This window comes from Tasmannia lanceolata, unplaced genomic scaffold (assembly GCF_043159265.1).
Source record: "Tasmannia lanceolata isolate RefF3 unplaced genomic scaffold, GAP_Taslan_0.1 ptg000012l, whole genome shotgun sequence".
In the NCBI taxonomy this organism is placed as follows: Eukaryota; Viridiplantae; Streptophyta; class Magnoliopsida; order Canellales; family Winteraceae; genus Tasmannia; species Tasmannia lanceolata.
The window spans coordinates 16,109,507-16,181,595 of NW_027518689.1; the positions used below are offsets into that span (position 1 = coordinate 16,109,507).

General features: G+C 38.3%; 2 protein-coding genes across 5 annotated transcripts; one reads left to right on the forward strand and one right to left on the reverse strand.

The window, feature by feature from the left end:
• Positions 1 to 6,289: 6,289 nt before the first annotated feature.
• LOC143887654 (2-oxoglutarate (2OG) and Fe(II)-dependent oxygenase superfamily protein) lies at positions 6,290 to 37,863 on the forward strand. Of its 3 annotated transcripts, XM_077391767.1 has the most exons (4): positions 6,290 to 6,644; positions 34,413 to 35,560; positions 35,893 to 37,146; positions 37,340 to 37,863. In XM_077391767.1, exons 1-2 carry the CDS (start codon positions 6,375 to 6,377, stop codon positions 35,505 to 35,507), a joined length of 1,365 nt encoding a protein of 454 aa, XP_077247882.1. In that variant the 5' UTR covers positions 6,290 to 6,374; the 3' UTR covers positions 35,508 to 35,560; positions 35,893 to 37,146; positions 37,340 to 37,863. The 3 variants fall into 3 exon arrangements, with proteins under 3 accessions (XP_077247882.1, XP_077247881.1, XP_077247884.1); XM_077391766.1 differs by having other exon boundaries at positions 34,413 to 37,146; XM_077391769.1 differs by lacking the exon at positions 35,893 to 37,146.
• On the reverse strand, positions 35,841 to 39,289 carry IQD19 (IQ-domain 19). 2 transcript variants are annotated; one of them, XM_077391765.1, is made up of 4 exons: positions 38,654 to 39,288; positions 37,355 to 37,588; positions 36,381 to 37,058; positions 35,841 to 36,225 (listed from the first exon to the last, which is right to left on the reverse strand). In XM_077391765.1, exons 1-4 carry the CDS (start codon positions 39,065 to 39,067, stop codon positions 36,205 to 36,207), a joined length of 1,347 nt encoding a protein of 448 aa, XP_077247880.1. In that variant the 5' UTR covers positions 39,068 to 39,288; the 3' UTR covers positions 35,841 to 36,204. The 2 variants fall into 2 exon arrangements, with proteins under 2 accessions (XP_077247880.1, XP_077247879.1); XM_077391764.1 differs by having other exon boundaries at positions 35,841 to 37,058; positions 38,654 to 39,289.
• Positions 39,290 to 72,089: the final 32,800 nt, after the last annotated feature.

Genomic DNA, 72,089 nt, shown 5'->3' on the forward strand with positions numbered 1-72,089 from the left:
ATATTCAAATTGTCAAAGATCGATTGCAATTGGGATACGATTATGGATGCACTGGCCATTTTGCCAGAGAAATCTAAGGATCCTAAGATTTCTGTTTCAATAGATTAAGGGATGAATATGTGACAGATATTTAAGGTTCTTTAGAAATTTTCACAATAATTTTTAATTAATTTCGATTTTTTAGCGGATTTTATCAATTTTAAACCATATGAGTGATTTTACAAGTAAATTTATTTGCATTGAAACAAATTGAAATTTCTACAGAAACAAGATGGGAATATATGTAGCTTAATGGAAGAATTTTGCAGATTTTTACATTAACCTCCTATTTAATTTTGATTTAATAATAATATGACCAGATTGCAAAAATAACACAGAAACTACTAGAAATAGGAATCTAAATTCGTTGAAATTTCTACAGTAGTAAGATATGAGTAAACTTAGCATGATGTGAGATTTTCATGAACTATAAAGACTATTTGCTATCAATTTCGGATTTTTGAATTTTAAGACCAGATTATGAATTTACACTACATCCCATAGGAAGCAAACTCCAAATCAATTGAAAATTTTACAACAGCAATAAATATGAAATATAAGGCTACTGTAAAAATTTTGAAAATTTTAATTGTGATCTGATGTCAGTAAAAAATCTCACAAAATCTGATTGTTTTCAAAGAGAGCATCAAATAATATATAAAAAAAAATCCAAAAATTTTTAAAAATTCATGGTAGAATGTATCAATATCATATTATTTGTCTACGAAATTTCACAAATTTTGGAATCTATTTAGTATATATTGTATTTTTCTTTGTCAAAAATATGTTTTTGAAGAGTTTTTTATTTTTAAAACATGATTTTTGAGAAAATTACAATTTCGGAAAATATCCTTTAACCTTGTTCTGATGTGATGAACACAAGAAAATTTTAAAATTCCAAAAAATAGATCATCCTGAGATAGCTATTTTTTCCAATTTCAAAATTTCTCAGTCATTATTTTAAATGAAATTGCATTCTTCACTCAAATTTTCGAAATCCTTTGATCCAATGTCCGATCCGATCCGATGGTTCTTATAGAATATTTAAATAGATCAGTGTATTAAATTTTGAAACGAATCGGACTTGAAACACTCATGTAAAACACGATTTTGAGCACACACATATAATATTGAATTAAATTCGATTAAATGCTAAAACCATGCAAAAATACGGAATAATTCTAGAAAAATCGGAGAAGAATGAACCTACCTTTGGTTGCGCTCCTCGTCTCTAGGGTTCGTGAATCCGAAGTATACGCTTTGACGCACCTTTTTTATATGCTCTAAAAAAAACCCCTTTGATGACACTTTGAAATTTTTGTTGAATCCAAGAACCGAGTGATGAGCTTGAGACGAAATTTGATCATAAAGATTGAGAAAGAAAGGATCAGCCACCAAAGATGATCCCAATAGAATTTTGATCACTACGATGTGCTTCAAAATTTGATCACCAAGTTTGTTCTTCAAGGAATTAGATCACCTTGATCCAAAAGCATTCAACCACAAATCTTTAAGCCCAAAGGGTTGCAGCCACAAGGGATTGAAATTGAAGGGATTAGGGGCAAAGAGATGCTCGACCACCAAATTTTGACTAAAAAAGTATTCGACCACACCAAAACAAAAGGGACGAGGGATGGAAAGGAGAAGTGAGGGAGTGAGAGATGGTTGTTGACAGACAGAAAGAGAGTTGCCGAGAGAGGGCTGTTCCCTATGGACGGTGGGATGTGTGGAGGGAAGTAGAGAGGGAGCGATTGAGAGAGGACTGAATTGCCTCCTAAGAAAGCAAAAATGTCCAATCCCCTCTTCCACTCCTTTCCCTTGCTATTTCTCTCTTATTTTATTATCTAAAAAAGAACCTCGCTAAAATCCAAAAAAAGAAAGAAATACCTACTCCTTTCATAGCAACTTTCTTTATATAATAATAGAGGGAGAGAAAGTAAATTGGTTTTTTTACCAAACCGAGAGACAAGCTTGCTCCACCGAACGAATAGTATCCTAAATATAATAAGATATTCCTATTGCACCAATTGAGACTTGACTTTTATAACACATCTTACCATGGCTATTCATCTTGCCACCACCGAATAGTATTCTTAACAGTGCTTTTGCATGTCACTGATGTATTAAATAGCAACTCTCTACGTGGAATACTACTAAAAATGGATAGTGACATTCCTAACCATTAATAGTAACCGAGACTTGCTATCAAGGAAAAAAACTTTGACTTGGGTGAATCTAGTCCATTCATTGATAGATTAATATAGTTGATGATGAAAAGCATCTAAGGACCATTATTTGGAAAATAAAATCCAAAGAAAGTATTCGGCCAAACAACTCCTAAGGGAAAATTATTTTGAAAAATAAAATTCTAGAAAAGGGTTAAGCCAAACACCTAAATAGAAAACACTCCAAAATGACAGAATTTTAGAGAATATCTCTATGGTTCAAATTGAAAATTTGTCTAAATTATAAATTCCCCAAAATGGCAAGTGTCGAGACGAAGACATTTCAACGGGTCGATCGCCGAATAAAGAGCCGATCAATGGATTTTTCGGGGGTTTTCTTCAATTAAGTGTTCCAAATATTAATCCAAGTTAGATCTGACCCTAAATAATATCATTTTGACCAAATGACACCAAATCAGAGGCAAAACTTAGATTGGTTGTCCCTCCATATCATTTCTATAGGGTGATCTGAACCGCTCAACTTGTGAGCCTCAATACGTGAATTAGTTGCACCCCCTTAATCAATTCTATGAGCTGATCCACACCGTCCAAATGATGGGTCACTTGACAATCTTGCCCGTTTAAATAATGAGCTACAAGGTGAATTGGTGGACCGCACCCTTAACCCCTTCTATAAAATGATCTTAGCCGTATAAGTGATGGGCTACGGTGTAAATTGGGCGCGCCTCGCAATCTTTGTAGGATGATCCGATCCATCCAACTTGGCACTTAGCGAACACCATTACATATTTGACCAAAACATATATGGGTCCTCCACAAAAAATGATTTTCGAAATAAGTTCAAAATTCATGTTTTTCATGAAAATTAATGCAGGGCACATTTGCTTGATCAAAATGCTCAACGCGGGCCATCAAATGGGTCCAACTTCTCTCTTGTGTAGGTTCTTGTGAATGACCCTTCTTAACACTTAGCAAGATATCACGAAGCATGACAGAAATGACTAAAAAGATTTAAAAATGTAAAAGACGGACGCGGAAAGGAAAGACACTAGAAAACTGATAGAAAAATACTAACTTCTTTGTTGATTAAAACTGAGCAAAATGGGGGTGTCTACAGCGGTATGGACAAGTTCCTTTGGAGACGACCTCGGACAAGATACATAAACCCAATCAGCATTCTCCACGAGTTCGGCACCACCTGAGTTGGGGCCAGACCATAATACCGGAGAACCTTAGCAAAGAATGGGTTTAGGGGGAACCTAAGTCCGGCTCTAAGGGCCTCCTCATATACGCAGATATCAAAACTGTCGTTACTAGCCCTATCTTCTTTGATTGCCGTTCTCAACCTGAACCGCTCAGGGATACAATACCTATCCCTGACCTCCCCTAGTTTGGACTCATTAAGGAAGTTCTCCTCTTACAAAGCCTGAATATTATACTGCGGGTTGGCATCCATCCGAGCCTCAGCTATAACCTCAGCTACCCGCCCCGGGATGAAGGATGTGGACGCCTCGGCGATATAACTCCCCTCACTCACCTCTGCTCGGTCGGGGCTATCTACTCGGACCGGGGTGGTGTTTAGATCTAAAATCACCTTATCCCCAATATATATGGACTCGTCAAGGCCAACTGTATCTCCCTTATGTCCGGCCATATAAGGGCCGGGAATCCTAGTCGGTTTGAATCTGGTCCTCTCCGACGAATCAGACCCTGAACTACCGGTGGAAGTGGATCCCACTGGAGACGGCCTGGAGTCCGGCTCAGCACCAGAACTACTACTACTGGACATCAAGAATACAAAAAAAAGACAAATAAAGGAAAGACGCACTTAAAGAAGATTACCAGTCCGAAGGGAAGGCACCTAACCCAGCGACGACCACGACCCCAAAGCAAATCACAAACCCGAGCAAGCGGAGCAGAAATAAGGCAAAAGGAAAGTGAAGAATGAAGAATGAAGGGGAAAACAACGCCTCTTATAGCCTTGAAGGCTTGAGGCAGTTCGCATTCGCCAACAAAGGGCTGCCACGTGTCCCTCATTAATGGAGTAGGGCACAAGGCACGAGGCGATGCATATGTATACGTGTATAGATACGTATATACATACGTATATGGACGTATGAATACACGTCCAGGAGCTTTGACCGTTACAAATTCTGGTCGTCCCAAGCTGGCCAGGATATGACGCGTTACATAAAACGACAAAAATTTAGTCGTCCCAAGCCGGCCAGGATATGGCGCGTTACATAAAACGACAAAAATCTGGTCGCCCCAAGCCGTCCAGGATATGACGCGTCCACAAAACGACAAAAATCTGGCCGTCCCAAGCCGGCCGGGATATGGCACGTTGCATAAAACTACAAAATCTGGTCGTCCCAAGCCGACCAGGATATGACGCGTCAACAAAATGACAAAAATCTGGTCATCCCAAGCCGGCCAGGATATGGCGCGTCCACAAAACGACAAAAATCTGGTCGTCCCAGGCTGTGCAGAGGGTCTGGCCGGGCAGAGTAATTCGCTTGAAATTTCTGGTCGTCCCAGGCCGTGCAGAGGGCCTGGCCGGACAGAGTAATTCGCTTCATATTTCTAGTCGTCCCAGGTTGTGCAGAGGGCTTGGTGGGGCAGAATAATTCGCTTCATATTTCTGGTCGTCCCGGGCCGTGCAGAGGGCCTGGTCGGGCAGAGTAATTCACTTCATATTTCTGGTCGTCCTAGGCCATGCAGAGGGCTTGGCCGGGCAGAATAATTCGCTTCATATTTCTGGTCGTCCCAGGTCGTGCAGAGGGCGTGACCGGGCAGAATAATTCGCTTCATATTTCTAGTCGTCCCAGGCCGTGCAGAGGGCTTGGCCGGGCAGAATAATCCGCTTCATATTTCTGGTCGTCCCAGGCCGTGCAGAGGGCCTGGCCGGGCAGAGTAATTCACTTCATATTTCTGGTCGTCCCAGGCCGTGCAGAGTAATTCACTTCATATTTCTGGTCTTCCCAGGCCGTGCAGAGGGCTTAGCCAGGCAGAATAAATCACTTCATATCTCTGGTCGTCCCGAACCGGGCAGGGTACTAGAAACTGGCCTATGCACTTCATTCCGAACCTTGACTCATTCAACCGTTCAGGAGCGCAACCTCTCATGCTTCCCCAAGTCATCAAAATGACATGGAGAACCGGGGGGCAAATGATGTCGTATTAAAAGTCACCCCCAATTAGCTGTCGACACGTGGCCCTTGAAGGGCCCACTAAGAAGTTGGCACCAGCCCCTGAGGTAGCCAGGTAATCTACCAAGGGCAGGTAAAATCAGGCCCACACATGGGCTGACACTTGTCATGGTGTAGGTAATTCAACTACCCCAAGGCTCCCGCTATAAATAGCCTTCACAAATGCTAAGGTAGTGGACCAAATTCCTAAGAAAAAGACCATCTCTAGCTTTGATTTTCCTAATTTTGTGCCCATTACTGACTTGACTGTCGAAGGGCTCATCCGGAGCTACAACTCCGGGTTGGTCTTTTGACCTCGTATTCTGTGCAAGACATAATTTTCCTAATCAGTCACTGCTTCATCTATCACCAATTTTGGGCCTAACAATTCCTAATAGATGTCATGACGAAATGTAATGGCTTTTAGGGCACTAACTCACAGAGTTGTCCCCAGCATCAAGCCTAACCCAACCCAAAATTAAATTGGGTTGGCTTCCCAACCATATAACCCAGCCCAACATGAGAAAATGTCGACCGAATCCGAGCTGAAATCAAGTTGAGTCCGGCCCAAGTTACACCCCTAGTTTAGATTTACACCCAAACAAAAACTGCCCCGGAGCCCATGACTGATGACACCAAACCTCGGGTGTGCCTTAGTCGCAGCATGATTCAAACGGTTCGTTTGTCTGTTGGGCCACTGGGTAAATACCCCGTAGATGATCTCGAGAGGATGATCCTAATTTCAAGCCATCCGATCTATCAAGGTCAGAGGGGCTGCACATTATAGAAACCTTGACAGATCGGAGGGTTAGGATCATCCAATGAAGTGGGCCCCACTAGTGCTTTTTGAAAAATAAAGTCTCCCCTTGGCATATAATTGTCTTCTTCCTGCGCCCTAAAACCTCTGCATAGTGCAACCTGCCTTTGATACAGAAAATTTGGAAGGATAAGAAGAGAAGAGATGGAAGTAGAGGCTGAAATTTTAGAACCTTTGGAGCTCCAATTCTCAGACCTTGTTCTTCTCTCTTGTTCCTCTAGGGTTTCTTCTTTGAAAGAGCACAAAAGGCTCGAATGCCTATCCAGAGCAGTAATGGAATCCCTAGGACCGTCAGGACCCGGTCTGTTAGCAGTCACTGGAGTTCCAAAAGCATCTGCTCTCCGTCGAAGCCTTCTTCCCTTCGCTCGGAAGCTCGCGCTACTCAGAAATGAAGATCGTCGTCGAATTCTCAAGGTAATCTGAACTGTAATTGACTCTTTAATGCTTAATAACTTCTTTCGTTTCTTTTCTTTTCAAGTCTTGAAGTTTTCTGTCGGAATCTTGTTTTATGTTTCGTGAATGGAATGTGATTATAAGATTACATTAAACCAGTAAAAGTCTAGGGTTTTGAGTTTATTTCCTATATCGGTAGTATGGAGAAGGGAAGCAAAACAGTTGTTTGATAATCTGCATTCAGAAGAAAATATGCATGAAATTTGTTAATAAATCCAACACACAGGGTCATCACATTGGTTTTGGGCTTGTTAAGTTGAGGTTATTCTTCATTTGTTCTTCTAATTTTGCACATTTCCACAGTTTGAACTGGGTAAGACCTTCTCCAACTTTCAAGCTAACTGTGTTGGCTCACTGGGGTTGGTTTGACTGCTGTGCGATTTTGTTTGGGCAATACTTATATGACATTTGAAGAAACAGAACATGATCAAGTTTGAAGAGGAACTTCATGCTGTCTCAGTGTACTTTGTACCTGCTCCCCTGCTTTTTGAGCTGTTTAATTTGGTTTGAATGCTCTATTATTAACTTTAACCCTAGGGCAAGCTTTCTTAAAAACTGATAAAATAATTTAAAAGAGTGCTCCTTTTTGTGCTTTCGCCCTTCTTGGTTGCTAATGAAGTTTCCCCTATTCTATTTTTTGAATTTTAAAAATTCATAAATTCAATCATGTACAAGCATTATTAAATCCCAAAAGTCCAGTAAAAAAATCTCATAATTTAGTCACACACTGGTCAACACAAACATTTCAGCTTATAGTGATTTTCCTTTAAGTAACTGTTGGATCTTTACAACTTTGATGTTATGATGGATTGGGATGCAAAGGATGACCTTGTTGTTCCAATTTTGAACAATTTCTGAATTTTTGGGATTTTTCATGTTTTTAACTATTAAAAAAATTCGGTCTTTGTAACGCACTTAAACGAGGCGGAAACACCAAAGTGTTATGTCCCGGTGGCCAAAATGAAACGACGAATGAAACAGAATTCATAACTTAGCCTCTTGCTCCTCAAGATGCTCCTTGGGCTCTAGTTCATAATTGTGCCAATCAGAGATGAGGACTGACTTGTTCACACTCTAGCGGAAGTTGAGACTCCAAAATAGAGGATGATATTCGAGTTCCATGGTTGTATGTATGTGAATGAATTCCTCAATCAGCTCTGCAAAGTCGAAGACTCCAAAATAGATGATGATATTCGAGTTCCATGGTTGTATGCATGTGAATGAATTCCTCAATCAGCTCTGCAAAGTGGAACTACTGAAAAGGTGCAATATTTCGCATAGATTCATTATTGCCAACATGTTCAAATGTTAGTAAGGCATATATTCATCGTGCTCCTCAAAATGCTCCTAGGTCTCTAATTCATCATTGTGCCAATCAGAGATGAGGATTGACTTGTTCATACTCTAGCGGAAGTCGAGACTCCAAAATAGAGGATGATATTCAAGTTCCATGGTTGTATGTATGTGAATGAATTCCTCAATCAGCTCTCCAGAGTGATACTACCAAAAGGGTGTAATATTTCCCATACATTCAATGTTGCCAGCATGTTCAAGTTTCAAAGTGACTAAACCCCACCAAACGGTGCTGAAGTGGGCATTCCCAAGTCGAGGAAATCGACAGAGATCACACATGCTCGACAAGAAAGTTACAAGGTCGAGTGCTAAAACTATTGCGGATATCTTGTTCAATGGAAAGGAAGACTACCAATGGCTTCTAGATAATGGAATAAGAGCTAATATCCAATGTGCAATTTCTTGAGGAAATCAAAGATGAAAATTCGATAGCTGAGTTCGTCCCAGCCAAGGGGAATGAGCACCCTTCCTCCACCAATGGCCGCAAGAGCAACCTGGGGTGAGCTAGTCTCAATGGCACATGTTTTTCCTAGCATTACTCTAACAAATATCATGCATCGGACCCTTTCCCTGATGCTTCCCTACGCCTTCTACATACCTCCTGTTTTCAAATGGTCAAAGAAGACATACTCAGGCCAACAATTGTGTTTTTGGACAGGACAACTCCTTGCAATCATGATTCTATCAATCCTCAGAGCTTCCATTGTTGGCTCCATATCAGGTTAATGTTTGATTTACAGCAAGCACAGAGAGCAAAATGGAAGCATAGATTATGTGGTTAACCCAAGGTTGGATATGACATCTTTTATAATAAGGCCTTTGTTTCTCTTCATATATGCATTCGTCTTCTTTTGACCATTGGAGAGGAGAAATTATAATTACCCATATAACTTCTGTATGCTGCAAAAATTCTTGTCTACCAACTACATCATTTGGAAGTTAAGATTTTGACTCGGCCCGATTTTTTCGAATTTTGTACTAGAACTGGAAAAGTTGGGTCTTGAAACTATTTTTAATAAATCCAAATTGGGGGGAGGGGGATATTCCTCTATTTACAAATAAATCTTAATTAAATGGACAATAAAAATAGTAAGAAGGGAAGAGAACTAACAAGAGGCGAGAAGAAGAAGAAAACAACTAATATGGGGTATTTCACCCAAAATTGGACATTTTATATGTTTCGTCCCGATTTTGTCCGAAATGGTAAATATACCGTTTCCGTTTTTTATTTTGGTTCGGAACGAAATGTTTTGTCCATTTTCGACAAAACCAAACGAGTTTCATAACTTAGGCAAGAAGAGTATATGCCTTAGTATCATCTTCCTCATGGTATATATCCACATTCTTCAAGTATCCTCCACTGAAAAAGAGTGCGATATTTGCTATGATTTAGTCGGCACTTTGAATTTATTGCTGACACACGTGTCGTGCCAACACTCCTTTCGATTTTTGACACCTGCAAATGTACTGCAAGAAACGTCACTTCATGTGGGCGTATCGACACATTTATGTCTGTGTCAAATTTGACATTCTATTTTGTTATTGAATATTGTGTTTATCTCTTTTATTATTAACTCTTCTTTTATTATTTATTATAAACTCTTCTTTAACTAATATTTGTTGTTATATACCCTCACCTAAAAAACGAACTCTTATCCCAAGATTTATAATTGATGAATCCTAAGATTTTTTATTTTGTTAAATGAAACCCGCATTTATATTGTTGCAAATTATGATAATATTTAGTTATTTTATATGTATGGACGTATCCCCATTTCTAGACTTTTAGGGATTTCATGTTAGACACCTCGTATCTGCGTCAAAACTCGACATACGAATCCTTCTCCACACATCATAATCATATATACTTTCCGTTTTAGCCATGTCCCCATTTATATATTTTGGAGGTTTGCTGTTGGATGGGTTTTCACCTCCGGGCGAAATAGCTACTCACAACAGAACTAGAAATCGTGTAGAACAAAAATTTTCTCGGTGATTTCGCCCATTAACCCAACATCCTAGGGTCTAGATGATCTGATGGTGATTCAAATAAAAATATAAGACATAAAAATACCTTTGTGCCTGACCGTAATATTCGCCTCTACTTGATCTACTTCTCGAACGACCACGATCTTTTCGAATGCCGCGGATCCGCAAGTTGAACCGATGGATTCCTCCAAATTGTGCAAAGGGAAATAAAATTACTCTTATTCAATTATAGGTGCTGATCATATCAGGACCTTAGATGGGAAAAACTAAAATTCTTGACGGACCTTTAATGATGTTTCGTTTTGAAACAAAAACTAGGAGAAACAAGAGAGGAGAAGAGAGAGAAGCTTTGGCCGTTTTTAAGAAAATAGTTTTTTGGGCATGAATTCCAGCCTTCCTGCTTGTAGAAAAAGTCCCTTAAAGAGTTAAATAGAGTTTGCTTTCTATTTTAAAAATTTCCTTTAATTTCTCCACAAAACTAGTTTTTAGACTTTTGAATATAATAGAAACAAACCAATAATAAACATTCATAAAACATGGTTGAACGTTTCATTCTTCTCAAGTTGGGCGTGTTGCTTTGTTTGAAAAGTTTGGTTGCGAATTTTTCTGTAAGAAAATCTCCTCTAAAATCTCAACCATATTCTCTTTTTAAATATTTACTTTTCCAATATTCTCTCCAAATAAATAGGAAAATAAGACTTGAAATAATAATTAAATATGTAAATACGAGTGGAATATGTGATCCTCTAAACGGATTCACATTTTTGCAAGTGTGACCCACCTAAGGGCAGAAACCCAAATCGTTTTTCCACTTTCCAAATTGAATTCCCGTTATAAAACTGCTGGCCAATTTTCGACTATGAAATGGCCTTTAAAAGTTCTTCGAAACAAGTACTTACACACTCATTTTGTCTTAGAGATCAAAGAGTTATGACTGTTTTAGGAAAATGAGTCTATACGCTTGTTACTTAATTTTTTCTAATTAAATAAACTTATTTCCTCTCATCCAATGGGATAAAAGCTCCATCCATAATATTCTATAATTCCCAAAATACCCCTAAGTTAACAATGAACTCTTTGGGTATTCTAAATGCGTCCTATGGCGTGTACACACCAAAGGAAATACGTAAATTTTTTCCCTAGCATCAAATGCGACGAATCTAGTCCGTCCGTGCAATCTAGTAAATGCGGGACTCTTATCCAAATGATATAAATGGGTCATTCGAGTTGTGAGTGGGATCGTTGCAGGGATCTGATGGTCGATCCTGCAGAACCCTATAATGGGCCCCACTGCGATCTTTCTCTGTAGTTAACAACTACAAACGCATTGATCAGTGGCCTCTATTGAGACGTAACCCTGAAGATGACCGTCAAATCATCATACCTTTAATCACATCTAATATGTGCAAGTCCTTTCTCCATTCCACATCTATTGAGTTGAGTCCTATGGGGGGTGGACAGTCGCTACCCCTAGGCCCACTCCATGGTATCCCTTGCAGTCAAGCAGTTACGGCCCGCAAATGCATTTGCAAAATCATTTCAAAACATGTTGTAATAAAACATTTGATTAACCATTTATCAAATATCAAATTCGCTTAGCCAAGCTATTTTCTACGCCTACTGCTCCAACCGAAACTGTAGATGATATCCCCTTAGTTGGGGTGGTGAATTCCATGTCTGGTATCACTATTAGCCTTGTGGGTTTGTCCAAGACTCCAGTTCTACCCTCTGGTGATCTCAAGAAGCACCACGATTAGATAGACCAAGAATCAAGGCCGGGCTCATAGACCAATGTGACCCCTCAGGTTCAAGGACATGTAAAGGGCCCTGTCTGGTAGAATAGCCTTACGAACTCCTGTCCACTGGCTATTCTAGTGTGATCCTGTTCAGTGTGCGATCCTATCTTCGCACCCACTCTTCTTGCTTAGAATCCACTACCCAAGTGACCTAAGAAGCACGGGTACTCTCCGGAGGCCCACGCACCCGTGTCGGGTGCGTATCGGGTGCGGGTGCTCTTGGGTACTCGTTGGGTGCTTACTCGGTACGCACCCAAACAACAAACAAAACGAAAAATCCAGTTTGGGGGTTTGGGTATGTATCGGGTGCGCACCCGGTTTGAATTAAATTCAAAATTACAGATTTACAATAGAGGGGCTGTCCCAATTAACAAAGGGGCGGGGGTGGATATATCAAAATATCTATATTATGTATAGGGAAATGATATCAACACTCCAATGTTTTAATATCACACTCTATTAGGTTGTCTTTTAGTATTTAAAGGTTATCAACAGGTTATTACAGCTCCCAAAAAGCTCTCACAAGCCCATTAAATACTAAAAGACAAGCAAGGAGAGCGTGTATATCAAAATAGTGAAATGCTGATATCATTTCCCTATATATATATATATCCCGTAATTAAAAACCTAACAACTTAGAAGTAATATTAGATTTTGGTGAAGTAATATTAGAGTTTGGTGATGTTATTGTTATTTGATTGTTCTCCAATTAAATTGTTTGAATTCTTTGACAAAAATATTTAATTTTTTAAGTTTTATAAATATATAATAAAATATAAAATATATTATATTTAGCGTACCCCCAACGTACCCATATCCTATTTTTTTTTAAAATCACATATCCACGTACCCGTATCGTGCCGTACTCGCACCCCGTACCCTTATCCGTGCTTCATTGCAAGTGACTAAGATAGCCACTTCACGACACATGCATGTAGGCAAGACTGGTGTTGGTTGTGTACAGGAGGAGATGTCCAATCTCGACCCCAACTAGGAACATGTAAGGTCTGCAAATAACTGGGATACCATATCTCCCTGCTCCCTAGGATTTGTGAATCCTTGAGCATGGTATTCCTACTTTACTATCGAAGGACGAATATGTGACGAATAACAAGCACATCACACATACTGAATCATATATTAATCATTAGATGTCATGAAATTAAACCTTTATTAATATTAATGTGACAATATATACGAAATGTACTGGCTTTTAGGGCGCTAACTCTAACAATCTTCCACTTGGCCTCAAAGCCAGTCATGCATATACTGCAGACCCATTTCCTCTGCTTCTTGTCATAACTCTTCTTGACTAAGGGACTTGGTCAAGGGATCCACCACGTTAACCTCTGAAGCACTCTAATTTATGGCTACATCACCCATGTTGATGATCTCAGGTATTGTTAGATACCACCGAAGGATGTTCTTTTACTTCGGTTGAGATCTCAGTTCCTTTGCTTGAGCACTTTGCCCCTTGTTGTAATCAGACAATATAATGGGCCTCCCAACAGAGTGTATAAACCCGAGTCCATGCGAGAACTTCTACAGCCATATAGCCTCTCTCGTACTCACCATATCTCATATGGCGATACACTATGCCTCAGTCGTAAGGTCCTAAATGGTATCTTGCTTGAAAGATTTCGTCAACTGATTAGCTAAAATGTAATATGAAACTGTTACATGCCTTTGACATCAGATTAACATCCTTGTCGATTGATCTAGTGATGATCTCATCATCCTTCTAACAGATTAATCAATGCTTACTCATTTTAAGGAACTAGAAAATATATGCTTCACCACTTCACAATGCTTAGGACATGGATCAAAAACAAAATCTGTTGACCTCAGTCACTTAGTGATGTGATCCAACCGTTGGATCATCTTTTATTCAGTTGATGGACCATTAGATTGTTATTTTTAGCGTTATTGGACTCACTTACTATTGTTTTGGTTTCTCCTAGATTTGAGAGGATGTCCTTAAAAGGCTTATTTTCATAAGTAGTAGGAGAGGGGTAGAGTGGACTTTGGCTCACTTAAGTTCTTTTATGCACATGGGGAAAATAGGGAGGGATTTGGGTCCACCAACACATAACTCACGTATATGAGAGAGGCTTGGGGGAGAAAACCCTAGTTTTTTTGGATTGAAAGAAAAGAAAGAAGTGCAAAGCACTCCACCTTCCCTTCCAAAAGGCCGACGGCCATTCTTCCTCCCCTTCTTCATTCCCTCTCTCTCTCACGCATGGAGCGAGGGTTTCTCCTCCCTTTACCCCTCACGGCTTGGTGAGTTTTCCGTCTTTCTTTCTACACATTTTCTTCTCTTCTTTTCTCTATCATTTTCTCTTGCTAGGTCCTCATATCCTTCCTCTCTTCTTTAACCTATTTTCATCATACCACCACTTCGTCCCTTTCTAGACTCGTTTCCATTGATTTCTATCATCAACCTCAACATTTTCGAAGGTTTCTTGAAGGTTACTGCTGCCCACGCATAGATCCATGCCTACCAACCACTCCCCCATCATCTTGGACTGTTATGTGAGTATTTCCTTTGGTGAATCACTGCTGCGTTTTCCGGTAAGCTTTCGGAAGCCCTGAAATCCATTTGCGTTCCCTCCTTAACCCATATTTTGCACTAGATTTGAGCCATAATCATTTCCTTGTTGTTTTAGGGTGCTTGAGCCTTGATTGATGTTTGTGGGCCCTAGTTTTAATTAATTTATTTTCCGGACAGCACACTGTTTTTTTTTTAATAAATTCAGATTTAGCCCTTTTGTGCTCTCTTCAATGCATTGGAATGTTTCTATTCAAAGGCTACTTAATTTAGAATAAGGTTGTACTGATTTTTTTCTCTCAAAATCTAACCATACGTGGGTTTTCCGGGTTGTTTTAAATCATTATGTTTGTGTTGCATTTATTTGGGTATGTTATGCATGTTACTTTGCAGGTTTAATCCCCACGAGCTCCATTAGATCTTGGTAGTTGTTGTAAGCCCTCCCGGGTTTGCACCACTTAGTGACATATATTTGGCTTGGTACTTAGCATGGCCCACATCAGACATCCTACTGCAAATATATGGAGACTGATGTTAATTCTCTACTCCCCCCTACCCATCCCAAAAGACATCATCTTGGAAAGCCTATTTCCATACTGAAATGAAATTAACCCTTTCTAGGAATCTGCAAAACTGAGCTTAGCCAGTATCCCGTCCAACTATCCTTGGATATCCATGATATTTTGTTTTCGATCCCTAAATACTTTAAGGTTCCAGAATGCAAGGTTCTCATGTCCTTCATGGTAAAGCGATTAGAAATGCATATCCTATGTAGAACAATGTCCCTATGCCATTTTCAATACGTGGGACATTATTTATACACAACACTGAAATGTATATCACAGCACTCCTACTAACCTACTTACAAACACAAGCCTTTTGGTGGGGCTAATAGAATCAAGACACAATAGGAATACATAGAGACCATCTGGATCGAATCAAGTTACTTGTCCGCATCAATGTCCTACATTGGCTCCTTGTAGCTCAGGTGATCTTGTCTCAACCCCGTCATAGTCCATTCTTTAATCTTTGCTCAGATAGACACATCTATCAACCGGACTGATCTACCTATAACCTATGTCAGAAATGTCGTTCTCGGGAATTTCTCGGCAAGGGAAAATCTTGGGATATATTAATTTTTATTCTTTTTTTTTCGGGTTTATATCGGGAAATAAACGGTAAAAAAAAATTGTTTAAAAATATATAAAAATATTAAATTTAAGAAAAAAATATAAAATAAAAATATCGTAAAAATATCGGGATAATATCGTGGTATTATTGGGATATTTTATGACAAAAATGAAAATATCGCTATATTTTTAAAATCTCGAGATTAGTTCGGGATTTTGTCATTTTATCAAAATCTTGCGATAAAAACGCTATATTTTGAAAATATCAAAGATATTTGTGACATAGCCTATAACCACATAAGAGTGTTGGAATAGGTTTAGTACTTTTATGCTCACTATCCTTATATGTCTTGTATATTGAACTTTTAGGTTTGATCAACTATCGCAACCCTTTCCCATTTGCATGCATTTAAGAAGATAACTTCTTTCAATGATGCACTATTGCGGTTTGCAAAATAATTTGGCTCACCAGGGTTTATAACTCATTATCCCCTTGGGATATCCAATAAATACATACCATTCGATCCTCGTCTCTAATTTTCAGTACCTTACTTTTTCACTTGTGCTGGAAAAATCCTATATCCTCTAAAACAATTCAATGAGGTTTTCCTGCCCGTCCATATCTAATATTGAGCCCTTGGCATTGAGCCAATTGAGACTCGATTAAGAAAATAGAGCACCATTTCTAAGGTGTAGCTCCAAAGAAACAAGTGTGCTTTGGCGAAGCTTATCATCGAACTATGTCCAACAAGGTTCGGTTTGTCTCTTTTGCAATACCATCATCAAATGACGTTGCAAAAGGAATCCACTGAGAGATAACGATTCCACTCGTACGTAAGTAGTCCTTAAACATATCCGTGAGGTATTCTTCTTCTCAATGAGAGGAAGATCTTTTCTTTACTTACCAACCAGGTTTTCTACTTCGTTTCTGAGTTCTTTGAACTATTCAAAGATCTCCAACTTGCGTTGTTTCAGGTATAGCAAGCTATACCCAGAACAATCCATAAATACGACGAAGTGGACGAACCCACCTCTACATGGATAAGAAAAAAGCTGCACACGTCATTGTGAATCGATCCTAACAATTTCTCTATCCTTCCAGTCTTGCCCTAAATGGGAATCGTTGTCATCTTAACTTTTAGATACGATTCACATATTGGATAGAGTTCCACATGGATTAGATCCAATGGAATCTCCAAAACTAATTAGTGATCCGTTCTAGGTTTCTGAGACCTCAATTGAAGGTGTCAAGGATAAGTTAGGTTTACAACGTCTCTTGCACTTTCAAGGCAACATACACAGTTTAACTGCTACACTCTCAGTAATGTTAACTTTATTTGAGTAGGGTAGGACCATTTAACCTCACAAATTTTCTGTGTTATAAAAACAATTTTTTTTTACCAAAAGTAATCTTGTATTCAAATAAAATATTTTGAAAAATTAGAAATTCTATTTTTCATTTCTTAAGGTACCGATAAATGTCCTCTCATCTATAATAATTCCCTACTTTTAAAGTAAGTTAATCTAAACAATCCTATAGTCTTGATTGCAACCATTGAGTCGTTTCGACTTGTAGGAAGAGCTTCCCTTTGGTCAACCTTCTACTTTTCTTGACTCCTTGCAATACTTGCAAATGTGTAATTGCATAAGTATCCACACCGAGGAAAGTAGGACCAATCATATTGGTTTCTACAATGAAACACAGTTCATTGCTTTTAGTCGACTATCGCCATTGTTCTTTACCATAATTGGATCATGTCTCTTGGAGTCATTCATTGCCAATTGTCTAGAAGTTTGACTCCATCCTCCTAAACATATCCTAGACATTGGCCATTATATCTACTGTTGTCATTAATCCCTAATACTGTTTTCGCAGCACGTGGATTATTGACTGCGAAGATGTGACATTTGCCATGTCCTTTCCACTATGCCACTTTACGAAGAAATTCTTATCAGTGGCATTTGGACCTAGCACTTTAAGTGCCTCTGTGGTTAGAACTTAGTTGACCCTAATCATGCCGTGATAATTCTAGTTATGTTCCTCATCCAATTTACGAATGACATTCACTTATCTTATTTGGTCATAATTGAAGGAAAACGTATGCAAAGGAAAATAAGGCTAACTCAAGCAATCATCCCCTTTTTTTAGTTTTATAGATTTCATGACATATATCCATCGGATCTGGGTTTCGATCTTCGATGGTACTGTCCATTGAACGTCTCATTTACGAGCCCCTCAACCTCGTGAATCAAGAGAAATGCAAAGATTTCTCCAATGGGCATCGGAAACTCATTCATGCAACCATGGCCATAGGCTTTGGCCATAAACCATTTTTGCCTTGAATAAACGGATTCATCCAATCTGTCATGTCCAACACAACATCCGATTTAATTTGGCCTCCAAGCATCACAATGTGTATATCCTTTGCAAGGTTTTAAATCTCGGTTTCGGTTTCGGTCATCAGCGAAACCAAAACGATATTTCACCAAAATTTCTGAAACGTTTTACTGAAATTTCTGAAATTTAGGGTGAAATTTTGTACTTCACCGAAACGTTTCACCGAAATTTCTGAAATTTTACCGAAACGAAACATTTCAGCTGAAATTTCTGAAACGTTTCTGCGAAGTTTGGTACTTTTCCGACTCAATGTGGATTTCGTTTCGTTTTCCAACGAAACCGAAATATTTCGGCCGAAATTTAAAACCATGATCCTTTGGGCTTTGATCAAGTCAAACCCACCTCCTCGGAAACGTATACAAAACTACAATGGCTTCTGCTTTGGCATATGACCACTGCAAGTTCATACACTTTCCTTATCCAACATGGATTCTGACGGTTACTCTATCTAAAGAAAATAGGATCGGCTTCTGCTTTGGCATATGATCGTCTCATTCTCTAAACTAGCCAACGGTTAGATGGCTATGGAAGGCCATGGGGTCCAATTCTCTCAATTGAATACCCCATTTAACAACTTAATATTATTAACGAGGAAATTTAATGTGGAGTATCAAATCATAGTAACCATGTTTTTAAACTAACCATCCCATGGAAAAATAAAAACATACATAGGCAATCATACAACCAACCATCCATCACATGTAAAAATAAACAAACCATCAATCAAATGGAAATATAAACATACCATGAAAACATAGATAAAAACATCCATGAACCCAATTTGGTATCTTGAATTATAAGGATTCTCCCACTGACCTTATTTTAATAAGGGAATCCCTACAACGCCATATTACCAAATTGAGGGTGAACTATGGGCAACTGAGTGCTTTCGCACTAGGGAAAATCCGCCGACCTCTAGGCAAATTTTCCGAAGGATTATATCTCTGATTTTGCCTCATCAAATGAAGCTAAGAAGGTCTGTAATATCAGCGTGCATGTCTGTCCTCGGTTGGATCGAATTCCGCCACCATCCGCTAGACAATCTTGAGCATCGCCATGCCACCGTTCCCACGATCCATCCGTCGGTCTCCAAGAGAGCGATCTCATCCTCAAAAAGTCTTGGACAACATAAAATAATCTATCCTAGTATCCTACACTTGCATATGTAATCGATACATCAGGAATAATATCCATGGGAAACCAACTGTCCGCACAACTGCCCAGAGCGAGTACATCAATCAAATAAAAAATGAAATTATTACATTGTTGACTTCAATAATTACAGACCAACAGCATCATAAATTGCAAAAATAAATATCAGAACCATTCACCATGAACATCTCATGCATCTCATGCATGATTGGAGGTCTAGCATCCTTTTTGCCCATTTTTCACTAATAGCGATTGAATCACATAATATTGAAGCTAGTTAATTATTAACCAACATCCCAAGTTACTCATTTTCATGAAAAATTTAATAAAATGGCTTTTTAACATGTTTCAAATCAATAAATAAAATTTCGTGCAAAAATAAAATCGTTAGGTTACGAAAAAGTCAAAAAACAGTCATGTACCGGGGACTGATCCAGATAACACGATCATCTGAATAACCTAAGTAGGAATTAATTATTCGGACGACCAACCAAGGTTCTGATCATGCTACAAATATCCCAAATCAGTATTTGGAAGGTTTATACCTTGGTTATAAACTATCCAAATCGTTTTAGGATCGAACGGAAAATATTCGTAAATTCCCGCAGTGAAAAACTGCGTTTCTACCACAACTTGAAAAATTCATTTCTTTCAATCCGCTTGTAGAATTTCGATGATTTTTGATGCGTTGGAATCATATTCGAGTCTACTTTCCAACCATGTAAAGAAATCAATGCGAAAATTCCAGCAAGTAGATCGTTTCTGCTGATCTTTGCACAACAGCCCCTATGTCTATTAAATCACACAAAAGCTAGGAACCTTGGATAGTAGGGATAAAGGCCCGGACTCACAGCGGGTAACCACATGATCTATCTTTGGTTCATTACCCTCCTAATCTATTCTCTAGTTAGCTTTGATACTACTTGTTGCATGGGTTTTCACCACGGGCGAAATAGCTACGCGCAGCTGAACTATAAATCGCCAAGAACAAAAAGTTTCTCTCCGATTTCACCCTTTAACCCAGGATCCTAAGGTCTAGATATCTAATGGTGATTCAAATAAAAATATAAGACATAAAAATACCTTTATGATTGAGCGTAATATCAGCTTCTGCTTGATCCACTCCTCGAACGGCCACGATTGTTTCAAATGCCGCGGACCCGCAAGTTGAAGCGATGGATTCCTCCGAATTGTGCAAAGGGAAATAGAATAACTCTTATTCAATTATAAGTGCTGATCATATCAGGACCTTAGATGGGAAAAACTAAAACTGCTTTAATGGTGTTTTGTTTTGAAACAAAAACTAGAAGCAAGAGAGGAGAAGAGAGAAGCTTTGGCCGTTTTTAGGAGAATAGCTTTTTGGGCATGAATTCCAGCCTTCCTCCCTGTAGAAAACATCCCCTAAAGAATTAAATAGAGTTTGCTTTCTATTTTAAAAATTTCCTTTACTTTCTCCACAAAACTAGTTCAAATAGAAAACTTGTTTTTAGACTTTCGAATATAATAGAAACAAACTAATAATAAACATTCATAAAATATGGTTGCATGTTTTATTCTTCTCAAGTTGGGCGTGTTGCTTAGTTTGGTTGCAAATTTTTCTCCTCTAAAATCTCCTCTAAAATCTCTTCCAAATTCTATCTTTAGATATTTACTTTTCCTACTTTGTCTCCAAATAAATAGGAAAATAAGACTTGAAATAATAATTAAATATGTAAATACAAGTGGAATACGTGATCCCCTAAAGGGATTCACGTTTTTGCATGTGGGGCCCAACCCAATGCAGAAACCCAAATCGTTTTTCCACTTTCCAAATTGAAATCCTGTTATAAAACTGTTGGCCAATTTTCGACTCCATTTTTGGATTATTAAATGGCCGAATTAGAAAAAATCATAAATTACAAAGTTGTAGCCCTTTAAAAATTCTTTGAAACGAGTACTTACGCACTAAGTTTTGCTAAGAGATCAAAGAGTTATTATTGTTTTAGTAAAACGAGTGTATAAGCTTGTTATTTAATTTTTTCTAATTAAATAAACTTATTTCCTCTCATCCAATGGGGTAAAAGCTCCATCAATAATATTCTATAATTTTCAAAATACCCCTAAGTTAACAATTAACTCTTTGGGTATTCTAAATGCGTCCTACGGCGTGTATACACCAAAGGAACTACGTAAATTTTTTCCCTCACATCAAATGCGAGGAATCTAGTCCATCCGTGCTATCTAGTAAATGCGGGACCCTTATCCAAAGGATATAAATGGGTCATTCGAGTTGTGAGCGGGATCGTTGCAGGGATCTGATGGTCGATCCTGCAGAACCCTATAATGGGCCCCACTGCGATCTTTCTCCGTAGTTAACAACTACAATCGTATTGGATCAGTGGCATCCATCGAGACGTAACCCTGAAGATAACCGTCAAATCATCATACCCCTAATCACATCTAATATGTGCAAGTCTTTTCTCCATTCCACATCTACTGAGTTGAGTCCTACGGGGGGTGGGCAGTCACTGCCCTGGCCCCACTCATGGTATACCTTCCAGTCAAGCAGTTAGGGCCCGCAAATGCATCTGCAAAATCATTTTAAAAACATGTTTTAATAAAACATTTGATAAACCATTTATCAAATCCACTTGGCCAAGTTATTTTATAGGCCTACTGCTCCGTCCGAAACTGTAGATGATATCCCCGTAGTTGGGGCGTAGAATTCCATGTCAGGTACCACTATTAGCCTCGTGGGTTTGTCCAATACTTCAGTTCTACCCTCTGGTGATCTCAAGAAGCACCACGGTTAGATAGACCAAGAATCAAGGCCGGGCTCACAGACTAATATGACCCCTCAGGTCTAAGGACATGTAAAGGGTCCTGTCTGGTAGAATAGTCTTACTAACTCCTGTCCACATGCTATTCTAGTTTGATCCTATTCAGTGTGCGATCCTATCGTCGCACCCACTTTTCTTGCTTAGGGTCCACTACCCAAGTGACTGAGATAAGCCACTCCATGACACGTGCATGTAGGCAAGACTGGTGCTGGTTGTATACGGGAGGAGATGTCAAATTTCGACCCCAACCAGGAGCCTTTAAGGTCTACAAAGAACTGGGATACCATATCTGCCTGCTCCCTAGGTTCTGTGAATCCTTGGGCATGATATTCCTACTTTGCTACCTAAGGACGAATATGTGACGAATAACAAGCACATCACACATATTGAATATATATTACCCCATTAGTTGTCATGAAGTTAAACCTTTATTAATATTAATGTGACAAGATATACAAAATGTACTGGCTTTTAGGGCACTAACTCTAACAGTTGTTGTGTCCGACACTCCGTGTCCGTGTCCGTGTCCGTGTCCACAAATCGTAAGATATTTTGTTATCTGATCAAGTGTTTTAGTACAATACGATCATTCTTTTATGAGTAACTGTCATAGCCTTCTTTGGCAGCATCATAGCAATAAAATTGTAAAGGCTAAGCTATCACAACTTTTTTTTATCTCAGATGGGCCAAAGAGAGCTAAATCCAAATGATTTATCAATAGTATCTTTTAAAGGTCCAAGGATCCTCGTGGAAACTTTCCTCAATTGTCGGTCTCTCTGGTCACCACCCTCTTATCCTGCCTATGGGTAAGAGACCTCCCTCTCCCTCCCTCGCTCCGACCAGCAGTGTCAGGCTCAGGATCTCTGATCACGGGCCCACCTCTTGGATGAGGCAAGTCTCTCATCGACTCACGTAGAGTCTCTTCCAGCACACGTCCCTCGTCATAAGGCTGCTCTGCTGCAGCCCGGGATGGCTCGCCCATAAAAGTGGGAGCCTCAGGAGCAACGCCCACCGCTGTTCCATCACTAGCCCCTGCGGCAACCTCAGGATCCTGCTGCAAAGGGCAACACAAGTGTAAGTCCAAGCATGTGTACAAAAATAAAAATAAAAAATAAAATGAACAAAATAGGAGAAAGACCCGCAATTATTTGAACTCAAGGAGACAGTCATCAAGTCCAAAGACAAACCGTCCTCTATAAAGTTCAAACGACCCGGAGCCTGTCATTAGAGACAATCCTTGTGATGTTAGCAAACATCAATGTCTACACATGTGAGTAAGTAAAAAAACGCGCGTTGAAGGCGCCCCTAAATGAATAACCACTCAAATCTCCTGTTTAGTATGCTTTGAAGAAGAAAAAGCGTCTTACGTTTGAAATTCTGGAGGTAGTTTATCAATCAAGTTTGCTGAAAAATACCTCTAAATGCATACTAATGCAATTTCCCTAAAGCAAATTTATTGATTGGTTAATTAACTAATTAATAAATAATCTTTCCCTAGGATAAACTCCCGAAGAAAGCTTTCTCCTAATCTAGAATTCGAAAAAGAAGTCCAAAAGACTTACCTGCTGACTGTGAAAGGTGTACGACCGTGCGGAGAAGAAGCGCTCCGCCATACCAAGGAGCACACTCCTACTCCACATCCCCTGGGGCCGCCCGCCCCTCATCTCTCCTCCCTCGTGAATGGCGGCGAACCATCGTAGCTAGAACCAAGGTTTTAAATTTCGACCGAAATCTGAAATTTCTCCGAAAATCGAAATCGAAATTGTCTATGCTCGAAATGGTACTTTATTTCCTCCAAAATTTAAGGGAGTTCACCCAAAAATCTCGTTTCTTCCAAGATTATTTAATATTATCCCGAAATTTCAGTCAAAATTCTTTGCCCTATAAAATAGACGTTAGAAAGATTTCGTTAGATTTCGGTTTCAGCGAGGACCGAAACACATTCCAAAACCGAAATTTAAAACCTTGGCTAGAACTAAAGAAGAGTCGAAGAAAACCTGAAGAAAGTCAGAAATCTAGAGAGAAACTAGAATGAGAAGAAGCGAAGTATTGAAATGAGATTTGACTTGGGCTTTGTTAACGTACCAACTTCCCCAAATGCTTAAGCTGTTTGAGAAAGGCGTTATTTATCTTTTATACTTTAACACTCCCCTGCACGTGTGGCCCACTTGACAAACACGTGGCACATGTGGTCCCACTTTGGGCCGACCATTGCATGTGGATTTTCGCTATCCGGGAGGTTTGAACTCGAGACCTTTGGCTCTAATACCATGTTAACTCACCAACTTCTCCAAAAGCTTAAGCTGTTGGAGAAATGCGTTATTTATCTTTTATATTTTAACAGGCTTATATAAGCCCGAGACGAATCGCAGATTGCGATTTTTAAATAGCAATCTGTGATCGCGATATTTTGGTTTTTTTTTCATTCGATTTTTTAATGTTTTGTGTCCATTTCACTTATTTTTTCTTCATGGATTTCCAAAATATCTCAAAACTAAGTAGATCAGTCCTCTGGTCACTCCCAAAACTCCCCTGTGGGTTCCAAACCTCCAATAAAGTCACTCCTAGTCCTCCAAAAGGACACTCGCCTTTACACCGTGCGTCTAACGAATCTAACAACTTCAATCTTTCTCTTCGCGAAGTCAAAGCAATCAAGTGCCTTTCAATCATTCACAGCAAAGTCAAGGCAACTAAATGCCTTTCAATCGTCCCCAGTAAAGTTGCCATGCAACTAAATGTCTCTCAATCGAGTTACTCCGAACTCAATCTAATTTCGTTTCTACATGGCAAACCGCGTGGCATGTCCTCCGCATCGTTAGGATCCTTGTTTAGACCCTGGTTTTCAGGACCAGGTCTCCAACCAGAGATTCTTCCGCCCTCATCAACAAATCCCGAAATCCCCAACAAATCCTTTCTCTGAACAGAATCTAGTCACCACGGATTCTTTTCCCATTCAATCGATCGGATCCCGTCACCATGGATCCTTTCTCGAAACTGAATCCCGTCACCCCAGATTCTTTTCCCATTCAATCAATCGGATCCCGTCACCACGGATCCTTTCTCAGAATTGAATCCCATCACCATGGATTCTTTTCTAAATTCTGGATCGAATCCCAACGAACAAATACTTTCCAAAATTCGGATCGGGTCCCAAGGAACGGATCCGTTCCACTAGCTCTTGGATTGAATGCCAACGAACTGATTCTTTCCAAAATCCATATTGGATCCCAACAAATTGGTCCCTTCCACCAAAATCTGGATCGAATCCCAACCAACAGATTCTTTCCAAAATCCGGATCGGATCCCAACGAACGGGTTCTTTCCACCAACTCCTGGATCGAATCCCAATGAACGGATTCCTTCCAAAATCCGGATCAGATCCCAACGAACGGATCCCCTCCTAAACCATGCACTGGATGCTAGAAAAGCATCCCACCTTGTAGGTTGCTCGTACCCGTATGGCAATTAGTCTTTTGGCCAACCCTTAACACCTCGCACTGGATGTTAGAAAAGCATCCCACCTTTTATGTTGCTCGTACCCGTACGACAATCAGTCTTTTGGCCAACCCGTAAGACACCATGCACTGGATGCTAGAAAAGCATCCAACCTTGTAGGTTGCTCATACCCGTAAAGCAATCAGTATTTTGGCCAACCCTTAAGACACCATGCACTGGATGCTAGAAAAGCACCCCACCTTGTAGGTTGCTTGTATCCGTATGACAGCTAGCCTTTTGGCCAACCCTTAAGGCACCATGCACTGGATGGTAGAAAAGCATCCCACCTTGTAGGTGTTCGTACCTGTCCGACACCTGTCTTTTGGCCAACCCTCAAGACATCAACCTTAGATGTCGGGAAGGCATCTTCTTAGATCAAAGGCCTATTACAACATGGTATCCCCTTTAATCAAAACCATTTAAATCCTAGATCACGTGCTAACAATGCATCTGCTCTGCTCTATCAAATTTGTTCTATCAAACCTCATGCATAATCCTTTGTATCAAACACCGGATGCCACAAAGGCATCAATTTCATAAAATTTAGCACTGGAAGTCGAAACGACATCCCTCGAGGTCTCTCCCCCAGGTGAGGCAATAAACCTAACTTCAGATGACCCTTCCGGTTGTTAGAAGCAATGTCCACCCAAGACTCGTTCAAGCAGCCGTACTTTTTAAACTTAAAACCGTCAGCGAGAGGTTTCCACTCAAGGACCTGACAAGTACTCCTCGGTAAAGGCTATACGCCTAAGGATCCCATGCGAGTCTTGCAACCCTATCATTAGTCCCCATTGACAAAAAATTATAGTCTTCTTACATTGGCATTTGCGTGCTATGCACCCTCTAGCAAAGAGGGGCATCTGTAGACACCCAATTTTGTCAAGGTGGTACTAATGATAGGATGAGTCCTATGACGAGCCCAAGGCCCTTGTTCTCTTTCTCTCGATCTCTCTCTGGTTTGTGAAACATAAAATATTTCTCAAAAACGAATTTGTCTCGAAGTTAAAACCAAAAGCCCATTTTCACAAGGCACCCGCCTTTTACGGCACAACCAAAAGGCCCGTTTTTACACGACATTTAACCAAATTTAACTTCGAGTAAAAAAACACACCAAAATTTCGCACCACCAATTCAGAGCACGGAATTAGGCTCGTTGGAATCTTCCTGCCTCAAGGAGTCCAACGGATCTGACCGCGTGCGATTTGAAGTCTAAACGGAGGAGTTATGGCCTGCTGAAGTTTCGAAAACCCACGAAAATTCCCAAAAAACCCCTGGCAAACCTGAATTTTGTTAGGATAAATTGCAATTTGCAATTTTTTAATCGCAAATTGCGATTTTTTCCTCAAATTTCTATATATTAGGGGGTAGAAGTAAAAACCACATTCAGATCAGATCAGAAAATCAGTAAAAAACCATTGGATTTTCTAAATTTTTGACTTTCCCAGAAAGTACTTTTCGAAAACCCTAGTTTCTTTTTTGACCAGAGAGAAAGTAGAGAAAGAATTATTTGAGGAGCTTACCAACACTGGGCACCAGCATTTCTGCCGAATTTTCGAGGACTCGGAGCGACACCACTTTTCAACTGCTGTTGTTTTGCCGATTTTCAGTGAATTCGGAGCTACACCATTCGACAAGCGCCGTTACGTCGCTGAATTTCCGGAATACGTACCCGCTTTTTAGGTATATTTACATTAATTTCCCAGCTTTCCGCATTTCTATTATAAAACCCGGTATTGGGTATTTATAGGGTTTGAAGATTCTCTTACCCTTAACCCTATAACGTAAATCCCTACCTCTTCTTTGTAAATAGGGTTCTGTTCCCTCTCCTTATCCCACCACTACGTCTCCGGTCCTACTATAGACAAAAGAGGTAGATGTGAGAGCCTAGTGCTCCGACGGTGTTGGACAAACGAAGGGAACCAAAACCCATATTTTTGTTTGTTTCAAATTATCCAGATTACGGCGGTCGCCACGTGATTCAGAAGTAATCCCTCGAGGACCCAAATCACACAGTAAACACCCCTACTTCGAATAAATTTAACCGATTTTTCCTGTTAATTCATTTTTATTCAGAATAGGGACAAGATTAAATGTACTAAAGGACATAAAGTTAAGGTTTTTGATAAAGTTCTTTAAGACTGCCAAGTCAAGTCAAGAGATCGGGGTTTACCCGGGCACATGGTTTTAAATTTCGGCCGAAACGTTTTGTTTCGGCCGAAATATTTCGGTTTTGGTGGAAAACGAAACGAAATTCACAGTGAGTCGGAAAAGTATCAAACTTCGCCGAAACGTTTCGGAAATTTCGGTGAAACGTTTCTGTGAAGTACAATATTTCACCCGAAATTTCAGAAATTTCGGTGAAACGTTTCGGTGAAATTTTTACAAGATTTTGTCCGAAATTTCATACCAAAACCGAAACGTTTTGGTTTCGCTAATGACCGAAACCGAGATTTAAAACCTTGCCCGGGCATGAGGGGTGCCTGATACCTTCCCTGAATGTAACCATATCCCTTACTCAAATTCCTGTAAAGACCATGCCTTAAAAATAGAGCAAAATTACAGGTTCTAGGCCCTAACCTAGATGGCGACTCTGAGACTCTTTTTTGCGAAATTCGGATTCCGGTCCCAAGGTCACGAAAAACGCAGACAACATGCACAAACCCACGCACCCTCGCCGACGTGGCGTGCGGGAACCGGCACCACACAAACATACAAAACAGTCCCCTAAGGACTTTATATTACACGCAAGATGATTTTGCATAAGAAAAATATTATATTTACATGTATTTAGATCATATAACCTAAAAAGAAAATCAAAACTTGATTCTTGATTTCAAAAAGAAAGCCAAATCGAAGAAAATACAACTAGAAACCCTAATTAGACCAAATCAAGAACAAAGAAGAGCAAATACACCCAATTCGAACAAGAAATATGAAAAATAGGGTTTTCAGGCACTTACTCGAATTGCGAAAGAATTCCGATCGGAGGAAACCCAAAATCTTCTTCTTCTTCTCTTTTCTTTTTCTCCCTTTCTGTCTCTTTCTCTCCCTCAGTTTCTCTCTTTCCCTCGGCTCCCGTACTCTCTCTCTCTCTCTCGATTCTCTCTTTTTCTCGCTCTTTTCTATCTCTCTCTTGCTCATTTTTCTCTCTCTCTCCTCTCTCTCTCTCTCTCTCTCTCTCTCTCTCGACTTGCGTGCGCAAGGGAGAGAGGGGAGATAAGTTTCCCCAAAAGTGGGACCTCTTTCTCTCCGAAAGATATTCTATAACTCCGTATTTTTAGCATCTCATTCTAACCTTAGCTTTTATCCAAGATTTCAAGGGATTTATTTCCAAAAATTTAGATTTGAGGAGGTTGGTGGAAATAGTGTAAATTGTGGGCCCTTCCCAAGCCGTGCCCAACTCCCAACTTTGGGAGTTGGTCTTTCTGCTAAAAATTTGGAGATTGGGGTCTTTTCCCAATTTCGATAATTAGTTTATATTTTCTCTCTCTTTTTTACTTATTTACTAATATGCCCATATCCCTTTTGATATTTAAGTTATTAATTACTAGGGCCCACTAACTAAATAGGGTGTACTTATTAATGTCATTAAAATATGTTAAATAGGGTGCCATTATCAGTTAGATCGTTAGAATAAAATAAAAGCTTTTAAAAGAATAATTTATTTTCTTTTTTTTAAAGAAAATGAGGTCGTTACATGTTTTCCCTAAGATATTCACTGTCACCAATAGTAGATATGCTTGGGTCCAAGACTGCTTCAGGTGGGATTTTTCCCTGATATATTCGTTGTCACCAATAATAGTACATATGTTTGGGTCTAAGACGGCTTTAGGAGGGAGGACGGCCACCTTGTTTGGAATCTGAACTTCAGACGCAATTTCTTTGATAGGGAATTGGAAAGTGTTGCCCATCTTACAGACACCCCCGGATGCCATATATATCGAGAGCAGCCGTAGAGACAATAGAACTTGGACACTTACATTTTCAGAAGAGTTCTCTGTCAAGTCTTTCTGCATCCACATCTCTTCAAACCCCCCATTCTCATACATTGCCAAAGTTTGGAGCATCCCAGCGCCCCCCACATTTTGTTGGGCTGCGGTTTAGGATAGAATCCTGACGGTTGACCGTCTGCGAAGTCGTAGAATATTGATTGTTGATCATTGTGCACTATGCGTGGAAGCAGGACAATTGGCGGACCATTTGTTTTTACATTGCAGGTTCGCCAGAGGTATGGAGTAGAATGCTAGATAGATTTGGCATTTCATGGGTCTACCCTCTTCGCCTTTTTGACCACTTAGAGTCTTCGTCCTCCATGTTTTGTCCTGAAAAAAGGAGAATCCTATGGAGGGCCGCGGTCTTAGTGACATTATGGAGAATCCGGAAGGAAAGAAATGCCCGCTATTTAAGAGCGCATCCAAAAGCCCATTCATAGTCTACATAAGATTGTTCCCCTCATAGTCCTGTGGGTTAGATGCACCTCGTGCTTCAGCCTTTATTCAAGCTCGGACATAAGACAATGCTGGAAACAATCATGCGCATTAAAGGAAACATTGGAGCAGGTCACTCCAAGGTGGATCCTCCCTGTGGCTAAGGCTTAACTTTGACAGTTCCAGCCTGGATAATCCTAGCCTGGCTGGGATTGGCGGTCTCCTTAGAGATGAGACAGGAAGCATGACATGGGTTTTTGCTGGCCCCATTGGATTCAAGGATTCTAATGAAGCAGAAGTATGAGCGCTTTTGCAAGCCATTAGTGTTGTGGATAAGTCAGTCATGGGCCATCTAATCCTCAAGGAAGACTCTTTCAACTTCATTAGATGGTTGGATGGAACTCACCCTCCCGCGTGGAGGTTTGTTCCCTTTTTTGATGAGATACAAGATTGGCTAGCAGGTCCTCTAGTCAGAGTCAAGCACGTAAGGAGGTGATGCAGTGTAAATTGCTTGTAGGGTAGCTCTAATGCCACTTTTGACGTAGGTGGAAGCTTTAGTATCAGATATACCATTTGCGAAGGTGATGGATGCTGAAAAGGTGTCACTGAATTCTAAATTTCTGGTCTAGAACAGTTGGGCTGTCTTTTAAAGAACTTTGTAATTCAGATGAAAGGTGGAGAACCACTTAGAATTCAGTTCAAATGGAAGGGGCAGAAACTTGTTAAATGCTGGTTCAGGAACTGATTCGGTGACTGATCTTGTAGCCAGTTTTGGGAGATCCTCAGGCTTGAAAAGAAACTTGGCTAGGGTGACTATTTGAATCTAAATTTGGTTCCATCTGTGAATTTCAACTACCCTAATATGCTACTTCAATTTGGATCAAGTCTCAAACAAACTTGGTCCTCGGTGGAACTAAAGAGAAATCCTTACAGTCCAGACGTTCCTTCTTATTAAAGTCATAGCAACAAGGAGCAACATATGATACCTGTGGCACGGTAGAATTAAGTCATGTGGAATGACACTCTCGGATGTAATTGTTAGTTGATGTGTTAGTTGACAGAGATTATTTGAGAGATGAACTGGAATTTGACCATAAGTAATACTCGGTTAAAATAATTGGCATGTAGAAGGTTTCATGTGGTTCTTGATGTATCACCAAATTAAAGAAGGTTTAAAGAACAATAGGAATTCTTCATTCGCTGATCCTTTATTAACTAGCTGAATTTAAAATAGTCGGCTCCTGAAATCAAGACCTTAAACCGGTATGTCTAATCGTGAGTGGGATGATGCATGCCTAGGGAGCATCTGACGGATTTTTGTTCTCTTGAAAAAACATGTTTTTATTAAGATCTGAAAATTCAGGTCACAAATTCTGACATGATCAAGGATTTCACTGACGTAGGACGGATCACACATGTATGGGGTTATCTAGAAACTGAAACGACGGTGACAAACTGTCAAGTTTTGGCCGTCCAAGAATATGAAAATGATAGTAACAAAAGTGCTGTAAATCTGGACATCATGCAACTCCTATAATTCGACCATGAAAATACGATTACTCAATAGGGATTTTAACATTATTTATTAGTAAATTTAATTATATCATCAATCTATACATAAGCATACAAATATTTTTTCTGAATATTTTTGGTTCCAAAATTTCCAAAATTTTGGAACATGGCCGAAATTTCTTTTATTACTGAATTTTTGTACTTTCAGTGTCGGCCTAGATTTTGGCCGAAATTTTGGTCATTTCTATTTTTTTATTTTTTCCAAATATTTTTGGTTCCAAAATTTCGAAATTTCCGAAATTTTGGAACATGGCCGAAATTTCTTTTATAACTGAATTCTGCAAAATTTTTGGTTTTGGCCATTGCCAAAACCGACACCTAAACCAAAATTTTAAACCCTGGTCTCAAAAGAATAGCAATATGCCTATGAGGAAGATTTTGTACCTCGAAGAGGACTTTTGGGTTCGAAGTATGCAGACACATGCTGGGAAGTTCTCTAAGGATGAAGGGATGGTGTAGTCTATAGTAGTAAGGAATATGAGTGAAACACATGTGTGCAAATTAAGGGTTTAGGTCCTTAAATAGGTGATTAGATTAGGAAAATATTCCTAAGAGGTCTATGATAGGTCTGGAGGGGTGCAAACATATGTCGGGAAGCTGTCGAAGGATGCTGGGAAGGGGTAAAATTAGTTTTGGGCCAAAATGAGAGAGGCACAGGGTATGGATAGGTTTGAATGGTGATTCTAAGGTTGGACAATTTTTCTATGGGTATTTTATGAGTTTTGTGTATAAGATAGGTGAATGAAGTAATGCAAGAGAGGTTTTGATTTAGATTAATGGGGGTTTAAGGTTCCCGGGAAAGTGGTTTATGGGAAAGAGAGAGAGAGAGAGAGAGAGAGAGAGAGAGAGAGAGAGAGAGAGAGAGAGAGAGAGAGAGAGAAGAATAGGAAAACAATAAATGACAAGTAATAAAAAGTATGGTACTTATCTCAAGACGTCACACCATGAGTTTCTTTGGCATCTCACCAGAGAATCCTTGGCATCTCACCAAAGAAGATAAGATGGAGTATTTTCTCCAAGAAACTCCTACTATCGAATAGCTAATGAATTTAGTGCTCTTTTTCTTACAAAACTGACATAAAGTATTTATATCAAACCAGTAAAAAAACCCTAACTACTAAACTACCCCTTTATAAGGACTTAAAGACATGCTCCCACTTAAAAACCGTAATACATATGTGCCCTATTTAAAACAATCACAACTCAAATAACTTGAGCTATTTTGATGTAAAGAGACCGTATTACATGCAATAACTTAAAATGACTCTTTTAAAATCCTACAACTAAAAGAAAAACTCTAAAGAACATATGAAAGCCAAAAGGGCCAGCATGATAACTGAATCATCTCTGAAAGTATGTGGACTTGTCGGACATCTGAAATATATCTGCAACATCTGTCAATCATCTGTGTCGTCGAGACATCGATCTTGAAACATCTGGATCAAAGAATCTTGTCGTCCATACAGATCGAAGTCATCAGCCTGTCTATCTGTCTCCTCCGTCGTTGGTACACTTGAAATCCTATGTCTGGATCCCCATCAACTCCCCGGCTTGGAATCATTTATTCTGGTGAATAGAAACTCTGATAACTCTCATCCAAAGCATTCATTTGAAAGGCCCTTACATAGATAGGGTGTGTACACAAAATCAGATCCATAGGATCATCCTAACCCATCCAAAAGTGGAGGGCAAAATGGACTGACACCGTTTGCCACAAATATGCCTATTTTTGCCCTCCGCTTTTGGAGGGGTTAAGATGATCCAATGGAGCTGATTTTTGGTACACAACCTATCTATGATGGGGCCTTGCAAATGAATGGTTTGGATCACCACAAAAAATGTGGGACCCATGTGTTTGGGCCCTCAAGCTCATATAAGCTATATGAGCTTCAAGCTCACAATCATTTTCCTCTCTCTCTCTCTCTCTCTCTCTCTCTCTCTCTCTATATATATATATATATATATATATATATATATATATATATATATATATATAACTTTTCAATTTGCAAATCACCTTGTAATTCTTGTTGTAAAACATCCGTTATATATATATATATATATATATATATATATATATAACTTTTCAATTTGCAAATCACCTTGTAATTCTTGTTGTAAAACATCCGTTATATATATATATATATATATATATATATATATATATATATATATAACTTTGTAGTAAGATCAGTGAATACGTGTTTTAGAGTTTGGTTTGGGATATTATGTTTTGTTTTTAGAAAAAATAGGACCAAACTTTTCTCAACTGATTTGCTTTCTTCCTTTCTGTAGATTTTCTCTTTTAATTGAAAGAATTATAAAGGAAAGGTTGACATTGCCTTTTTTTTTTTTATAAATGAGAAAATGTAAGATTTAATTAACAAACAACAACCATTACAAAGGGGGCAGAGATTCCCCACTTACAAATAATACCATTGCTACAATTTGCTCCAAATTTTGCTAATATTTCAGTCTTTTAGTTTCTTCATGGGTCATTATGTATATCCAAACAAATACATACTTGATACTTATGTTGTACATTTTGAGGGCTAAATGCATGACGTGGTATATCCCAGAGAATTTTGCAATAGAATAGAGAATGTAGTCTTTGCAAAAGAATAAACTCTAAGGCCATGTCTGGCAGCCAGGAATTTTTTTTCATGATAAATTAGTGTCTCCGAGTGGTGAGAGAAGGGTAGCGCGGGTGGGAGAAGGAAAGAGATTTGGGGTGGGCACGACTGAGATAAAGGTGAGAAGTGGCTAAAAATAAGGAAAAAGTTGATCCTATTTTGAGGAGAAATTTTTGTTTCATGATTTTTAGCCACTTTTCTGTTTCCTGATTTTTAGCCACTTCTCACCATCTCAAATCTCTCTCCTCCCACCCACGCTACCCCTCTCACCACTTGAGGACACTATTTATCATGAAAAAAAAATTCATGGTAGCCAAATGTGCCCTAAGAAATCTCTGTGAAACTTTTTTGTGTTTAGATGTTTTCCATGTAACAATTACAGTGACACACTCAAGTTCAATGCTTATAAATCTGCAGGACCATTATTTGGGCAGTGATGTTCCTTTGAAGAACCTAGATAGGAGTGTTTCGTCTTTTGCATCACTGCTGAAATATGAGCAAAGCCCAAGTTCGGAGATTACATTTAGTGGGTCAGGCCATAAAGATGAAGGCAGTCACATTGTAAAACAAGAGCATCTAAATATCGATAGGTTGCATGATCTCCAGGATTATGAATTTACTAATCTTGGGGACACGTTTAAGGAACTAGGTCTCTGCATGATGGAACTTGGACTCCAGTTAGCACAAGTGTGTGATAAAGCGATTGGTGGCCAAGAGTTAGAGCAAAGCATATTGGACTCATGCACTGCAAAAGGACGACTTATACATTACCATTCAAGTGTGGATCACCTTATTTTAAAAGAGGCTAGAAGAATGAAACCATCCACCAAAGGATTGAATAGATATTGTTTGGCACGTCCTAACGTATCAACAGAGTCAGGACAGCACATTCAAATGAACTCAGGAAGGTACAATGGGGACGGACAAATGGCAACAGACGATTTTACCCTTCAAACCAGTACTAATGGAGTTAGGGCCTGCAGAACTTCCCTTTCCAACTTGTGGCAACAATGGCATTATGACTATGGAATATTCACTGTTTTGACAACACCTATGTTTTTGTCTTCATTGGAGCACGAGTGTTCTCCCCCAGATGAGCATACATATTTGCAAATATTTGACACTAACAAGAATAAAATCTTTGTGATACGAACTTCTACTGAAAGTTTCATTGTTCAAGTAGGTGAATCAGCTGATATTTTATCAAAAGGAAAGCTTCGTTCAACCCTTCACTCTGTTTGCAGACCAGTGGGACATGAGAACTTAAGCAGAGAGTCTTTTGTTGTATTCCTGCAGCCAGCATGGGGCAAAACTTTCACAATCTCAGAATATCCAACAGCTGGTGTTATTAGTAATCTTTCTGATCAGGAATCTCATAAAATAAGTGATGAAATACATAGAATGGTTCCACCACTATCAGCTCGCTTGAAGGATGGGATGACATTTGTGGAATTTTCACGTGAAACTACGAAGCAGTACTATGGGACTAGTGGTGTGCAGTCAAAGAGATAAGAGTGATAGAAGTTCTTAGTGGATTTGAAATACGTGTGCATCGATCATCTCAGGTAAAAGTATCACAACTTAGGAGTTAAATGATCTGAAAGTTTACATCCCACTAGATTTTAACCTGGACAGGGTTGGCATGTCTGCTAGCGTCGTGGGTTTGCTCCCAATAGACACGAGTTCGAGTCCCCTCGGAGTTACCTGATGCACGTAATTCACGTGTGATTGCGTGCATCCATAGGGATTAGTCCCGCCCTAAAATGCGGTGGGGATACCCAATGTTATAAAACCAAAAAGAAAAGAAATCCCACTAGATTTGTTTCATAATACAGTTAAGTAAAATTTCTGAGGTCAACAAATGCTTCTAACCCTTATAATGCTCGGAATTATGCAGTTACATCATTGTTCTCTATTACAAAAGGAATCTGCTGTTTCTCAAAATGTGCATCAAAAAACTTGAGACACCCAAATCAAAAGCACGACAATACACTGGAAAGCTTGAATTCAAGGCTTCCATGCAGAAACACAGGGATCATAAATTGAATACAATCAGTGATTTTCAGGCGGGTTCTTTCTTCAGAACACTTCTTGCGGGATCCTTTGCCTATTAAAAGCTTAGATCAGCTGTCAAGATGTGTCATTCCTTAATATTGACTGTCACAAGGCACACAGAGATCAAACGGCGATAGTTAATAGAGATTAATAGTTAATACCTGTTTCCGTGGACCTGCAGTCATAAAATGAAATGAACTTAAGTCAGAACATAAATTGGTGGAGCTCTTAATTTGGTCTGCAAGTAGCATACTTGAAAACTTGGGGGAAGTGATTAGCCCTTGGGATTATAGCTATGTATGTCGAAGTGTCAATATACAGTATACAGACCTCATAATAGTTGGTGGTGCTTGTGAGCACGGTACTTGTTGAACCACACTCACTGTCCTTCAGAGACACACTGGATCTATCGAGCTTGATTGACCATGGGTATTGCAACCCATTAGCAGTTGATCCGACGTGTGAAGATGATCGTTGCATCCGAACACCTCGAGGGATGTTTCTTCCTTCCATTGATGCCCTCCGTCTGTTTGGTTGCCTCTCACATGAATCTGCAGGCCTTTGTTTTGGTGCACTCTGTGATCGGACTTTAGCCTTTGAAGACTCTGTGTAGGCCATGTAATTTGGAAAGGACGAGTAGTCATGAGACATAGAATCTGCATTCTCTGACCTAGGAAAAGTAAAAGGGGCTCTTGTTGAATCGGGTTTGGACACAGCTGACAAACACTGGGGACTGCTCAGTGCCGTGGTGAATGAATAGTCCTCAAAATGTCCACTACAGGCTCTTGGGCTCATATCAGTTAATGCCGATGGAGCGGGGGAAATCTGGAGTTGATGTTCTAGCTTTGAATGTGCTCGGTGTCCACTATAATTTGCCGAGAATCTGTCTGCTCTTTCTATTTGTGGGTTTGAGTAGCTGTTCCTGCTCTTAGAACTGCATCTTGATTCCCCAAGATCCATCTCCACTATTTTAATGTTCTCCTCCACGCTTCTATCCAGCTCCAGCTCCTGAATAGACGAAAGATCGGATTGCAGTTAGTGGTTGAATTGACTACCACTTCGTTTTTAGACTCACAATACAATAATATAAACTCAGGTTCTGAGTTTTCTTGCATATGCCCAGAATTTTAATTTGTCATCCATTTACCGTCCTTGGAATACTAACCCATCTTTTAATATACATGTTATCATGTCTAAATTCCATAGAAGTTACATTTGATAGTTGGAAAAATTGTGCTGAATACATTTAAGAAAAATAAAATTTTTACTGAACTGGAAAATTGTTGCAGGAGAAGATTACTTACGCATGACTGTCTAAAGCGATTTTCCTGTGGGGATTTTCTGTGAATGGATAGCCTTTGTGAAATGGGATGTGCTTCCTCAGCCATTTGGATCCTCTGAGCGAGCGCTCTGGCCTGAACAGTTACCAATGCTTGCATACACCGTAGGGTAGCAGTTGCCTGTTTCCTCACCAGGTGACCTCTTACTAGTGCCTGCAACTTTACGAGTCCTTTCAATGCACAGAGTGCTTTTCTTGCCTGTAACAAGAAGGGGGGATTGCTCAGATGTGCACCCTATATTTGCTGCATTTTAGTAGCTTCTCTCTCTTTCTCTCTCTCTTATGATTGCAGAACTTGGATGATGGGGAGGGAATCTATCTTTTATTTATTTATTTTGCAATGTAACTCTCCCTGTCTTGACTTTCTATATTTGGGTGCTAATCATGCTTGTACCGCTCATGATTGCAAAACTTGGACGATGAAAGAGGGAATCTATTATTTTCGCAATGTAATTTCCCATTTCTGATTTTCTATATTTGGGTGCTAATTATGCTTGTACCATGAAAATGATGTTGGTAATTTTGTGCACATGTGATCTGAATCAACATAAAAACAAAATCTGAAGGTAATAGGGTGCAACTCCGGCTGAGTTTTGAGTATTCTGGTTGGGCTTTTACCATCAAATTGGGTCTGAAGGTAATAGGGGGAGTTGCTCAGATATGCCTGCATCATATTTGCTACATTCTCTCTCTCTCTCTCTCTCTCTCTCTCTCTCTCTCTCAAGAATGCAGAACTTGGACGATGGACAGAGAATCGTTTTTGTTTTTTTGTTTTTCGCAATGTAATTTTTCCTGTCTGACTTTCTATATTTGGGTGCTAATTATGCTTGTACAACTAAAGATTGCGGAACGTGGATAATGAAAGAGGGGATCTATTATTTTTGCACTGGAATTTCCCAAGTCATATTTAAAAAAAAATGTAATTTTCCATGTCTGGTTTTTTTATTTTTGGATGCTAATAATGCTTGTACCATGAAAATAATGCAGGAAATCCTGTGTAGATTAGATCTGAACAGCATGCACAAAAATGAAAAATGATCTGAACGTAGTAGGAGTGCACAACTCGGGTCGAGTTATGGATATTCAGGTTGAGCATTTACCATCAAATTGGGTCTGTTTGGGTTGATTCCAATTCATTTTTTAGTAAAAAGCTCAACCCAACCCGAACCCAAATTGCACCCCTAGAACATAGATTTGAGTTATGAAGGTAGATTTGAGATTGGACTGGGGCCGATTTGGCGAGAGCATGATTTGGAATTTTTACCAGATAAGAACGGAAGATGGATTGGATCTTGATGGCAGCAGCTTCTTCAATAGCACTTGTTCTCCCAGCCGCGGCATTGGTTAGCCGGACCACGGCTACCGCAGCCTGGGCAGCGGCCACAGGCGCATCGGCAGCTGCAGCGGTGGCCGCCACCATGGCCATGGCGTGCTTCTTCTGCTCATTCTTTGAATCCAAAGTGGCTTGGATTGGTGTTATAGAAACTGGGTCCAGAGAATTTGAATCCTTGGTGGCTGATGATCTTCTGAAACTCCATCTGCGCTTTTCTTTAGTTGGAGTCTGAATGGGAGTTGATTGATTCTCAATAGGCAATGGAGAAGCCTGGTTACCCTTCTCTTTTTCCTTCTCCTTTTTACCAGTCAAGAAGTTTCTAATCCATTTCCCTGTCTTTCCCATTTCAGCCCACCTCCTAAGAAGTCATGGCTGAGAAACAATTCAAATAAAGCAATGCAAATATAGAGGGTATGAATATATATTTGATCATTGAGCCTCTGTTATTGGTCATTATGACTTACTATTCCCTAGTCATTTGACACCTTCTCTCTTTCAAGTGGGTCTTTTCTCTTCTTTCTCTTTCAGTAGCTGATCTGGTGTTGTATTTTTAATCTTTTATTTTAATCAGGTAGGCCTGCAGAGAAGGGAAGAAATACAAGGAACTTTCATGGAACGCCACTTGCCAGCATCTGAAAGGTTAATGTAAGGATTCTTCGAATCTGGTAAGTTTACTCAAACACCCTCTTTCTTTTTAATGCTAGACTTTCACCCTTTGCACATGTCGGCTTAGATAAAGAGCATGGGGTTCGTTTGGTAAATTCGCATATATAGTAGTTGTTGGAGTGCTCAGAGAGCATGTGAAAAGGACCCGAACATGCAGTATCCGTGTAAAATACTCTTGTCAGGAAGCCACCGTCTAGTATAGAGTCCAGTGGGTCCCACGTGGAGGCCCTATGCGTTGTTCCGCACGTGCTGCAGCTTTAGGCCGTCTCTCGGACACGCGATCCTGTGATCCTCGATTCTAAAACCCGCTGGGAAGTCGTCTTTACTTGAGACTAGGTGCGTCCCATTTGTTTCCTTTTTCTCTGCTGGAGTAGTCTGCGAGGTTAAATATGGGCGGTTGGTACAAGACAGGCAAATTAATATTGGAATTAATTTTCCTATCTTTTGGTCAGAATTAATTGTCTCTAAAATATTGAGATATAATATCAGATCGGCCATGGTACTTGATTTTGAAAATGTGAAATTAAGTAACAAAAAACTACGGTGACCGGGCCCACTTATTTGGATGATCTACACCATCAATTTATTGGACCCTCCTGTAGATATGCCGTGCCCCATAAATCTAAATAATTTTTTGAACTTCCTGATCCGTCCATATCACATAAAATATACTGGAGGGCTAGGATAAAAAAGTAGAGCCATGAAAAGCATCTCCTTTCTTTGTTTTTCTGACCAGCGACCACAATTCTTGCCAAATTCTGTTCAGAAGAGCTTGATCGGATGATCCCAAGTCAATTATCATTAAGCCACTTTTAAGTTTTCGCCAAAAAAAAATTCTAAGTCTTTTTATTACTTAGGGAAGCCATTTTGGCATGAGATCAAGATCATGTGGGTTGTCTCATGATTTTCTACATGATCAATGGTCTTAATTGCATCCACATGTCCCTGTATAATTCCTTTCAATTGATCAGAGTACTGTCTAATTCAATTAACATCTAACCTACTTCAGCAGAGTTCCCAAGTAGTCAAACACCGAGGGACTGCTTTGGTAACCTGCACGTGGCACATTAGTATGGCAACTGGCCCTACTGATTTGGTGGGTCAATGGACGGTTATAATTGTCTGATTAGAGCCATTTTTTTCTTTTGGAGGGGTAGATCTCCCTCATTTGTAGGTCAACTCCAATTTTGTTCAGTTTCCCTTCTGATAGAATATTTTCTTTCAGCACCCAAGAACAAAAAATCAAGCATATTTAGTGAAGATTCATATACTATTTACCAACAAAATGAATCCTAGCGAAAAATAGGATAGTACACGCAGGTGTGAGGCCTTGAAATGAACGCTTTTGAGAGGGCAATAGGATTAATGGGCTTTGCCACTGTCGGTGGGACCATGGAATTCATGGTCTGCTGTCTTTTATTGGTGGAAGCGTCGTTTTAGGAGGGAAGCGCATATCATTTCATTCTTGGAGCTAGGGGTGGACATGGTTCGGTTCGGTTTTGGGCTAAACCTAGAACCGAACCATGTATAATCGGTTCCCTTGAAATTGGAACCAGAACAGAACCATATATATGTGTGGAACCGAACCGAACCATATATAATTGGTTCGGTTCGGTTTGGTTCTGGGTTTACCCAACCTACACCAATGGCCCTGTTTATATATGAATTACAAGCACTAACAGTAACAGTAACAGGCACAAATTTGGGCAATGCAAAACTTATATGAAGTATGAAGAAGTACAAACAGGTGGGATAATCATGCACAAATTTTGGCAATGCATGAAGCCATCATTAAACCAATTCGGAAATTTTGGCAATACAAAATTGGGAAATAATCAGGCCCTAATATCCAAAGCAAACAGGCCATCATTAAACCAATTCGGTTCTTGGTTCGGTTCTCGGTTCCGGGATCCCAAACCCAGAACCGAACCGAATTTTCACCGGTTCCCGGATTTGGAACCGGAACCGAACCATATAGAAATGGAACCGAACCGAACCGAACCAAATGTCCCGGTTCGGTTCGGTTCCTCGGTTCGAATCGGAACCATGTCCACCCCTACTTGGAGCCATGGTTTGAAATTTCGGATTTAGGTGGGGACCGAAACGAAATTTGCCGAAATCCGAAATTTTGCGAAATCCCAAATTTTGGCTGAAATTTCGAGAAATTTTTTTTAAATTTTTTTTAAAAAGAAAGAAATGTTACAAAATTTCCTCCGAAATTTCAGAATTTCGGTCTGAAGTTTCAGAATTAATTAAATAATATATTTTTTAATTATTACGAGATTTCAGCCCGAAATTTCGGATTACGCCGAAATTTTGGATTTCGGTGGGGTCCGAAATTGGTACCGAAACCGAAATTTAAAACCTTGCTTGGAGCATGACACTTTCATCTCTTACATTACGTTTAGAGGCCAAGGATGAAAGTAAGTTTTGTTTGTCGTAAATCCCCTAGCCAAACATTCCATTAGTTTTGTTTTTCCATCAAGAGAGACAATAGACAGACAATAGACCGTGTCAAAGGATCTACTTCAGATTGGATCCACCCGTCTTCGTCACGATCCGTTTGGTTCCATTTGACTCCGCAACATTTTCCATACATTATTATTGCTCTTTTTTGCATGTGTACTAATGTCCCATCTACTCATCTTCCAACCAAAATCTACCAAAATGTTAAATTTTTGGTAAAAGAATATAGGGGTGTTCATTATTCGGTTTTCACCGAATAACCGAACTGAATTGATTCGGTCGGTTTGGTTCGGTTTTTTGCTAATTCGGTTCGCTTTCGGTTTTTATTTTTGGTTAATTCGGTTATTCGGTTTCGGTTATCTCGGGAAAAAAATTCGGTTAACCGAATAACCGAAATTAACCAAAAATAAACATTATTTAAAAAAAAAAATGGTGTATGGGCACTCCGTAGGATGATCCAAACCGTCCACTTGATTGATCACAACCTCAATAGGTTGTGCCTAAAAAACTGTTTCGATAGATTGATCATAGCCCTCCAATCAAACCGTCCAAATATATTTTTTTGGTCTTTTTCTATTACTATTCGGTTCGGTTTTCGTAAAATTCGGTTTGGTTCTGGTTTCTGAAATTTGATAACCGAAATTATTCCGGTTATCAAATTTCGGTTATTTCGGTTCGGTTATAACTGATTGAACACCCCTAAAAGAATAGTGGAAAAGTTTTCTTTTCTATCTTTCTCACTTTCTCTCGCTTACCTTCACTCTTTTTTTTTCCGTAATGACACCCCTACTTTTCCTCTACTCTCCGAGAGAACTGCGGCGCAACCAAACACTATCACTACTCTTCTAGACAAATCAAATGCTTATCTCCTCCCTTTGGACTTCTTATTCTACTATTCTCCAAGCCAGGCCCACACTATTTCAATAGTTGATCTGTTGTTGTACTGTTAATATTTTATTTTAATCAGTTAGGCCTGTAGAAAAGGGAGAAAACACGAGGAAATTTCTATCAACAATTAAATATTTTGCGGAGTGATAAATCGACTCCCATATATATTAAATCAACTCCCCATGTGTCTTTCTCTCTCCTCTGGGTTAGAGAGAAAGAGGTGAGAGATAGACACATGGGGAGTCGATTTATCACTGCCCAATATTTTTCATGATAAATTAGTTTCTTCAAGTGATGAGAGAAGAATAGTGCGGTGGGAGAAGGAGAGCCGTGAGAGGGAACGAACTAAGTGGCCAAAAAATATTGAAAAAATCGATCATATTTTGGATAGAGTGTATTTCCTTGTTTTTCAGGCTTTTCTTATCCTTTTCACACCATGTCCCTCTTGTATCTCTCCCTCTCCAAGCCTCCCTCACTCTTGGTTAAGCCAGTCTTCCAGGAAAAATAATTCGTGATAGGCAAACGTGTGCTTTTTGGTTATACTTATGTTACACACGGTTAGGATTTGGGGTAACCAAGAAACTCAAGCAAGGTACATCGTCATCGAAACAAAAATTGAAAAAAATATGAATGGTTCTGTGTTGTTTTGAGTACTATTTTAAATATTGTAAAAAGTGAATTTGCTAGCGTCCATTGCAGAAGGCATTTCACGGATGGCCTGTTGCATGTCAGAGGAGCCACATGGGCTCAGTTTTCAGCAGATTTTGTCTTCACTCATGAGGTAGCTACTTTGACATGCGACAGACCATCCTCAAAATGCCTTCTGCGATGGACTCTAGAAAATCCCTTGCATTCATTCATGAGGTAGCTGCTCTGACATGCGACAGGCCATCCGCAAAATGCCTTCTGCGATGGACTCTAGAAAATCCCTTGCAAAAATATCGCTCATGAATAACTGTAAATGAACAAAAATATGAATTAATATTTGTACATTGGCACCTTTAGATCTAGGATGGTCCATCAGATTTTATGGCTACATTATGGTTTACAATCCAAAATAATTTTTGACCTTATGATATGGATCCAATGGACATGGTTCGGATTCATCTGATCCAAATCCTATTAATTAATATTCGGATTCTTTGGATCCATGGGACCGTCTGGACCTCGTGAAAACCATACCCATAGACTACTAAGCGGATCACTTCCCAAGGGGTTCGGGATTTGTGTCATCAAAATTTTGGCATTATATTGAAGGAATCATCTGCCAAAATGCATTGAGTCAGAGATTTTATTTGTTTGTTTGTTTCTTTAATAATTTGCAGTGAGCCCATGTTATGGGTTCGAATCCATATTAACTCACCAAATGCAATGTATAGTCTTTAATAGAGAAAGGTTAGTTGGCAGTTCACATGGCTTGCTTATCTTCCTACTTGACCCAGTGTTGGGATTAGGGAAGCAGAATAGGGCATGGTTTATTATTTCTTTTCCTTCTTTTTGCTGTCACGAAGCAGAGAATTATTGTCAAGTAAAGTCCAATTAGACAATTAATAAATAATTTATCAAGGGAATTGCTAGTGTCCATAGCAAAAGGCATTTTGCAGCTCGTCCGTCGCACGTCAGACCAGCCACCTCGTGCATAGAGACAAAAGCTATTGTCTTCATTCACGAGGTGGCTGGTCTGACATTCAACAGAGCAGCCGCGAAACCCTACCTAACAACCGATATCTGTTTTATAACTGAACTTATATGTGCTAAAAGTAGAGATTATCAAAATCTACAGCTTAAGCGCATCTTTTGATCCGTTGATACTTTTTTGTATACATTTTAGATACAAAAATGGCTTCCAAAGAGGTCTTAATTAGGGGTGCTACTCGAACCCGACCCGACTTGAGGAACTCATTTTTCCAACCCGAATGCGACCCGACCCAACCCGACCCGAGGAACCCTTTTTTTGCCAACCCGAATCCGACCCGACCCAACCTTTTTTCGGGTCATCTGGTTTGGGTTGAACCCAACCCGAGTTGCACACCCCTTAGTCTTAATGCCCCTATTGGCAAATGGGATTGATTTGCAATAATCCTATTTGCAAATAAAGACGGCTTTTTATTGCATCTGAATAGGCTTAATTTTTTACTTCACTATCCAAATGATCATTATTAATATTGTATCAAAATCGTTTAAGGCCCGTTTGGATGCCGCGAAGATTTTGATTTGGATTTCTCACATTTGTAGCCCATTTTGTGTTGTGATTTGGATCCGGATCAAATCCTTGGATTCCAAAATCTGCGATTGAATTGACAGTGAAAAAAAAATCAGATTTCCAAATATGCTGTGGAAATAAGTAATTGGAAATCCACAGATATGGCAGTTTCCTTCACTCTCTTTGCTCCTCAACCTCTCCCCTCCACTAGGAAGTATCCCCTTCCCTCTCTGCCTTCCTCAACATGAGCAAGCGGATCTATTCATTTTGCATTCAAAAGTCAATTGCAAATCCAAATACAAAATATGAGGTAACCAAACGGGCCCCTTAGGGTCTCTTGAATTTGATTTATATACATGTGACATGAATGCCGTTTTGAATCACCTTTCTTTGCCTTTTTTTAAAATTTTTTTCCTTTTCCCCTTTTATATGTGATCAGAGAATTCGTTGGATTAGAATGGTAGTTGGTTAAGTTTTTTCAATATCCGTCTACAGATTTTCTAGGGACCATCCCGAAACACCCTAAAGTACTCCTAAGCAAATTCGTCAATCTCTTCACTTAAAGACTGCGTTGTTGGTTTTTGGCAAAATCTAGATTAGGGCTTCTTTCTAAGAGTTTTTATATGGTGGCCGGCCGTCCTACGTAAAGGGCAGAGAGAGAGAGAGAGAGAGAGAGAGAGAGAGAGAGAGGCCTATCCCCCTTGATTTTTTATCCAGTTCAAACCTCCTTTTTTGACTTTTGAGTTGATAAAAAATCAACGTGGTGGATATTTTCTCTCTCTGCCTTTACATATAAAGGGCGGCCACCATATAATGAGAAATTATACGATGCCCGACCGTCAAAATAAAGGACGGAGAGAGAGACAAACCCTCTCTCCCTTGATTTTTAATCCAAGGGAAAGCACTGTTTTTTACTTTTCCTTGGTTCAAAAACCAAGGCAGCAGGTTTTGTCTCCTTCCGCCCTTTACATTTTGACGGTCGGGCATCATATAATTTCTCCCATAAAATTTCTCTCTTTCTAATCACCTATTGTGGGACCCGATCCCCCGAGAGGGGTGGGGCGCGAGCCGCCACGCTCTCTCTCTTGGTCTCTCGTACCCACGCGATTGGCGTGTGCATTTTATGATTGATTTTAATTCATCTTTTATGTGAACTTGGGATCACTAAGGCAATCCGAATTCCACACAAAAGGGACTGACAGAGTTGCCACCTAGATGTGGGATCTATGACCCATAATTAACCAAAAATCTAGACTCGCTACCTGGTTACAAGAATGGAAGGTATGGGGAGTTATCCACCACATGCACCATTCCTGCCCGATAATCGGTCTTCGATTCCAAAAGCTAACTCTTTTAAATTTATTTTAAATGGCTCATTCAACTCTAAGTTAATGTGCGAACTAAGTGACATGCATCATAAAATCTAATTTCAATGTGAATCCTAAATGTGTATCTTGATTACTTTATTTGTCTGGATTCAATCTAAGTGACAGTTCTCCTAAAATTCTAATTTCATGGAAAATCCTAAGTGATTTGATTAAGCATTTACAAGAAAATTAATATACAGAACACCACAATTTGTTGTAGTGCCGACTCGCGGTTGGTATGCCATCAGACATCCAAGCTGCCTACGTACCCAAGCCTCACTGGGATCAGAGTTGACGTAGTTCGGTGCACCTAAGCTAAGCTACTTATGCCTAACTCAACTAAGACACCGATCTAGACTGATTTGGCTGTTTCAACATTTTTAAGAAGAGTTATTTAATTCAAGTTGAGGATTTTATTATCCTAGGATTTCATCTAAGATGCTATATGATTCTTATCTAAATGCAAGTTGTCACTTAGACTAATGCAGGTTAGCCTACATCATAGTTTACTAGGCTTGTCCTAAAGAAAGATTGGGTGACTAGTGTAACTAGACCTATGGCACGGTTGCTATCCATAGCAAGCGTCCATGATGAGGCTGGACTCCTAACTTTAGGACTTCCTAAAACCTAAGACTCCCTAAAACCTAGGACACGACCTGACACCAGTGTTCCTAAATTGGGCTCTAATGGTTCTTACGATGGAAACCGCGATCCAACAGTTCCGAAAGACACAAGATAAATCGATTTAAATTGTCGAGGTTAATGAATTTCAGATTTTAAGGATTTTCAGTTTCTGGACATTCAAGGATTACCAATGGTTCTAGGGTTCACCAATTTCGGCCCAGAATAGCATCCAAGGAAGGGAATCATGCGCTCTTTCCTTGTGCAATTTAATACTTAGGTTATAGCACCTTATTGCCTGGCATATCTCAGGATTTTCGTGGACAGTAACCTCGGAGCCAACAACGTGCTATAGCTTAAATATTCAAATTGTCAAAGATCGATCGCAATTGGGATACGATTATGGATGCGCTGGCCATTTTTCCAGGGAAATCTAAAAATCCTAAAATTTCTGTTTCGATGAATTAAGGAATTAATATGTGACAGAATTTTAAGGTTCCTTAGGAGCTTTGTGAAGATTTTTAATTAATTTCGAATTTTCAATGAATTTTATCAGTTTTATACCATATGAGTGATTTTACAAGTGAAACTGTTGCAAACAAATTCGAAATGAGTTGAAACTTCTACAGCAGTAAGATATGATGAAATCTAGCTTACTGAAAGATTTTCACAGATTTTTACATTAAGCTCATATTTAATTTTGATTTAACAATTAATTGATCAGATTGCAAAAATAACACAGAAACTACTAGAAATAGAAATATAAATTCAATGCAATTTCTAAAGAAATAAGATATGAGTAAATATAGCATGCTGTGAGATTTTCATGAATTTTAGAAATTATTTACTATTAATTTCGGATTTTTCAATTTTCAGCCTAGATTATGAATTAACACTACATCCCATATGAAACAAGATCTAAATGAATTGAACATTTTACAGAAGAAAGAAATATGGAATTTAAGATTACTGTAAAACTTTTGAGAATTTTATCTGTGATCTGATGTCAGTAAAAATTCCCCCAAAATCTGTTAATTTTCAAAGAAAGCATAAAATAATATACTAAAAAAATTCTAAAAATTCTCAAAACTTCATGTTAGAATATATCAGTATCATATTATTTTCCCACAAAATTGCATTAATTTTTGAATTCGTTTAGTATATATTTTATTTTTCTTTGCCAAAAAGATATTTTTGAAGAGTTTTCTATTTTTAAAACACGATTTTCGAGAAAATTACGACTCCGGAAAACATCCTTTAACCTTGTTCTGATATGATGAACACAAGAAAAATTTAAAATTCCAAAAAATAGATCATCCTGAGATGGCTATTTTTCCGAATTTCATAATTACTCAGCCATTATTTTAAATAAAATACCACTCTTCACTCAAATTCTAAAAAACCATTGATCCAATGTCCGATCCGATCCGATAGTTATTTTACTCTATTTAAGTAGAACATCGTATTAAATTTTGGGACGAAACGGATTCGAAACACCCATGTAGATCATGATTTTAAGCACACACATTTAATATTAAATTAAATTCCTTTAAATGCTTAAAAATCATGCAAAAATCCGAAAATATACCAAATAATTCTGAAAAAATCTGAGAACAGTGTACCTACCTACGGTGAAGATCCTCGCCGAATCCGAGAGCCGCAGAGTCCGAAAATCCTGCCGAAGCTCGATCCGCTCCGTCCTCTTTCTTGCTTTCTTCATTTTTTTTTTCTTTTATTTTGCTTGTTGTACTTCTCAGTGCTGATGGGGATGAGGTGGATGAGAGCGATTGAGAGACGAATGGAATGGATGAATGAGATAGATGAGAGTGTGAGAGAAGCCGAGGGAGAGAAACCAAGAGAGAGAGTGAGAGAGAGATCTCGAGAAAGATGTAGTGAGATAGAGAGAGTTGCAGATAGAGTGAGAGACGACCGAGAGAGAGTTGAAAGAGTTAGATGAAGAGAGAGAGAGAGGGAGGAAAAGAGAGGAAGAGAGAGAGAGAGAGAGAGGGAGAGAGAGACAGATATGGAGTGCTCTGTTTTTCTTTTCAATGGGCTAGAGAAGGTGAAAATGAGATGTAAAGGGGCTGTTGAGGGCTTGAGAGGTTGAGAGTGAAGGAGTTGATGGAGATGAGCGAGACAGAGACAGAGAGGTAGTGAGGGAATGAGATCGAGACAGGAGCAGAGATGGAGTGAGACAGCACTCTGTTTTTCTTTTTCTTTTTTTTTGTTCTTGCTTTGGCTTTGGCGGGCTGAAGAGGGTGAAATAGATAGATAGATGTGAAGGCTGTGGAGGTAGAGAGTTCAAGAGGGCTGTGAGATCAGAGAGAGAGCAGAGAAGGATCGAAAGATGGCTGGAAAAACAGAGAGAGAGAGAGATCGAGGGAGTGATCGAGAGATGGCTGGAAAAACAGAGATAAGGGGAGTATGAGAGAGTGATCGAGAGATGGAGCGCTGTGTGAGAGTGATCGAGAGATGGAGCGATCGAGAGATGGCTGGAAAAACAGAGAGAAAGGGAGTCCGAGAGAGTGATCGAGGGATGGAGCGCTGTGTGAGAGGGATCAAGAGAGGGAGTTGGCTGATGAGCAACGTGATGCTCTATTTTTTCCCTTTTTTCTTTTTTTTTTTCTTTTTTAATCAACGAACTCTTGCTCTTGGGGAGAAGAACCGTGCCACCCTTCCAACAAAGAAGATCAGAATCCCCCGGATCAGAGATGGCTACCCCAAAGAAGAAGAAGTCCAACCCCGACCCTCCTCTTTCCTTTCTTTTTTTTTTTTAGAAAACTGAAGGCTCCCCTCCATCCGGTGAAATTGCCATCTGCCCATTCTATATCTTTAGAAAGAGAGTTGATAGACCCAATAGAAAGTGCCACCCTGGCTTCTAAAAATATGGGATAATCATATAATGGAATTGATCTCTTGCAGCTGGTGGCCGAACATTGCCCAAAATCTATATTTTTCTTTTTCTTTTACAAGCCTGCACATTACCATTTCAATGTACAGAGAGGACCATGGCAAGGATGTGTTTCCACTTTATTGCTGTTTCCTATATCCTCACCCATACGGGCATGTTGTAAAATTAGAACGTATAAACATAGGCATATTAAATTAAAGGCCACTGTTTCTCAATATTATTCTCCATTTCCTTTTTCTTTTAACATGCAAAAGAGAGTAATTCCTAAAATGAATGCCATATTATTGCGCGCTATTAGAAGCTTTTATCATGGTGGGTCCCACTCAATTTTGATCAAATTCGTATGCCTCTTGGCTTCAAATCTACGGACTCGTTCAGTACTAGCTAAATTCTACATCTTCCCCCATGATTCTCAAAATCCGTAGGGCCCACTCCAAGCTTGGCCGAATGACCAGAGATCATTATGAGTGTGCACTCATAGGCTAGACGCATAGGCTGCTCCGATCCGTCCAAGTAATGTGAGCCTTAACACATGAATCAGTTGCTCCCTCCCCCAATCGATTTTATGGGTTGATCCAAACCACCCAATTGATGCATCATAATTTAAATTGGTTGTTAAAATAACCTCCCTGAGATCTTGACTGCTCCCTTGATGGGCATCTTTATGCATTTGATCGAAGTAGGTTCAAAACTCATTTTTCATTAAAACAATATGTGGACCCCCTGTTCGATCCAAATCTTAAACAAATGCTCAATGCGGGCCTACCAAACGGGTCTGAATTCTCTCTTGCTTGGATTCTCGTGAATAACCTCTCAACACTTAGCGAAAAGAAAAATATGGAACATTGCGGAAATGATCGGAAAGATTGAGAAAGCATAAGGGACGGACACGGGAATGGGAAACACTGAAGAAGATTAATAACAAGAACACTAACTTCTTTATTGATTACAGCAGAGCAAAATGGGGTGTCTACACCTATAAACACAACTTTTGGGTATTTTTTAAAATTTAACCTAATCTAATCGTTCTACAGCCCTAGAGGAACGTTTTCGTGTGGGCAAAAGTAGAGAAGCCATCTTGGAACCGAAAGACCGTGATGTGAGGTAAGATCCTCAATTCATGCATAAGATGTATGATCTTTTTATGGATGTTATGATATGATGTGATGATTTATTTCATGGTTTGTAATATTAATGTCCGCAATGTAATTTAATTATCTCAGTTTTTAATTACTCCCTTTGGGTAGTTGGGCGGACAACTGGTTTCCAGTGGAGATTGATTATGATGTATAGATTACATCGGCTAGTGTAGGACACTAGGGTAGTTTATATTTATTTGTACAAGACCAATTGAAGATGAGATCATTCTCTTGGTGCTCAATCGATGGATCGTGGATATTGCGGCATGGTGATGCTCCAGATTGACTGGAAGATGGTGGCGGATTCGATCCAACCAAAGCGGGACAAACTTACTGATGTTGCTGATGTTATTATGCTTCATATAATGAGGCAAATCAGATTACACTCATTTGGGAATTCGCATTGTGGCCAACGAAGTTTCCCTTGTGCCGTTGCACAAAGTCGTTGAAAATAGATGTGAGTCTTGGTTTGCAACCTAGAGGGGGGGGGGGTGAATAGGTTGTTTAGAAAACATGTCTTTTAAAAACTTTTACCTAAATCACCCTAGTTTTATCCCTTCTTAATTAAGTTCAATTAGTTGAGCTAAATAGAAATACCAATTTTCCAAGCTAAAAAACACAAGTTATTTAATAAACTTATTTAACAATAGTAATGGCTTAATTAGCAATGTTAAGATATTTAGGTTCACTTGGTGGATGATTAAAGATTACAAATATAGTACAAATCCAACAAGATAAAGGAATAAGATGTATGGTTTCGTTTAGGCCTTTTATCAAACACTTGGTTGAACCCTAGTTGATCTACTCTCTTTAGTTACTTTGCAAACACTTTGTGGATGGTTCATACAAGTAAAACAAAAAAAAGAATAAATACCACAACAAGATAATGTAAAATGAGAGAAAGAGAGAAAGAACATACACACAAGATTTATAGTGGTTCGACTTTCAAACCCAAGGCCTACGTCCACTCTTCTTGAGGTCGCACTCAAGGATATCCGCTATTCGAAGACCACACTACACCCGGCTCCAAGGCTCTTTACAACCGATGGGAATTAATGTAGGATGCCCTTGCCACCTTTACAATCCAAAGGGAATTAAATACGGATGCCCTTTCCACCGATCAATCGAAGGGAATTAGAAACGGATGCCCTTGCCACCGATACAGATGAAGAAGAAGAAAATAGCTTTGCCTCTAAGTAGGTTAGAATGTAAGTTGAAACTTCTAAGATATTCTCAAAGATGAATATAAATAAAGCCTAAACCAATCTCAAAAGATTTTCCCTAATCAAGGCACAATGAGGTTGGTGAGAGATTTTACCCAAAAATAATTACAGATGAATTTCTAGGGTCTCTTAAGCTTGGAACATGTTCATAGAATGTTAGGTTATATCCTTAAGTGTTTTTCCAAAGTCCCCAAGGTTCATATATAGGGGATAATGAAATATTCCTTTTTCAGACTCCCCAACGGTCTTCTCGGAGTTCGCTCTCGGAGTTCCGAGTGGACCGTTACAGGTTCATTTTTGAACTTGGACCATTTCTCGGAGCTCCGAGAATAATTCTCGGAGTTCCGAAACTGGATTTACAACAATTAGCGTCAAACTTGAAAAATTCATCTCTTTCGTTTCTCGTTTCTTGTCGGATTTCGACGTTCTTACACTCTACGGATATGAGAAAAATGAGAGCTATCTGTTAAAAATATTTTTAAAAATATTTGAAAATATTTTAAACAAGTTTTGATAGGATTTAGTTGCTGGTCCAGGTTGGCCTTCCGAACTTGGTTTTTGTTCAAATGTGATTGAATGCCATATGGGTCCCAACATGTTGGTACACCACCATGGTCATTCACTTGTCCATTTAAGTCATTCTTTAAGCTTATTGGTTTCTTTGAAAAATATATTTTTAGGGGTTTTAAGATGTGCCTTGACTAGAGAAAACACAAGAGAGATAGATGATACAATCTACCATTTTACCACACTCTTGAATGAACTGTTGAGGTAGCCATTGCTTGATCTTCTCTTTGAGTGCATAACTTGCTTTGGGATCTTCAAGGTTGAGTTTCTTTGCTTGACACTTTCCAAGGATGATGCCACCATTTGGTTCAAGCTCTTTTGCAAGTTGTTGATTCACAAGCTTTGGCCTTCATTGATTTTCCTTTGTTTGTTCAATGCTTTGAGATGACTAATTTTGAGCTTCTCCTTGGTTGATCCTCCAAGGTATGATTGATCCAAGTATGCTTTAGCTCCTTTGCATTGTGTTTGGTCCATCTTCAAGCATATGCCATCAATTGTGTGTGCTAGCATGGATTGACCTGTGAATTACTTGTCTATAGCACAACACTCAAGGCAAACGATCAGGCCATAAACGACTAATCAATTTGAGTTTGTTAATCATCAAAATAAGGTGATTGAATGAACCCATGAGAACTCATGGGCTAACAATCTCCTCATTTTTTATGATGAGAAACCAAATTGATTAAAGAGGTGGGAGGAACCTCTTATGAGGATTAGATAAACAATATAAGCATAACTACTCCCCCTCAACATATGCATAAGTTTGATTTACCAAATTATTATATAGAATGCATATGAATTATGGACATCTAGTCAATTTCATAATTCTCCTTCTTTTGGCATAAGCAAAAAGAAAAGATTAACTGTTAAGTTAGATTTACCAAATTTTAGTATAGAATGCATATGAATTATCAACATCTAATCAATTTCATAATTCTCCCCCTTTTGGCATAAGCAAAAAGGAAGGATTAACAGTTAAGCACAATACAAAGTATGAAAGATATTCAATGAATATAGATGCTCCCCTTAACTTCTTATAATGAATACAAGATAAACAAGGTATAGATGCCATAATAAGAGCATAACAACATAGAAACAAGATACTAAATGTAAATCAAGTCTATGTTGGAGAAAAAGCAGAGAGACATTACATTTTAGCTCAAATTTGTAGTGTATATGAATAAAACAAAAAATTGAATAACCCTATGACCCGTAATTAATTTTATAAGAATAATATGGCCATATAAAGCTCATGTTATACTTATCATGAAAAAAATAGAGTAAATGTAAAGTTTAGCATGATAAACCCCATTTTTTTTGTTAAGATATAAAAATTTACGCATAATAAGTTGGGAATGTCAAAATGGATAATGCAAACATATCATTATAGTCCATATGAATATAAAGATGTCCAAAATTAGTTCTCCCCCTCAAGATTTGTCATTAGCTTTAGGTGAAACCTATGAGGTAAGGCATGACAAAGCATAATAGGCCAAAAATATAAAAGTGAATACATGGCCAATAAGACTTATCATGAATATATAGAATAAATCACTTTATAAGCATATGATAAGGGTATCTTTTTATAGGGAATATGATAGACAACTATAAGAAGGTCATATGAAAGAGATTCTAGAGCTTTCTCTTTATCTTTACAATAGATGATACCAAGTTTAAAATCTAACCAAATTGACTATCCAAGATAAGTATGAAGCCTAAGAGGATATGACACTAAGGTCCTAGGCTATGGGATTTTTGTCTATACCAAAAGAAAATGGTAAATGATACTAAAAATATTAGGTGATACCAAAATAAGAGCACAAGACAAGCCAAATCTAACATATATGGAGCAATCATGCTCCAAATGAGTGTACTTATCATATGATAAATGATATACACATTAAACATCATATGATAAGCCCCTAAGGACAAGATTTAACTCTAAGCTCCCCCTTTGAAAATGAATCATACAATGTATGACTCCAAAGGGTTGTCAACAAATAGACTCCAAGGAATTTTGGAGATATTTACCAAAATATAACACATTAGATTCAACCCTTGGGCTACAATGACACTTACAATTTAAGTGTCAGTTTATCATGATTAAATAATAGCCATAGTCTAACTCCACATGATAAACAAGTATAGCACAAAATATATGAAAGTTTTGGCTCATGCTCCCTCTAAGTGTGATATCATATTCTACAATTCAAATATACTTCCCTAAATATGTAACATACAAGCAAGCCAAGTAGATCCACAAATACATATATCTATATTTTAAAATTCATATTAGTCATGAAAGTATATCTAATATAAGCTTTTGGAACACATACACATATAACTCATTAAAGACTTCATATTACATATAGTGATAATCATTTAGCACATATATATGGTTTTCACATTAAGTTCTCTATTGTGGCTTATCATGTAGATGAATACTAAGTGCAAGGTGGTATAAGTTATGGTGTGTGCACTTGGCCAAAATACATATAGATACGTACCAATCAAGCAATATAAGTCTATTGTATCTATACTACATTTTCTAATGATGTCATCATTAGGCTCAACCTAGATACATAGATATAGTTTAAGATGTACACATGTATCTAGAAACATATTTTCTAATGATTTTCACATTGAAGCTCAAATATAAACTATATATCAAAATGGGATATCTAGGGAACCCTTTCCAATAGATATTGCAATTAAGTATAACATGTCAAAGTCTCATTGTACACAAGTTTAAGCATATAGACTTTGAATATTTTCAAAAAGATATTTATCAATTAAGCTCATATACACATAGATACATGGGAATCAATCAAAGATAAGCTCATGGTATCTATATTACATTTTTCAAAAGATTTTCAAATTAAAACACATACCCCTAGATCTAAGATAAGCAAGATATATTCATGTTGAGGGTTTTGGAACCCAAACCATGTTGGTTCCACCCAAGTTTGTCCTATAAGATAAGTCTTTTCTAACCCAAACAAACTTGCTACTTTATACAAATCTAAACCTACATCTAGATTTGTAATGTACATATCTACTACAATAATCACAAGAAGCATATGAATAGGTAGATGGATAAGATGATCTACAAGAATGCATATGATGGCAAGCATGTTTTATAATTTTCTTGTAGATTATGATTTTTCAACTCAAGATTTTTATTTTTAGCTTTCATCTCTTCAATATTATGTTTCAAATTTTCAATCTCACGAGATGAGCTCATTTTAAACTTTTTTCTTCTTCTTATAAGAATTTGAATTTCTCAATTAAAGTCAAGTTATCCTTATTTAATTTTTTATTTTCTTCAATCAAATTGTTTTCTTTAAACAATAAATCATTGAAGTCCTTTTGAAGATTTTCAAACTCGTTAGAAATAGACTCAAGTGACTTGTTAAGTTGTTTATTTCTCAATGCTTGCTTTTGTAATGCATGATAAACCTTTTCATATTCTTCTTGAAGTACATCAAATGAAACTTCATTTTCTTCATCTAAAGATTCTTTATCCTTTTCTTATAATGCCATTAAGCAAATATCTTTATTGTATGAGTTTTCAATTGAGTTCCAAATTTCATTAGCATTTTTACATAATGATATTTTATCATAAATATAAGGTGTCAAAGAACAACACAAGATAATTATGGCTTTAGAATTTAAGTAAAGTAATTTCTTATCTGCTCATTCCATCTTTTGATTTTAGAAGGTAAACAAAATCCGGTTTCAATTATTCTCCAAAGCTCAAAATCTAGAGCCTTAAGATAGATTTTCATACGGGTCATCCAAGACCTATAATCGGATCCATCAAAAGGTAGAAGACTAGAAATTGAGTAACTTTCCTCAAATCCCATTTTTCTTAGGTTGCCAATAGATCGTTCTCTTGTAGGTTTTCAAATGAAAGCCTCTATAAGAGCCTAAGCTCTAATACAGAGTGAAATTCGATGTGAGTCTTGGTTTGGCAACCTAGGGGGTGAATAGGTTGTTTAGAAAACTTTAGCCTTTTAAAAACTTTTACCAAAATCACCCTAGTTTTATCCCTTCTTAATTAAGTTCAATTAGTTGAGCTAAAAATAAATACCAATTTTCCAAGCTCAAAATACAAGTTATTTAACAAACTTAATTAACAATATTGATGGCTTAATTAGCAAGGTTAAGATATTTAGGTTCACTTGGTGGATGATTAAAGATTACAAATATAGTGCAAATCCAACAACAAGATAAATGAATAAGATGTATGAAATACAACATAACAACCCAAGAGGGGGTGAATTGGCTACTTAAAAATTTGGGGCTTAATTAATTGAGTTACTAAAATCAATTTACACATTAAGCCTTAACAAGTTTAACCCTTGATCAATCAATAAGGATATTAAGAGCTAGGGTTTAGATGTTACGTTAAATATGCATTAACTAACCCTTGTTCAATTAAAACATAGACATAAGTTAGGTTAGAGATTACCAATCACCATAATGTGCAAATGAGAAGGAGAGGAAGAAAGCATCCACAAGGCACAAGATTTATAGTGGTTCGGTCACAACTTGACCTACTCCACTCTTCCAAGTTTTTCTCATTGGGATTCTTCACTAACCAATAAGATTCTTCAAAGGGCGAATCTCAAAGCCTTAGACCAACTCCTTCTTCAAAGGGATCACACCCTTTTCTGCACGAAGCCTTTCCGAGGACACCTTCCTCGTACAATTGATTTACCTTTCTTTCCGGACCAAATCGGAGACCCTCAAACATAGAATGAAGAAATAAAAAGAAAGAAACTCTCAATGCCTCTTGATAGGTTGATTATAACATTTAAAGCTCACAAACTCTCCAAGGAATATATACAAATGTAAAGCCTATGAAGATCCTCTTGATAGAATGTAAAATTACAAGTTCAAAGAGGATTAACCTTTCATATAAAAGTTTAGGTTTAAGAAGATGGGATTTGATCTTGCAAAAGGTTGTGTAGAAAGGTTTTTGATAGTGTATATATAGCCCACAAGGAAATATGACCGTTTGAGGGGTAAAATTATAATTTACAGGGTTGAAAAAGTCAACATGTGAAACCCCAACGGATCTATTTCTCAGTCGCGGCGGTCGACCGAGGCACGACGATCGCCCACCCTTATTAGGCTCTTTTGAAATTCAAAATTCATATCGGTGCGGTCGCTCGGCGAGGGCTTACTGTTTGAATTAAATTTTTGCTCAAAACACTATCGCGGTCGACCGGACCCATGGAGGTCGACCGCCCACACCATACTGGATTGTTTCTGTTTGAAACAGAAACGTATCCGCGGTCGCCTGGCTTGCCCCGATCGACCTGCCCGATAGAATTCGAGATGACTTGGATTTCCAGGTTCCATCCCGCTGTCGCCCGGCATAGCCCTGTCGACTGGCCGTGAGTAAAATTCCATTTTAACTTTAAAATCCAAGGGCTTTTGGGCTATGGTCTTTGGGATTTACTCCAAGGTTTTCAAACACATTTTTGGGTGTGTTGATGGTTTTCAAAGATGTAAAATGTTAAATATAAAAACCATTTTGAAAACCTTTTGAAGGTGCATTTTATATAAAATCAAGAGGACTCCAAATACATTCTAAAAATAAGAACCTTGAGTCTTCTTGGAATGTCTTGGCTCCTTTGCACTTTCTTGCACTTCTTCAGCTTGGGTCAACATCTTGACTTTGTCTTGGCTCTTGTGACATCCTCCAATCTTCACTGCATGTTGTGAGGTGCATGAGGTGTCACCAATGACTTGTTCAACACCAAGCTTCTTCTTGACACTTGCTTAGGGAACTTGTGTGATCTTCTTCATGATGAGCTTCTTTACTTGAACATCTTCAAATGAGGATGTCTTCACTGTAGGTGCAAGCTCATGCTTCCTTTGATCCTTGATCTACAAGTCATGTGTTGTGAAGAGTTGTGTAACGGCAATTATGACATGAAAGTTTTGTATACAACACAACATCTCAAAGCAACACATTAGTCTGTCAATGCTAATCAATTTGTGTTTGCTAGCATCAAAACAAGAAGGTAAGGTGAATGATTGAACCCATGTGCACCCTTAGGCTTACATTCTCCCCCTTTTTGATGATGGCAAACAAATTGATTAGGGAGGAAGGAGATATCAACCAATAGATGAATAAGCATGATATGATATACACAATAGAGCATAGTGTGGGACCCGATCTCGCGAGAGGGGTAGGGCGCGAGCCGCCACGCTCTCTCTTGGTCTCTCATACCCACGCAATTGGCGTGTGCTCTTTTATTATTGATTTTAATTCGTCTTTTATGTGAACTTCAGATCACTAAGGCAATCCGAATTCCACACAAAAGATAGTGACAGAGTCGCCACCTAGATGTAGGATCTAGGACCCATGATTAACCAGAAATCTAGACTCGTTACCTGGTTACAAGAATGGAAGGTATGGGGAGTTATCCACCACATGCACCATTCCTGCCCGATAATCGGTCTTCAATTCCAAAAGCTAACTCTTTTGAATTTCTTTTAAATGGCTCATTCAACTCTCTGTTAATGTGCGAACTAAGTGACATGCATCCTAAAATCTAATTTCAATATGAATCCTAAATGTGTATCTTGATTTCTTAATTTGTCTGGATTCAATCTAAGTGAAAGTTTTACTAAAATTCGAATTTCATGGAAAATCCTAAGTGATTTAATTAATAATTTACAAGAAGATTAATATACAAAACCCCATAATTTGTTGTGGAGCCGACTCGTGATTGGTATGCCATCAGACATCCAAGCTGCCTACGTACCCAAGCTTCACTGGGATCAGAGTCGACGTAGTTCGGTGCACCAAAGCTAAGCTACTTATGCCTAACTCAACTAAGACACCGACCTAGACTGGATTGACTGTTTCAACAGTTTTAAGAGAAGTTATTTAATTCAAGTTGAGGATTTTATTATCTTAGGATTTCATCTAAGATGCTATATGATCCTATCTAAATGCAAATTATTCCTTAGACTAATGTAGGTTAACCTACATCCTAGGTAACTAGGCTATGTCCTAGGAAAAGATTGGGTGACTAGTGTAACTAGACCTATGGCACGGTTGCTATCTATAGCAAACGTCCGTGATGAGGCTGGAATCCTAACTCTAGGACTCCCTAAAACCTAAGAATCCTTAAAACTTAGGACACGTCCTAACGTAAGTGTTCCTAAATTGGGCTATAATGGTTCTTATGACGGAAACCGTAATCCAACGGTTTCGAAAGACATGAGGTAAATCGATTCAAGTTCTTGAAGTTAATGAATTTCAGATTTAAAGGATTTTCGGTTTCTGAACATTTCAGGAATACCAAAGGTTCTATGGTTCACACATTTCGGCCTCGAATAGCATCCACGGAAGGGAATCGTGCGCTCTTTCCTTGTGCAATTTAATACTTAAGTTATAGCACCTTATTGCCTGGCATATCTCAGGATTTCCGTGGACAGTAACCTCGGAGCCAATAACATGCTATAGCTTAAATATTCAAATTGTCAAAGATCGATTGCAATTGGGATACGATTATGGATGCACTGGCCATTTTGCCAGAGAAATCTAAGGATCCTAAGATTTCTGTTTCAATGGATTAAGGGATGAATATGTGACAGATATTTAAGGTTCTTTAGAAATTTTCACAATGATTTTTAATTAATTTCGATTTTTTAGCGGATTTTATCAATTTTAAACCATATGAGTGATTTTACAAGTGAACTTATTGCAAAAATATTCGAAATGAATTGAAATTTCTACAGCAATAAGATGGGAATGTATGTAGCTTACTGGAAGAGTTTCACAGATTTTTATATTAAACTCCTATTTATTTTGGATTTAGCAATAATGAGACCAGATTGTAAAAATAACACAGAAACTACTAGAAATAGAAATCTAAATTCATTGAAATTTCTACAGTAGTAAGATATGAGTAAACATAGCATGCTGTAAGAGTTTCATGAATGTTAGAGATTATTTACTATCAATTTCGGATTTTTGAACTGTAAGACCAGATTATGAATTTACACTACATCCCTTAGGCAAAAAGATCCAAATCAATTAAGAATTTTACATCAGTAAGAAATAGGGAATATAAGACTACTGTAAAAATTTTGAGAATTTTAACTGTGATTTGATGTCATTAAAAAATCTCACAAAATCTGATTGTTTTCAAAGAAAGCATCAAATAATATACCAAAAAAAATCCAAAAATTCTTAAAAATTCATGGTAGAATGTATCAGTCATCAATTTTGGAATCTATTTAGTATCTATTTTATTTTTCTTCGTCAAAAAGATATTTTTGAAGAGTTTTCTATTTTTAAAACATGATTTTTTAGAAAATTACGACTTCGGAAAATGTCCCTTAACCTTGGTCTGATGTGATGAACCCAAGAAAAATTTAAAATTCCACAAAATAAATCATCTTGAGATAGCTATTTTTTCAAATTTTGTAATTTCTCAGCCATTATTTTAAATGAAATTCCACTCTTCACTCAAATTTTTGAAATTCTTTGATCCAATGTCCGATCCGATCCGATGGTTATTTTAATCTATTTAAATAGATCAGTGCAGTAAATTTTGAGACAAATCGGACTTAAAACACTCAGGTAGATCATGAATTTGAACATATACATATAATATTGAATTAAATTCCATTTAATGTTAAAATCATGCAAAAATGTATAAAAAAAATACCAAATAATTCTGGAAAAATCCGAGAATATTGACCTACCTTTGATCGAGATCCTCGCCGAAACCAAGAGCCGAAAAATCCGAAAAATCTTGCCGACGCTCGATTCGATATCTGCTTTCTTCTCTTTCTTTCTTTTTGTTTTTTTTGTTTTTTGTTTTTCTCACAGTAGATGGGGAGAGAGAGAGAGGGAGGGAGAGTGTGAGAGTGAGAGTGATTGAGAGATACGGAGAGAGAGTGAGAGTAAAAGAGAGTGAGAGTAAAAGAGAGTGAGAGTAAGAGAGAGTGAGATTAAGAGAGTGAGATTAAGAAAGTGGTAGAAACTGTGAGAGAGAGTGAGAGTAAAAGAGTCAGAAACTGAGAGAGAGAGAGAGATGGTGAGTGATAGAAAACACAAAAATGGTGAGAACAGATTAACAGAGATGAAAATCGAAGGAGTGAACGTGAGAGGAGAATATGTAGAGAGATGGAAACAGAGGGATATATTGAGATATACAATGAAGTGAAAATAAGCAAATGCGATGCTCTGTTTTCCTTTTTTTCTTTTTATTTATGTGGGCTGCTGTTGAGGGGAGGTTAGAGGGAGAGATAGAGTGTGAGTGAGTGAGGGATTGAGGGAAATAAAGAAACAAAGGGAGAGTGGGGAACGTTCTGCAAACAGAGAGAGAATGGAGAGATGAAATACGTGAGAATGATGGATATAGAGAAAAACAGAGGAATAGATAAGGAGAGGGAAAAACAGAGTGAGAGTGGGGACAGCCCACACCGAGTGAGAGAGGGAGAGAAAACACCCAGCCACCGTAACAGAGCCAATCTTCTCCCTTTGGTTTTTCTTCTTTTTCTGTTTTTATTCTTTTTTCACAGAATTGCTGCCGAGAGAGAGATCTTTAAAGTGATGGAAAAAACAAAAAAAACAAAGAGAGAGGGAGTCTGCCTGAGCGATCGACCGAGCGTGGGAGTGTGAGGGGAACACAAAACAAAGATCATCGGGAGAGGGAAATCAAACAGCGTGATATTGGGTCCGGAGGAAAAAAATCGAGGCTTGTCTCTTGTTATATATGCTTCTCTTCTTTCTTTCTTTTCTTTCTCTTTTTTTTTTTAGAATAGTTTCCCCTCCATGGCAACTTTCTTTTTTTTTCATCAAGAGCAAAAGGAAATTGCCAACCTTGTTCAAAGTCATCCCAAAATTCCCTTCCACATATGTCCTTTTTTTTGGGGTTTTTGTAAAAAAATAGAAAAGAGAGAATCTTTCCCCAAAATTTGGTGGACTACCAGTTCTTTTTTTTTTAGATGGTTCGGCCAAAACCATTTCCCATAAAATTCGAATTTCATGCATTTTAAATACTATGCAAAGATTGCAAGTGGGCCTATCTAAACCATTCATTTAATGGGTCGCAACACAATTTGGGCATACCCCACAAATCAACCATTGGATGATCCAATTCGCCCAATTAGTGGGCCGCAATACAAATGGGTTAGGCCCACAAATCATTTTTCATGGGATAATCCAAGCCACTATTGGATTGGGCTAAGACCAAAATGGGTTATGCCCCAAATCATTTCCTTGGTTTGATCTGAATTGCTCAATTTGATGGTCCTCTTTATGCATTATATCGAAGCAGGCTCAACACTCATTTTTCATTAAAACAATATACGGCCCCCCCGGTTGATCCAAATTCAAACAAATGTTCAATACGGACCCACCAAACGGGTCCAAATTCTCTCTTGCTCGGATTCTCGTGAATAACTCAACACTTATCGGGAAAATGCGAAACACGGCAGAAATGATTGAAAAGATTGAGAAAATACAAGAGACGGACACGGAAGTAGAAAACAATTGAAAACCGATAGAAAAATACTACCTTCTTTGTAGACTAGGGCGGAGCAAAATGGGGGTGTCTACACATAGCTCCCCCTCACTATATGCACAAGTGTAATTAATAACTGTAAAACATATGGTGCATATATAATTGGACTACCTAATCAATTCTCAAAATTCTCCCCCTTTTGGCAACAGCAAAAAGGTAGGATTCAGCAAGTGAAAGTGTAAGTGGGGTGTCAAGATGAATAATAGCTTTGCTAAGCTATGTGCCTTGTACGTGATAATACATTCAAGCTCTAAAAGGATGCTTATCAAAGAAAAATAAAAGTGAATGCATGATAAGCCAATTTTTCTTGATCAAATGATTTGGAAGTTAAGCACAATAATCAGGGCAATAAACCATGTGAGCACATCACATTGATCTATATAATCATGAATATATAACCATTGAGATCTCCCCCTATGAATTTGTCATAGGCCCTAGGTGAAACCAGTGTTGGAGGGCATGACAAGGTACAATGATGCAAGGTAAATGATTTGAGCATTTGGGCTTTATTTACAACTTTTGAAGGGAGATAAATATCTACCTGAACAAAGATATGCTCAGATCTATGACTTAATCATTTAAGTTTACAAGTTGCATTTTGATGGGGATTTCTTGTTATAGGGCAGAGAAGTCTCTTCCTGAGCATGAACATGCTCAAAACTATAACATAACTTTTGAGTTTAAGTTTGTTTGACCCTAAATGATTATACATTTATAAGTGACAAGGTCCCCCTAATTATGTTCAATTAATCTAAATGTATTTGACTATAGCACATAAGCCCATGATTTTTAATCACCTTACCCATTTCAATTTTTGCTCCATTCAAATGAGAAGTACACTTTGAATTAGAATGAATGAATATTAGACATAGAATTATAAAATTGAAACAACTATAGTCTAATAATCACATGGATACCAATATAATAAACAATCACAGGAGTACATATCCATGGCACCCAAAAGAACTCATTTATATATAAGATGAGACAGGAATAGTTTCCATATACATGAATGAATGATGGAAGAGACACACCCTCTTCACATCACAACTACATGATAGAGATACACAAATGATAGGTGTGAGGAACAAGAGCTCATCACCACACCAATAGATATTGTCACACAATCTCTGAGACATGAAAAATAAAATATTCCATAAAAGCCCCTTTCTGGGCTGATATCCTATACATCCATAATATCAAGCCCATACTGGGCATCCCAACATACTACCCACAAGGCAAATCTAGGGCAACATCCACATAGTCATAAGAGCCTATGCTGGGCATGTACAAACCAAAATAAAAGCCCACATCGGGCATAACCATCATCCATGAAGAAAATGAAACATAATGTCCAAAAGCCTAAATTGGGTAGGAAGAAGGGACTGGAGAAGGAAATCCTAGCAGCACTATAGTATATCATTTCTGGTGTACTAACTACAGTTCATCTGCTAACACAAAATGCACTGGAGAGTCCATCATGTCTTTGAAGGAGGTTGATCACTGGGAGGAGTCGAGGAGTAATATCGAAGCGGACGGGATCCTGATATAGCCTTTAATAGCTCATCATGCTCTCGAGCTCTTGCCTTCTTGTCTGTTGCTACGGTATCCATAAGTTGAGAATACTCAGTAGCCCTCTGAGTCTCAGCCCTAGCAAGTCGCCTTATCTCTGAGCTCATCTGGTCAATTTGTCTGAAAAGATGCTCATATGATCCCTGAGGCTGAGTAGTTTGACCTTGCTCATCTTCAGTCTGACCCCTTGGTACTTCACTAGAACCAACTCTACTGCTATCTCATCTTGGGATATTTCTTATTCCTATTTGAATTAGGATAGAGGAATCGATTATAGGATTCAAAAGTGTGAAGTGGGCCTTCATCAAATCTACTGCATTATACTTTAGTAGCTTAGTGATGGGCATTCCATAGGGTAAACCTCATTTTCTTTTCTTGACTGCCTTATTCATGAATCCTAAGATAATGGTACCGAGGTTCAGTCGAATCTTCTTATTAATACAGTAAGTTAAAAAGGCTTCAAATGGCTTGACTGTATCAAGATTTTTAGCTCTTGGAGTAAGATTGTGAATCACAACTTTATGGATTATTCTGGCCTGATGATTCATTTGATTAGACATGACATTAAAATTTTCACCTGTAGGGGGGAAGGTTCCTAGAGTTTCGTAAACATCCTTCCATGAGAAGAGATGATTCTCAATGTCATCTTTTCCCCAAAAGAAGATTCTCTTCCCACTATTAGGGACATCCAGAATATTACAAATTTCTGCCACATTCAACACAAGCTGTGATTTGCAGTAGCTATTCATTACTGCACCTCCATGTGATATTGAGAGATTTGCATAAAAGAACTTTACAAGCTCGGGAAAGATTAAGGAGTTAGATTCTAGAAATGTTACCCATACTTGTGCTGCAAAGAGATTGAAGAGATCAAACTCTATAAGGTCATTAATCTCGACTTTCCTTCCTGAGATGATCGGTCTATCCTTGAGAAGCTTGTACTTTTCTTGTGCTTGTTGGTTGAAGAAATGTTCATTAGAAAATTCATCTTCTTTTGATTTGCATCTTGGCCTCATATCTTTATGCGCAAGCATCTTAGTTCTTGAGGATTCTATTCTAGGGTTAGGATTTTGTGAGAGAGAGATGAGAGATGAAGAATGAAATGAAGAGATGAAAATGAAAAGAAGATGAGAGATTAATAGAGATATGGTAAGGAAAATAAAGAACAAGAACAATGGAGAGATTCAAGGGAGAGAAATGAAGAAAAGGGAAAGAGAATGAGAAATGGAAAAGAGAAAGTGAGAGAATAAGAGGAGAAAATGGAAGATGACTCACTAGAACCCTTTAATCTTGAAGCTTTGGCACTGAGAATTGATTTAGAGATGAAGAGGAGCAAAAACCCTAAGAGAAAAACAAATCGTGGGAGTGAAAAAATGAAACGATGAAAGCCCTTTAAAAGTAGTTTTCGATCGCCGCGGTCGACCGGGCTATTGCGGTCACCCGCCGTGATGCTATTGTCCATTTTTATTTTTCACTCGCGACCATCCGCGGTCGTCCGCCGAGACAAATTTGTTTTTCTTTTTCTTTTTGTCCAGATTGCCTTTCGCAGTCGCCCTCTGACGCTCGGCCGACCGCCACACCCCTGTTTTTAATTTCTTAATATTTTTCAAGGGATTTTGTGGACAAATCAATTTTTTCCTATTTTTCTAACCTTTATGGGATTCTAACGAATATGCAACCACTATCCCAAGACAATGTGAGGACTCCTAAAAGTTCATTTCTAATTTCCTATCATTTAAGCTCGAATGGATGAATGGACATATATTTTCAATGAAGTTCTTTGTGGATGATCTAGGTGAGTTTTGCTAGATATCAAAATATTATGTTTGATCAATGTCTAGCAATATTTGACATGTTAGCTCATCTAGATTTGGATGCTAAGTGCATATTTGTGTATTTTTTGCACTTAGATGATTTTTTCTAAAAGATTTTCAATAAAGTACAAGCATAGTCTAGAAGAGAAGTTTCTTATTTTCTACATAGACTATGAGATGAATGTGATGTGATCATGAAGCTCAATAAGCAAGGATACATTCTATTAAATACACGGCCAATGATATGTATCTATGCTTGATTATAAAATAATATGTCATTTAAGCACGAATGATCTAGATACAATGAATGCAACATTGAAATAGTATCTAGAAAGAATTCATATGATATAACGATGAAAGCACAACCCCATATATTAATAATTTTAAATAATAAGTTTGTGTGTGGGAGTGTATCTTTTTTTATCCACACAAACTTGCTTGATTTTACAAATCTAAGCCTACACCTAGATTTGTGATGCCCTAATCAACCACAATATGAAAATGAATAAGTGTGGGTAGATGAAGAGCAACTGGAACCACAAGAATACATATGATGAAAAATATGTTTGTCCTTTTCTTTTTGTATTCTTTGGTTCTTCATAGAGAATTCTTTATTAACTAATTTGATCTCATTCAATGATTTTCAAAGCAATCTGTTTGTTGAGATAAATTAGCTTTTAATTTTTCTTCATTCTCACAAACAAGTTTATATTCTTCAGTTAAATTCTTATTTGTGGTTTCAAGGCTTTCCTTTTTGAAATTCCAAGGGTGGTCCCGAGTATGGCAACTTGTGAGGAGGGAAAATTTAGGTTGCTAACAAGTTTTAAGCTTTTGAAAACTCAAACCCAAATTTAGAAGATTAAGAGATCAAGATGAAATTCAAGCACACAAGTTAAATCTAAAGGTGCAAATTCAAATATAAAGCAATAAGATAAGAGAGAGTGCACCCGAGATTTAAAGTGGTTTGGTGCTCCAAACGCGAGGCCTACTCTACTCCACCAACCAAACCCGTTGATGGCTTCACTATGTGATCTTCTTAACTTCGGCGGAGATCAATGCCAATTACAATTCCAACCGCCTTTAACCTTGGTGGCGATTTTCACCACGGAGAGTGGGCTACGCTTCTCCGAACACTCGCCCGAATACAATGTTTGGAATAAGAAAGAAGGAAACAAAAAATCCCTCACAAGGGTTTACAAAATGTAGAAGATGTACAAATTTGAGCCTAATGATCCAAATCCTAATTCAAGAGGATGAGAGGCATAAACAAGTTTGATTCACTCTTTGGATATTCAAGTAGAGTTTTTGAGTGTTAGGATTTATAATTGGGAAGGTGGGAATACCCATATATATAGAAAAACCCAAATATGACCGTTTGGTGGCATTGTCGTAAATCTGGCAAAGTTACCAACGGCTATTTTTCTTCCCGTTATAGTGGTCTCGGAGTTTCAAGAAAAAAATCTCGGAGTTCCGGGAATACAAACAGAAGTTGGAAAATTTCTACTGGACCAAATCTCGGAGCTCTGATGATTTCTCGGAATTCCGAGCTCGGAGCTCTGAGAATTCTCTCGGAGTTCCGAGAAGCCTATCAGCAGCAGATTTTTCAATTCTGTTTTTGGGCTTCCAAATTTACACCAAGTTGGGATTGTAAATGAGGGTTCCAAAGTGTTGGAACACCACAAGGACAATCACTTAAGCATTTAGGGTGTGTGATTATTTACTTAATTTATGCCTTTCAAAATCTAATACTAAGATTGGATCTTATACATTCTAATAGACTTCGATCTTCAATAGATTCTTCAAGTCTTCATTCATCTTGGATCTCCAATGTCTTTGGCCTTCATAAGTGGTCTAATGAGAGCTTCTTGGCCTCAATCCAAGCAATCTTGTCCATAGGCAATTGTGATCTACAACTTAGATAATTCAAACACATTAGTGATCTTAAATCACTTGTGTATTGGAATCATCAAAATAAGATGGGAATGCCAAGGTGGGAACCATTGGGCTTACACTTTTCTTTTCCAAGGATATTGCATTGTTTAATTAAGTCATCATTCTTGTTTATCAAGATTTTCCTCAAATGACTTAATTTTTCATTTCTTTTCAAACAATCATTAACTTCCGATTTCAAAATTTTAATTTGTTTTTCTAAATCGAAAATTAAATGTTTGAAAGAATTATCTTTTGCAAAAGATTTTTGTTGATTATCTTTTTGTTCAACAATAGTATTTTTATCATTTAAAAAGAGAGTATCATTTTTCTCATAAAAATTTTCAAGATTAGTCCAAATATCTTTTACAATGGAACATGATGAAATCTTCTCAAAAGCATTGGGACATAGTCCACAACATATTATAATAATAGCTTTTGAATTTAATGAAAATAATTTTGCATCATTTTTAGTGCATTTCCTTGGATTAGAAAATCTCCTTTCAATGACATCTAAGATGTCAAAGTCTATGGATTTGAGATAGGCAAGCATTCTAATTTTCCAACCTCTAAAATTTGTTTCATAAAAAAAATGGAGGAATTATAGCGGATTGGCCTAGCTCAAAATCCATTGAATTGTCACGGATCTTTATCTCTTGTAGATTTTGAATTTAAAAATCTCTTTAAGAGCTTTATCTCTGATACCAAGTGAAATACAAGGTGACAACCCAAGAGGGGGGTTAATTGGCTACTTAAAAATTTGGGGCTTAATTAATTGAGTTACTGAAATCACTTTACACATTAAGCTTTAACAAGTTTAACCCTTGATCAATCAATAAGGATATTAAGAGCTAGGGTTTGGATGTTACTTTAAATATGCATTCACAAACCCTTGTTCAATTAAAACATAGACATAAGTTGGGTTAGAGATTACCAATCACCACAATGTGCAAATGAGAAGGAGAAGAAGAAATCATCCACAAGGCATAAGATTTATAGTGGTTAGGTCACTACTTGACCTACTCCACTCTTCCAAGTTTTCCTCCTTGGGATTCTTCACTAACCAATAAGATTCTTCAAAGGGCGAATCTCAAAGCCTTACACCAACTCCTTCTTCAAAGGGATCACACCCTTTTCTGCACGAAGCCTTTCCGAGGACACCTTCCTCGTAAAATTGATTTACCTTTCTTTCCGGGCCAAAATCGGAGACCCTCAAACATAGAATCAAGAAATAAAAAGAAAGAAACTCTCAATGCCTCTTGATAGGCTGATTACAACAAGTAAAGCTCACAAACTCTCCAAGGAATATATACAAATGTAAAGCCTATGGAGATCCTCTTGATAGAATGTAAAATTACAAGTTCAAAGATCTTTAACCTTTCATATAAAAGTTTAGGTTTAAGAAGATGGGAATTGATCTTGCAAAAGGTTGTGTAGAAAGGGTTTTGATAGTGTATATATAGCCCACAAGAAAATATGACCGTTTGAGGGTAAAACTGTAATTTACAGGGTTGAAAAAGTCAACCTGCGAAAGCCCCAACGAATCTATTTTCCAGTCGCAGCGGTTGACCGAGGCACAGTGGTCGCCCGCCCTTATCGGGCTCTTCTTTTGAAATTCAAAATTCATACCAGCGCGGTTGACCAACCCAATGGTGGTCGCTCGGCGAGGGCTTACTGTTTGAATTAAATTTTTGCTCAAAACATTATCGCGGTCGACCGGACCCATGGAGGTCGACCGCCCACACCATACTGGATTGTTTCTGTTTGAAACAGAAACGTATCTGCGGTCGCCCGGCTTGCCCCGATCGACCAGCCCGATAGAATTCGAGATGGCCTGGATTTTCAGGTTCCCTCCCGCGGTCGCCTGGAATAGCCCGGTCGACCGACCCTGAGTAAAATTCCATTTTAACTTTAAAATCCAGGGGCTTTTGGGCTATAGTCTTTGGGCTTTAGTCCAAGGTTTTCAAACACATTTTTGGGTGTGTTGATGGTTTTCAAAGATGTAAAATGTTAAGTATAAAAATTATTTTGAAAACCTTTTGAAGATGCATTTTATATAAAATCAAGAGGACTCCAAATACATTCTAAAAATAAGAACCTTGAGTCTTCTTGGAATGTCTTGGCTCATTTGCACGTTCTTGGACTTCTTCGGCTTGGGTGAACATCTTGACTTTGTCTTGGCTCTTATGACATCCTCCAATCTTCACTACATGTTGTGAGGTGCATGATGTGTCTCCAATGACTTGTTCAACACCAAGCTTCTTCTTGACACTTGTTTAGGGAACTTGTGGGATCTTCTTCATGATGAGCTTCTTTACTTGAACATATTCAAATGAGGATGTCTTTACTGTAGGTGCAAGCTCTTGCTTCTTTTGATCCTTGATCCATAAGTCATGTGTTGTGAAGAGTTGTGTAATGACGATTATGACATGAAAGTTCTGTATACAACACAACATCTCAAAGTAACACATTAGTCTGTCGATGCTAATCAGTTTGTGTTTGCTAGCATCAAAACAAGAAGGTAAGGTGAATGATTGAACCCATGTGCACCCTTGGGCTTGCAATGTAAGATTTCGTTTAGGCCTTTTATCAAACACTTGGTAGAATCCTAGTTGATCTACTCTCTTTAGTTACTTTGACAAACACTTTGTGGATGGTTCATACAAGTAAAACAAAATAAAGAATAAACACCACAACAAGATAATGTTAAATGAGAGAAAGAGATAAAGAACATACACAAAAGATTTATAGTGGTTCGGCCTTCAAACCCAAGGCTTACGTCCACTCTTCTTGAGGTCGCACTCAAGGATATCCACTATTCAAAGACCACACCACGCTCGGCTCCAAGGCTCTTTACAACCGAAGGGAATTAATGTAGGATGCCCTTGCCACCTTTACAATCCAAAGGGAATTAAATACGGATGCTCTTTCCACCGATCAACCAAAGGGAATTAGAAACGGTTGCCCTTGCCACCGATACAAATGAAGAAGAAGAAAATAGATTTGCCTCTAAGTATGTTATAATGTAAGTTGAAGCTTCTATGATACTCTCAAAGATGAATACAAATAAAGCCTAAACCAATCCCAAATTTTTTTTCCTAATCAAGGTACAATGAAGTTGGTGAGAGATTTTACCCAAAAATAGTTGTAGATGAATTTCTAGGGTCTCTTAAGGTTGGAACATGTTCATAGAATGTTAGGTTATCTCCTTAAGTGTTTTTTCAAAGGCCCCAAGGTTTATATATATAGGGGATAATGAAATATGCCTTTTCAGACTCCCCAACGGTATTCTCGGAGTCCGCACTCGGAGTTCCGAGTGGACCATTACAGGTTCATTTTTGAACATGGACCATTTCTCAGAGTTCTGAGAATAATTCTCGGAGTTCGGAAACTGAATTTCTAGCAATCAGCGTTCAACTTGAAAAATTAATTTTTC

Bases quoted from the DNA above. Each gene is read 5' to 3' on its own strand.
- LOC143887654 (XM_077391766.1), top strand. From the start codon at position 6,375: ATGGAAGTAGAGGCTGAAATTTTAGAACCTTTGGAGCTCCAATTCTCA. The intron at 6,645-34,412 runs GTAATCTGAACT...ATAAATCTGCAG, and splicing joins ATCGTCGTCGAATTCTCAAG to GACCATTATTTGGGCAGTGA.
- IQD19 (XM_077391764.1), bottom strand. From the start codon at position 39,067: ATGGGAAAGACAGGGAAATGGATTAGAAACTTCTTGACTGGTAAAAAG. The intron at 37,589-38,653 runs GTAAAAATTCCA...TTCTTGTTACAG, and splicing joins CCATCTTCCGTTCTTATCTG to GCAAGAAAAGCACTCTGTGC. The intron at 37,059-37,354 runs GTAAGTAATCTT...TCGTCTATTCAG, and splicing joins ATCGCTTTAGACAGTCATGC to GAGCTGGAGCTGGATAGAAG.